A 72,089-nucleotide genomic window follows, 5' to 3' on the forward strand; every position below is an offset into this window, starting at 1 on the left:
TTTTCCCATGACTCCCTCCTTCCCATTTTGGATCAGCATCCACTTATTAGAGAGAACATTCAGCCTTTGTTTTTTTGGGATTGGCTTACTTCACTTAGCATGATATTCTCCAACTGCATCCATTTATCTGTATATGTCATGATTATATTCTCTTTTAATGCTGAGTAATACTCCATTGTGTATATACCACATTTTCTTTATCCATTCATCTGTTGAAGGGCATCTAGATTACTTCTAGTTTAGTTATTATGAATTGAACTGCTATGAACATTGTTGTGACTGCATTACTATAGTATACTGATTTTAAGTCCTTTGGGTACAGACTGAGGAGTGGGATAGCTGCGTTAAATGGTAGTTTCATTCCAAGTTTTCTAAGGAACCTTCATACCGCTTTCCAGATTCATTGCACCAAATTGCAGTCCCACCAGGAATATGAGTGTGCTTTTTCGCCCACATCCTCACCAACATTTATTGTTGTCTGTATTCTTGATAACTGCCATTCTGACTGGCATGAGGTGAAATCTTAGAGTAGTTTTGATTTTCATTTCTCTAATTACTAGAGATGTTGAACATTTTTACATATATTTGTTGATTGAATGTGTATCTTCTGAGAAGTGTCTGTTCAGCTCCTTAGCCCATTTATTGATTGGGTTGTTTGTTTTTTCAGTGTTAAGTTTTTTGAGTTCTTTATATATCATGGAGATTAGTGGTCTATCTGACCTGTGTGTGGCAAAAAATTTGCTTCCAAAATGTAGGCTCTCTGTTCACATCATTGATTGTTCCTTTTGATGAGAAGATTTTTTTTTTAGTTTGAGTTCATCTCATTTATTAATTCTTGATTTTATTCCTTGTACTTTAGGAGTCTTGTTAAGGAAGTCAAGGCCTAATCTGGCATGGTGAAGATTTGAGCCTACTTTTTCCTTTATTAGGCATAGGGTCTCTGGACTAACTCCTAAGTTCTTATCCACTTTCACTTGAGTTTTGTGCATGGTGAGAGATAGGGGTTTATTTTCATTTTGCTGCATATGGATTTCCAGTTCCCCCAACACCATTTATTGAAGAGGCTATGTTTTCTCCACTGTATGTTTTTGGCATCTTTGTCTCATATGAGATAACTTTATTTATGTGGGTTTGTCTCTGTGTCTTCTATTCTATACCATTGGTCTGCATGTCTATTTTGTTGGCAATACCATGCTGCTTTGTTACTATGGCTTTGTTGTATAGTTTTAGGTCTGGTATTGTGATACCTCCTGCTTCACTCTTCTTGCTAAGGATTGCTTTGACTATTCTGAGTCTCTTATTTTTTCCAAATTAATTTAATGATTGTTTTTCTATTTCTATAAGGAATGACATTGGGCTTTTAATTGAAATTGCATTGAATCTGTATAGCGCTTTGGGTAGTATGGCCTTTTTGACAATATTAATTTTGTCCATCCAAGAGCATGGGATATCTTTGCATCTTCTAAGGTCTTCTTCAATTTCTTACTTTAGAATTCTGTAGTTTTCATTGTAAAGGTCTTTCACCTCTTTTGTTAAGTTGATTCTCAAGTTTTATTTGTTTTTTGGGGGGGTTATTGTGCATGATTCTATACTTAGAGGATCCAAAACTTCCACCAGAAAACTTCTAGAATTAATTAATGAATTCAGCAAAGTAGCAGGATATAAAATCCATACCCATAAATCAAATGTATTTCTATATATCAGTGATGAATCCTCTGAAAGAGAAATTAGGAAAACTACTGCATAAAGATTTAAGGAAAAGTCCTACAGCAACCGGCAGGTCCCTTTGGACAGAGAATTCTGGGGACTTCAGCATGGCCTAAAAGGCACTATTCAAAGAATTGTTTGAATCTGCCCTGATCCTTAGATGTTACCAGTCTTCATCAAGTACAAAAAATGGAAGTAAGTACTTCAAGTTTTTCATAGTAATTTGACATTGGTGCAACATTCAAGTGCAAGGTTTAATAGTTAACAAAAGTATTGGTTGGTCCTGAATATATAATTGTAAAAGAGGTGAGACACCCACAGATGGATAGAAAAACTCTACCTAGAAAGAGTAGTAGGAGAAAGTCCTGGGTTCCCATCCCTTTGCTCTCATGCTGTGCCTCCACGTCTAAGGAGGGCCAGAGCCAGGATCTCTAAAGCACAGACTTCCAAAAAGAGTTCCTCTCCCACAGGTCTAAGGGCAGCTCTGACATTTACAATACCTTTTCTGCTTTCTCAGTCTTACTTTACAGGTCTGCATGTACAGGCCCTTGGGCTCTAATGAAGCTGCCAGAGCTGTGAAAGTGAGCTCTGCTGTTAGTGTGTGGGCTTTGGGGATCCACATGACAATAAGCAGATGCATAGCTAATAACTGGCTGACAGGAAACCACTAAGCCTGTGGAACTGCTACCAGCATTCGACTGATTAGCTCCAGCAGAAAAATCATGTCAAAGGCAATAAAATTCAGCTCCCATTAATTCAGGACTATTTTTATAGTTCAATGGAAAGATTTTAGATCTGTATTTTTCTGACCCCCAACTTGAGTTTCTGCTGGAGACACATTCCCTAGTCACATCTCCTCCTCTTCCTCCTCCTCCTCCTCTTCCTCCTCCTCCTCCTCCTCCTCCTCCTCCTCCTCTTCCTTTTTCTTCTTTTTCTTTTGTCTGCTGATAAAGGAATTTTAAAATAAAGGGAAGGAATTCAAGACATTTCAAGATTGGTTTCAAAGAAAATGAAATTTTAAAAGAGTAAAATAAATATAACTAAAAGTGCCATTTGCAATCATCTTGATATTATCACCGGAAGGTTTGGGCCAGGAAGATATTATTTTTTTATAATGACCTGGGGTAAGAAATAAAATTTGCTACTGTGATTTTTAAAAAAATAATCTCTTTATAATCTACTTGCTCAACTTTTAACGTGTATATCTCTCCTTCTTTATCCATCCCCTTCCTTTTATATTCTCCCAATACAAATTCATACACACCAACACCAGTAAGCCAAGAGTAGATAAGAATGGTAAAGGATCCCTTTTGTTTAAACATTCTATTTAACTATTAATAAATAATAAGCTCAGCAAACACATTTTCATATAGATCATATAATGACCATGCTTTTAAAGTAATAAATGCCTAGCTATGATCAATTTATTTTCATAAAAATATCAACCTTTTACTCTTCTCGTGTAGCTTTTAGAAATCTGTGTTTTGAACACAAAACTTGATACTCCAGATTTCATGCAGACAAGTAGCACAGAAATAAAGTGAGTCTGCCAAAGGAGAATGTTCCTTAGAGAAATCTCTCTCATTCCCTTCCATAGTGCATATATATTTTGTGACAAGTTGACCCCTTTTCCTTTAAGGCCAGGGTTTTGTTCAGCAGCAAAGATCACTATTAACTTTACATGAAGGTTATTAAAGATTTTCAACTGACCAGAGTTTTCAATATCACACTTAAAATTACATAAATGGTGTTCAACAGCACGAAGACCTTAGTGAAATATGAGTTCCCATAAGTACATACGTGATTTTAACCCTGGAATAGTCTGTCAACAATAACCCTTTTTGCTCAAACAGTGACTTGATCTCTGGAGGCAAAGATGATTTAGGTGTGTTTTTCCTGAGCCTTTCATGGTATTAACTTATCTTAGGCAAGCGTCTTTTCTTTCCCCCTTGACAAGTAATTCTAAGCTTTGGTGTACCTAAGAATCATTTATAATCTTTTACAAAATTCAAATGTCCAGGCAACATCCTTAGACATTTTGATTCAGTAGATCTGAGCTCTCCCCCAGAAATTGGCATTTTAAACAATATTCCAGATGGTTCCAATGTAGTTATCCCATAGAACCACCTTAGAGAAACACCATACTTAATAATAGATATAATTAAGTACTGAACAGATAACTAGTGCTCAGTGGCAATTCAAGCTCATTTCATTTTGATAAACAAGGTATCAAAATGGGAAAAAGTAAAACTTCAGAGAAATTCACAAACCAGTAAATACAACTGTCTTTCAGCTTCTACAGGGGATTAGTTCTGGGATCCATACCAGTCATACCAAAATCCAAGGATGCTCAAGTCCCTTTTATAAAATGGTACAGTATTTGCATATGACCTACACACATTCTCTGTATACTCTAAATCATTTCTAGATTACTTATTATACCTAATATAATGTAAATGCTATGTAAATAGTTGTTGTACTGTATTGTTCAGGGAATAATGATAAGAAAACCATCTGTACATATTCAGTACAGATGCAATTTTTGAAAAATATTTTCCATCCATGTTTGGTTGGTTCCATGGATACGGGACCCACAGATACAGAGGGCAGACTGTATTATGTAAATGGATTGAATAAACAATCAATTACAGTTGAAGTTGCCAAAGTAAATACAGATCCATGGTCTCTTATCAGAAACTTTTCATTAATTAAAGTTACCAAAACTTAGAAATAAAGCAGAAGGATGACAGCATGTCATTTCAATTGTATTGTTTAATAGACTCACCCAAGGAATATGTAAGGAAAACATCTGCTATTTAATATTTAAGTAGAGTTCAGACATTTTTTAAGTTACTTGTAATTTTTTTCCGTATTCATAGGAAAGATGATCCCAAAAGTTAGTCACATAGTACTATAAGACATTAATCAGGTTTGCACCTCTGAGCAAATTTATTTCAGTGTTCCTTTATCTGACTGACTACATTTAAATGTCCATTTCTCATATTCTCCTTCAAACCTATTGTAAGATTTTACTGGTTCTTTTATTAAGCAATGGGTCATATAAAACCTTGACATGTTCATTTTATGTTTGTATGAGAATCATGTCTTAATTTTTGAAAACTGTGTATTGGGAGTTTTGGAGAGTCCACTGAGGTGCTCAAAGGCACTCACCTGCCAAAGCCAATTAAACCTTATTGGCTAAGAAGTACTATTGCTCGAATTGGTTAAGCCCAGCCACATCTTTTCTTGGCTCTTGACTGTATCTTCAACTGCAGGAGACTCTCTGGCCGGTGCGGTACTGCTTCTCTTTTCAGCTTTCTGCCTGTTTTATGTTTTGTTTCTGGTTCTTGGCCACATTCGGTTCTGATTCTAATTTGTGCACAGCCCATGTATTTTTTTTCTCATTGAGAGCAGCAGTGGGGATCCTGTTTCATGGCTGGACGGCGTGACTGTTTCAAGATGATAGATATCTGCCCTCTGTCAGGGGAAAGACCAAAGACATTTTCTTTTTCTGTTTGTCTCTTTATATGCTCAAATCAATTAAGAAAATATTTTAGATACATTAAAGGAAAACAGATCTCTGAGGTAGACACTCATGAGTTTTTGTGTTTGGTGCTACTTTTGACATTTTGCTCAGATTACATAAGCATGTGTCTGTGCATCTACAATTGAGAAAAACGTAAACTTGTCACTGAATGAATTTGAAAAGTCTCCTACCTCTGAGTACTTTAGCAGATTAGATAACAATGTTTCAATCTTGATACTCTTATCCCTAAAATAATTTATAAGGAGCTTGAGAAACCTCTAGTGCAAAGTATTGTATTGATGCAACCTAGAACTTGGCATGCTCTCCATTAAAAAGACAGATGATCTTGATATGTTTATTTAGCATTGGAACAATGGATGGTAAGTGGTTAGTATTTACTTCTGTATTATCCATCTAAATAGAATTTAAACTCATCAGGGTAATTTTATATAGTTTCTATGTTTCATCTGGCCCGTGATTTATTTAGTATTTATTTATTTATACACACATACCCACACATATTTTGCAGTACTGGGGGCACACTACCATTAAGCTACGTTCTCAGTCCTTTTAATTATTTGATTTTTGTTTTGTTTTGTTTTGTTTTGTAAAAAACAGACTGCCATTATTTTGCTAAGACTGTCCTTGAACTAGTAATTTTCCTGCCTCAGCTTCTCTCCAGAGTTGCTGAGATTATAAGCATGTGCCTCTATGCCAACCTTGATTATCATTTTAATAAAAAGGATAAAAATTTACTCCCTTGTGAAGGGACTCAGGTCAGAGGTAAGCTTCTGCAGAAGCAAATGTTGATACAATTTGGCATTTGGGTCTCCACAATCATAAGAAGAAAGAGCACAGAGGAGAAGCAGCATAGGGCATTGATTGGCAAATCTTGAAAGGCATTACCACCCATCCCCACACCCACACATACTTTGGCCAACCCCACATAGTCACTGGATCATATATGACTCGTAGAGTGTTCAACATTGGACTGAAATGGCCAGGTCTTATCTCCCAGGATGGGATCAGTCATTGGAGGGGTCCACCCTGGCAGCTCTCTGCAAAACTCTGAGCAAACCTTGAGGCAACCAACAGTTTGAGGCTGCCTACTGACAGCTGGATAACAGTTCTCACATGGATAGGAATCTGGGCAGCTCCTCTCCGTGTCCTCTGCAATCCCTGCCACCTTGTTATCTTTTGTCATGTTCATTTTTAAATACTGCATTTTAGCTGCATTTTAGCTTAAATATGTAGCCAAGTACCATATCTCAGGAACCTATGGTTCCTATCTTAATAAGGTGAGAAATCTCTTCCATCAGTTCTTGATATCAGTTCTCAATATCAGAATCCAAATTTAGAAAAGAACAAAGTATTATGTTTTTTCTGTCACCTGATGCTAAATTTGAGATTTTCCCCTCAGCTCCTCAAAAAATCACAAATATGTCTTCTTTTGTCTTATCAAAAGAAGGGATGCTAGAAGTGACAGGCCCTGTTGACTGTGGTCCTTATTTCTCAATTAACATGATTGTAAGAACATCAGTGTAAGTTGTCAATTCAGAAGATAAATCTGTATCCAGGTTAAGTGTTATTCATGAAATTGTTTCAGAGATTACACCCTTTACAGCAGTGTTTCTCATAATGGGATCCTCAGACCTCATCACCTGGGTTCTGGTCCATAAGTACAAATTCTAGGCAGAGTGTGGGTGGGTATGGCTCAGTGGTAGGACAGGTGTACCCTGGGTTTGATCTCAAAATAGGAAGGAGGGAAGGAAGGAAGGAGGGAGGGAAGGAAGGAAGGAACAAAGGAAGGAAGGAACAAAGGAAGGAAGGAAGGAAGGAAGGAAGGAAGGAAGGAAGGAAGGAAGGAAGGAAGGAAGGAACAAAGGAAGGAAGGAAGGAAGGAAGGAAGGAAGGAAGGAAGGAGGGAGGGAAGGAAGGAAGGAAGGAAGGAAGGAAGGAAGGAAGGAAGGAAGGAAGGAAGGAAGGAACAAAGGAAGGAAGGAAGGAAGGAAGGAAGGAAGGAAGGAAGGAAGGAAGGAAGGAAGGAAGGAAGGAAGGAAGCTTGTAGATTACCACCTCAGATTTACTGAGTGAGAAATTACGAGGGTGAGACCCAGAATGTCGTGTTGTAATAAGCCTTCCCAAAGATACCAGTGCCTGGAAAGTTTGCAAACCATTTCCATACAGAATAGATGTAAAAACCCTAGAAATATGTTAAAATTCTCAATGTCCATTATATATATCCTTACCCTCAGGAGAAACATTGGTCAGATTCTCATGAAAGATTTATGAATTTTACTGCAATAGAGAATTTTATGCTCCTGCATTTTTATATTACTGGTTACTATAATAAATTAATCACAGCCTTTAGTTCCATTTTGGAGCAGGTTTGAGCCCTACCTTATTGCTGGCTTGAAGACTGCTGTAAGCTACAGACTTCAATTGGTATCTTCCACCAAAGGGTATCTCAGCAACTGATGGAAGGCTGCTACCAGCAATTTCAAGGCAAAGTCTCATGGTCAGGCTATGGAGCTTTAAGATAACTCCACTTAGATAACAAAACTTCCTCAAGACAGAGTCAAGATTTACAATCCTTTTCATTCTAGGAGCAGCAGATTTCATAAAAGTAAAATAAGAATTAATTACATAAAACTAAACGAACCAATGAAAGAAATTTAACACTAGTTGTTTAGTTTGGAATATATTTAGTATCATTTTTAATGCTCTATTATCTAATTGGTATTGAGAAGGCCCTTCTCCTTTTTAAAAAAATTTTTTCTCTAAGTCTCAATTTAGTAGACTATGCTTCTGCTGCTTAAGATGAAACATTTGGTAAATGACTGCTGATTCTTATCAACCTCTCAGTATTCAAATGTTTACAGTCTCCTTACTTTCAGTGAAAATATGGTTATATGCATATTTTGTTTTTCTTTTTTATTGATTTTTTAAAAATAAATGACAGCTGAATGCATTCGAATTCTTATTATACAGCACAATTTTTCATATCTCTGGTTGTATATAAAGTGTGTTGGCACCAATTCATGTCTTCATACATGTACTTTGTATTATGATGTCCATCACATTTCACCATCCTTGCTAATCCCCTGTCCCCTCCTCCTTCCTCCCACCCCTCTGCCCTATCTAGAATTCATCTATTCCTCCCATGCTCCCCACTTCCCCGCTATGAGTCAGCCTCCTTATATCAGAGAAAACATTTGGCATTTGTTTTTCTGGGATTGGCTAACTTCACTTAGCATTATTTTCTCCAATGCCATCCATTGACCTGCAAATGCCATGATTTTATTATTTTTTATTGCTGAGTAAAATTCCATTTTGTATATATCTCATATTTTTTTATCCATTCATCCACTGAAGGACATCTAGGTTGGTTCCATTTTCAATGGGAATCCATACTCTACCTTCCTAAAGTATAATTATACAAATTAATTGTGTAACCACAGCCATATCTGGATGTGACATTTGAGAATGATTCTTATTTGTTATAGTATAACAAGCTCACCATTAAAGAACAAAGATGATATTTTGCTATGAGTTGCCAATGACTACAAGACCCTCCAAGACACACAGGAGTAAGGAAAGACATTTCTTGGTAGTCAGAATTATGAAACATTGGGAATACCTAGGAGATAGGATTTTACCCTGTCTATGAATACAGAAGGTAAAATTTCTTGGAGGGAGTTTCTTGGCCTTGCTTTGTTAGGTTCAAGAGAGAAGAACAAATAATGGAGACTTTTAAATATCCAAGCCAAAATTTCTTTAGAAAAATTTAAAACAAAAGTTAATTTTCTTTGCTTAATTTGCAAAACACTATGTTCTTGAAGAGCCTTGTATGTGTTCATTTATATTTCTTGTTGCACTTGTGTAAATAATCAATCAAAATTAAATGATGCTAGCCTTTTTTTCTTTTGCTAAATAATAGAGTTTTAAAAAGATTTATGGTTATGGTGGGGGTAAGGGAGCAGTTAGAAAAATTATCCAAAACTTAGAATAAAGTTTAAAGATAACTGCTTGGCCTTTCAGTGTCATTGTTTAAATATGGATTATATAAATATGTAGGAGAAGGCACCCAGATTTGATTTGTTATTCAATATATTTTATTATAGTCCAGAAACTCTGAAATAACATAATTTATAGATTCCTTTTGGGTGGGAAAGATTACCTGGTTTCCTTACCTTGCATGCCATTAACTATATTTTTAAAAACTACTTTAACATTCCTTTGAGTGCCTGACATAAATTTTTACTTCTTAAATTCTCCTTTGAACAAATCTAGCTATCTTACTGGTTACCTCATCAATTAATAAGGTATATCTTTGATATGCATTCATTTTATATTTGTATGATAGTCATATATTTTTTCTTTGAGAATTTTACTTTGATACTTGGGACCAAATGTGTTTTGGAATTCCAAATTCATCAGATTTTAGAAAGTGCAGAGATGTATATTTTATATATACAGCACCCAATACACAAACATCTTATTATTTCTTCATCGAAACATAAATATTTACACTCAGCAGGATAAAACGATTATAAATAACCTCATTTCATTCCACATTTGGTTTTACCACGTTATTCTGAACATCTTCAGAAGAGGTCAAGATGCTACCAAATTAGTTATGAAAAATGTGTCAGTTTTCAGTAATTAGATTTTGGTAGGCAATTAAGGGAATGAGAACCTACAATTTATATTACAATCTCAAGCTGAATTCATTCAGTTTTAGGGGAGACATGTCAAAGATAATATGAAAAAGAAGAATCTTGAACCCTTAAAAATCATTCATAATTTAATCTTAAAATGCAATCCATTTTTCTGAGAAGAAAAATAGAGTTGTAAAATACAACTCTCACAAAATAATAGCTAACACTCCATGATCCAAGTTTAGAAAAACTTCATACTTAAGAACTCTAGCAATCAAAAAATCTGAAACAAACAGAAGAAATGCAAAGGTATTTTTTAACAAACTTTCTGAAGTTTAAAATAGGTAACTTCTTTTACAGTGATAATCACCATAAATATAAACCTTTGCATAATATAGCAAATCTTTTTCAGTCTTTAAGTAAGTTAAATACTTAAAAGGAACACATTTATAGAAAGTAAATGCCAATTTATTAATAGTAAGAGTGAAAATTATCCTTTCATAATTCAAGGCATGCAAAATGTACCCCACAATGAATAAGGATGTTGAGTATAAAAACTATATACTAAGTTATTGAAACTTGAGGAAAATAGGAACAGAAGAGAAATTTTTATTGCACGAAAAATTCTTTTGTACTTATACTATAAATATTTTTCAAAACTTTATGTAGTATTTTAAATCTTATAACTCTTTTTGAATTTCAAAACAATAATTAATGGGCTCTGGAGGATGAGACAGGAGGATTGTGAGTTCAAAGCCAGCCTCAGCAAAAGTGAGGCACTAAACAACTCAATGAGACCCTGTCTCTAAATAAAATACAAAATAGGGCTGGGGATGTGGCTCAGTGGCTGAGTGCCCCTGAGTTCAATCAGGAAAAGAACAAGAGAAAGGTAGAGATTTCTGTCTTTTACAGTGGTTCTTATGGTTATTTCTTCATCCACTCCACCCCCAGTTTGCCAGAGGAGAAAATGAAGCAGAAAGAATAAAGATGAAGAGAAGAGAGCCATAGACAAACAGGAAAGCTGGGATCCCAGGTGGACAAGAGAACTACAGGAATGAGCATCATGGTGGAACCAGTGCTCCTTTGGTTGCCTGCAAAGTTTAAACAATGAAATCTCCTGTTAGCATATGAAATGAGACAAGAAGACTGATATTTGGCTCCAGTTGTGCAAAGTTCTGCTGAGAGTAGAGACCTGTATTTTCCGTCTCTCAGTGGTGCCACCCACTCAGATTTCTCATACTCTGAGCTACCTGCCCCGACACAGAGAAAATCCCAGTGTTACTATCTCAGGTCTCCAGGGAGGAAGAGCATTCTCAACTGATTTCCCTCTGTTTCCATCCCAGGGGTTTGCAAGGATGGACTTATATGTCATCTACTAGCCCACTCACTTATCCATCTAAATGTATATGCTAAAAACGCCTCCATTGTATAATTTTCACACATAACAATGCACACTTATAAATAATACATTCATAGTACTCAGACAAGATTTTATTCAATACCAAATGTAAAGGTAGCAAAAGGGGCCTTTGCTATTGAAAGTTATTTTTAAAGGCCATCTCTCCTAAAATTTATCTCATCAAAAATCATGACAGATTATCTTAGTTTCAACAGCAGTTAGGAATATTAATGGAACACTTAGTATTTTGTATTTGAAAACCATAATATGCAGAAAATTTTAACTGTGGTAAAAAGTACAAATAAGAATTAATCTTTCATATTTATTAATTTTTAAGAAGTTAGCTGTTTTACATGTGTTGCAATTTGCTTTTCCTGTAGAAGTAGGACAAGAAATCTGTGGTTTTAAGAAACATTTTATACTTAAAACATGTACACATTTAATACGTTTAATATGTTTTAGAAATACATTCTCATCAGTCTCTTGGAATTAAGAATTTGTGTATGATGTTCCCCCTGGCCTGCCTGGATCTCACTTTTTCCATATACCCTGTATTAATTAGTCTTCTACAATGAGAATGACTTCTATTTGTAAAGGTCTAGCGAACGTTGGAGGAAAAGACCACCAAGAGACCATCTCATGCAACAGCAAGGGGTTTATTGGGGGTCCAGCATGCTGGGGCTCAGAGCTCACTCCAGAGGAGCGCAGAACAAAGAGCCCCGAGAACCACTTGAGCAGAGTTTTTATACATTCTTTAGAGAGGGTAGGGACTTTACATACATCATAGCTTCTTCAGCAAATCAGCATACACCACGGGAAAATCAAACAACTCTCAAACATGATTAGCACATTCATTGGCGGGAACCGGTTGGGCTGGGGTGATAGGTCAGTCCTATGGCGAGGTATACATTCAAACTGATTGGTTTAGGCCCCGGGGTGTGTACATGCTGAGCTGCACGGTGTCCGGGGTTGTTAAGCAACTAGGTAGTCAAGGGGGGGGGATGTCGACACACATCTAATGGGCAGTTCCGGGAATTGTCTTAACTGCTACAGGAATTTCAGGCTTTGAGTGCAGCTTAGAAACTTTACAATACCTGGTCCTTTACATTTTAACTTCGGTTTCTTTTATCCTTTCATATTGGTAGCCCCCTATCCTATTTTCTATCAATAAAGCAAAGCTTAATATTAATTATTTTATTAATTCATGTATGTTAGCTACCATGGTTAAATTCTAAGTATAACCTCAACTGGGCAATATGTGGTTATAGACTAGAGAAGAGAGGCAGACAAGGAAAAAGAGAGTGAAATAATGTTTCAAAATAACATGGAAAGCCAGACATGAGTCTTGCACACCTGTGATCCCAGCAGCTCAGGAGGCTGAAGCAGGAGGATCAGGAGTTCCTAAAGCCAGCTTTAGCAACTTAGCAAGGCCCTAAGCAACCCAAGGAGACCTTGCCTCTAAATAAATACTAAAAAGGGCTGGGGTTGTGGCTCAGTGCTTAAGTACCTCTGGGTTCAATTCCAGGTAATAATAATAATAATAAGTAACATGGAAAGACAGTAGTTTTCCATGTGGAAGGTGGTAATTCAAGACCAGAAAACTTGGATTCTGCTCTCCAGATGCCAAAAAATAAGATGGCCTTCACAATCATTTCTGCAGAGATGGGGGCACTGTAACATCATTTTCTCATGTGGAAATACAATCCTAGAGAGTGTGTAAGATGGAAGAGTGCAACTTCTTCAAGTCCAGAATTCCACAAATTCATGCATCATCTGAAAATAATAGGAATCACCATAACTAACAAATGTCCAGTTTTGTAGCTGAATTTCAAACACTTCAGGCTGAGGAGTATGAAGTCTGATCCCAGATAGCTTCTATTCTAATGTAAATGTTGTGGATGCCAAGGAGCTGACACTCCTGAAGAGGTTCAACCAGCATCTAGGATGGTGAAAAAGGACTGTCCAGGTAGGAACTGGTCAGAGAGAATGGTCTTGGCTACTTGTAGTTAATTTACTCATTTGACGAAGGACCATAAATTAGCATTAAAGCCATGTTGTAGCCAGGCGCAGCGATACACACCTGTAATCCAAGCTACTTGGGATGTCAAAACAGGAGCTTGAAGGCAGCCTTGGCAAAGTAAAAAGAAAAAGAAAAAAAAAAAACGAAAAAGGCCAGGGATGTAGTATACAGTGCTCCGAGGTTCAACCCCAAATACCAAAAACAAACAAACAAACAAACAAATAAATAAACAAAAACATGTTGTGCATATTCTGTGAGTAATCACAATGTCTCTTAGGAATGCAAATGTTCACTCTGATATCAAATTTGCCTAGGTTCACTGTCACCCCAGCCCAGCCTCAACTCCATGACACAACCTCTTGTTAACAGTCCCTGTTATTTCTGATAATCACCAAGAATGCTGTGCACATACTCCAAAAGGCATTCCCTCACGTTCTTCTTCTCTTGATTTTTGACCAGGTGCCTCACTGCAGCCCAGGCTGCCTGGCATCCTCGTAGGGATGTTGCAGTGCCAGGACAGCTGCTCTTGCCCTGAGGCCCCCCCATCCTTCTGAAGGTCAAAGCTGACTCTGGTCTATGGCCAAGTGGTTGGTTTATCTCCCACATAATCAGAGCTGTTGCCTGGACCTTTGCAGCCCCTCTGCTCATTGCCTGATACTGACATGGTTTTCTGTCCAGTCTTCTACTGCAATATGGATGGTAGATTGCTTGCAAAAGTGGTGCCAGCTCTCCACAGCTCCCTTCCTTTATGTGGGATATTTTCACTGAGGTGGAGTCAGTTTCCCTGCTTCTTAAATCTGAGGTTGTCTTGCAATTCGCTTTGGAAAACAGACATCGTTCCCTTCCCTCTGTTAAGAATATCAAACCCAATAATAATGAGAGCTGATGACAAGTGACATCTATTTTAGGATAGTCACTTTGCAAAGTGCTTTTTAAAAATATATTAATCAATTTTAACATGCATTACCTCTCAAAATTGCCCAAAACACCATTTTTTGACATCCACATCTTGAACAAAGAGCTGAGAAATATTCTCAGAATTCTCATTTTTAAACATGGATTGATATTCTCAGATTTCTGCCAACCATATATGTGAAATAGCTAGTTTTTAAAAATACACATACATGCAGATATATTTAACTATGATAAATTTCATTTTCTTGGTTTTAGGCTACGCATTCCAGCTAACTTCGATCTGTTTTTCATCTCGTCTGTTTACTAAAATATTAAATATCATTTGCCACTATGTACTGAATAGTACTAAGAACAAAAGAAGTCCTTCAGTTTCCTGTCATCTTTCTTCTTCCAGTTATGACATAAATCTACTTTAATATGATCTGATCAACTTGAAACTGGTCCAGCTGACCTATCACCTAGTTCAGTTTTTAAACTCAAAAACCTATCTATAAAAAATGGCAAAATCTTAAAGAATTGTGAATAATATTTTAAAATACTTTAAAAATACTTAGCATAGTATGCATCAAAAATAAGTACTTGCTGGGCACAGTGGCACATGCCTGTAATCCTCAGCTTGGGAGGTTGAGGCAGGAAGATCATGATGAGTTCAAAGCCAGCCTCAGCAAAAGCACGGTGCTCTGCAATTCAGTGAGACCTTGTCTCTGAATAAAAAAATAGAAAATAGGGCTAGGGATATGACTCAGTGGTCAAGTACCCCTGAGTTCAATTCCCAGTATCCAAAAAACCCACAAAAAACAAAATGTACTCGATATAACTTAATATTTTTTTCTTTATTTCAGTTAAGTAATGTTTGTTTGGAATGCTGGCTCTATACACAGTTTCTTGTATTATTCTTCAGTCATTAGGCTGTTGCTTAAATTCGCTGAAATCTATCAGAAAGAATGCAAATGGGTCCTAACTTATCAATTTAGGCAGCAATGTTATGTTTAGAACATCAGAGTGTGTTGGCTTTAAGCTCTGTATTTCCAAAGGATTTTATATCGCTCATGCTTAGGCAACATTCCCAGTTTATCTGGGCACTGGGATTAAGGACCACACCCAGCTGGCCCAAATATCTAGCTGGATGATGGCTCCATTTCCCTGATAACCTGAAGCTCAGCTCACACCCTGGCCTGTGCAGGGCCCATTCATTGAAATACTGCTTTACTGACCTGGTAAAGCAGGCTCCCCATATCACTCCACCAGCTCCACTTCTCTCAGGTGAGCATTTACCTTGCTCACAGCCATAAAAACTGGGCTTCTTATTCCCCACATTTTCACTTTCTTCCCCTTTAGGTCCTTCCGGAATGGAAAGCAGGATTTCAACTTGATTTTGGCTTTCCCCACATCTCATGGAGTTCATGCATGAACTCATGAATGTTCTTGTGTGTAAAGTCCATGCAGTTACAGAAATGGGCAACAAACTCAGAGGCCTCCCATTTGGCCTAGGAATAGTGATGTTGGAGAGACAAGTATGATGTGCAGAAAACATTGAGAATCACTGATTTGCCAGGAAAAGATCAGGATCCTGATTCCAATTCTGGAATTACAACGTAGAGCCTCAGTCAGAGGCTGATGGATTCAGTCCACCTTCCTTCTATACCTCCCATTCTTTCTTCCCACTCATCCCCATGATCCTACAAACCTGCCTAGTAATCAACAATGTAGGGGACAAAAAAAAATGATACCTTCTCTCATCTCACACTTGATTCATGGCTGATATCCCAAAATAAAAGACAGGTAAATGAGAAAAAAGCAGAACAAATTTATTTAACCAAAATTTCTCGTGATCAGGAGACTCCAGAGGCAAAGACTCAGTGAACCCAGGGAAAGCTGTGTTTTTATGTTTAGAAAATGGGCATTGGTATTAGAAGTACAATTGGAAATAAAGGGGTATTGTAAGGAGATCAATAATGAGGATGGTGGGAACATGAGGTTAAGAGAATAATTTTCTAAAATGAGTCTACTGTATTGACTCCCCACAAGCTTTCTTTGCCAAAATGCAATCTACCTGCAGCCCTGCCTGGCCTGAGGGAACAGGAACTGTCACATTCCTCAAGGAACTGAGGCAGCCTCCAGAAGGCCCAACAGTCAGTGTAGATAATGAATGATGATGAGTGGGGGCGGGGTTAAGAGAAGATGATGGCTGATTATCAATGGGTTGCTAACCGCTGACACCTCCAGGGATCCCACTTCCCAACACAAGCAATTACCTGAGGGCTGCTCTTTCCTGCTCTTGGGCACAAACCCAGATAAGATAGGGGGATTCTGGGAGCCTCTAAAAGAGCAAGACACACCCACTTCTTTGTGCACCCAGCTCTGTCTCTGCCGAAAAGTCTGCTACCCTTTTTTTTTTTACCTTTCCTATCCCCTACTATCCCCCCTCCCCTCCCCTCTCCTCCCATCTTCCCTCTCTACCTCCTCTGCTGTTGTTCAATTCTCTCCCCTTTTCTGCTACCCTTCTTAAACCTTGCTTTCTACTCTTGTCTCGGTGTTTGTCATGTGTTTAATCTTCAACATCAGAGGGATGATGACCCAATCCTGATCTCACTGTGACCTTACAGGGGAATTTAGCAAGACCTGTTTGTTCATATTCTTCTTGGCCTCCAGGTATAGGGCAGGACTCACCTGGAATGAGGATCTTATGATCTTATGATGAGAAGGGTCAGAGAATTTTTTTTAATTTTCTATTTGTTTTTTTTTCCAGTTATACATGACAATAAGTGTATTTTGACATATTATACATACATGGAGTACAACTTGCCATTCTTCTGGTTGTACTCTCTTTCCTCTTCCCATTCCCCCTCCCCTCCCTTCCTTCCCCTTTGTCTAATCCAAAGTACTTTCTATTGGTTCCTAACCCCCTCACCCTCTTATTGTGAGTTAGCATCCACAAATCAGAGAGAACATTTTTCCCTTTGGTTTTGGGGATTGGTTTATTTCACTTACCATGAGAGTCTCCAGTTCCATTCATTTTCTGGCAAGTGCCATAATTTCATTCTTCTTTATGGCTGAGTATATATACACATATTTCATTGTGTATATATACTACATTTTTTAAACATTCATCTGTTAAAGGGCATTAAGGCCGGTTCCATAGTTTAGTTATTGTGAGCTGAGCTGCTCAAAATATCGATGTGGCATGTCACTGTAGTATGTCCTTGTGACCCTGCTTCAAGAGAGAAAGGCAAGAGAGGTCAGAATGAACTTTTTGCTTTGACAGTTTTCTCAGTCGCCACAGTGCCATATTTAGGGGTATCATGTTCTGAATCCCCCTAGGTGTATTAAGTTGTGATTGGAGGAGGGTATTCTCTGGGCATACTGCTGGACATACTCTATTAGCCCCTCACACAGATTCAGACTCAACTGTGATAGCAGAACGCTAAACCAGGGGTTCATTTCATAAATTGGGTTAAATAATACATTTTACACAGAGAGATTAAATCAGTCCAGCCAGTTATTTATGTCCTATATTTATGTCAAAAATAGAACAGTTTTCTAAATGGCTTAGCTTTCTCAACTGGTGCTTTTGGCAACACGTACACACAGTTCCTGTTATAAACACTTCAGATATTTTCCACTAAGATATAACTGAATATATCACCCAAAGAATATTTCCCCACCTCTAGTTTGCATAGCCCAGGCCATATTTTTAAACCAAAATTTATGAATCTGTAGATTAGATATCAGTGATAGTAATGTTCAGCAGTTTTTCAAAAACCTGTTGGCCATGTGTATGTCTTCTTTTGAGAAATGTCTATTTAGGTCTGTTGCCCATTTATAATTAAGTTGTTTGTTTTTTGCTATTGAGTTTTTTAGAGTTTCTTATATCAGCCCCTTGTCAGATGTAATTTAAAGATATTTTCTCTTTCTATAAGTTGTCTCTACACTCAATTGATCATTTCCTTTCTGTGTAGAAGTTTTTAATATTAAAAAAGCATCACTAATCTAGCCAGGCATGGTGGCACATGCCTATATTCCCAGTATTATTGGGAGACTGAGGCAGGAGGATTGCTAGTCCTAAGCCAGCCTCAGCAAAAACGAGGTACTAAGCAACTCAGTGAGACCCTGTCTCTAAATAAAATACAAAATAGGGCTAGGGATGTGGCTTAGTGGTTGAGTGCTCTTGAGTTTAATCCCCAGAACCCTCCCCCCAAAATTATTAATCTCCAGTGTAATGCAAATCAAAATCACAGTGAAATGTCATCTCACTCTAGAAAGAATAAATACTATTAAAATGATTAAAGATAACAAGTGAGGATGTAAGAAAAGAAAACTCTTATACATTATTGGGGGGTGGATATAAATTAGTAGAATCATTGTAGAAATTAAAATTTTTTAATTTCCTCAAAAAATTAAAAATGGAACTATCATATGATCTTTCAATTCTACTACTGGGCATATATCCAAAGGAAATGAAGTCAGTCTGTTAAGACATCTGCACTCCAGTGTTTATTACTGCACTATTTGCAATAGTCAAGAAATAGACACAACCTAAGTGTCCATCAGCTGCTGAATGAATAAAGAAAATATGATACATCTCCATAATGAAACACTATTCATCCATTTAAAAAAAAGAATTAAATGCTGTCATTTGTGACAATATGAAAGGAACTGGAGATAGTTCCATTAAGTGAGATAAGCCAGCCAGAGAAAAGATAAGTGACCTGACTCACAGTTCCTGTAAGAAAGTTGATCTCCTAGAAGTTGAGAGTAGAATGATGGTCACCAAAGACTGGGAGAGTAGAGGGAAGGAACAACAGGGGGAAAAGGAGATGGGTGCTAATTCACAGTTAGAAGGAGCAAGCAGTGCTATTATTGCACAGTGGGGAATAGAGGTAATAATATATTGTACAAATCAGAAAGCTAGAAGAAAGGATTTTAAAGATAAATAAGGAGATAAATATGTTTCAACCATGTTACCTCATTAATATGTACAGTTTTTTTAAATATTTATTTTTTTAGTTGTAGTTGGACGCAATACCTTTATTTTATTTATTTACTTTTATGTGGTGCTGAGGATTGATCCCAGTGCCTCATACTTTCGAGGCAAGCGCTCTACCACTGAGCCACAACCCCAGCCCCTGTATGTACAATTTTTATGTATCAGTTAAAAAACAAATTTAATTGAAATAAAAAATATCCACACATGATCACTAATTGCAGAAAATAAAGTTCCTTAAGGTAAATACACAGAGCAAAGTATTTATGATGTATCCAAAATATTATCCATTATATTAAAAAATCCTTTTTAATGAAAAATAAATTAATAAATATCAGGGTTAGAAAATGCTTTATTCACATTCTCAAAAGTAGTATATATGTATATTTTTCAAGTAATCTCTGAAAGTAAAATGGAATGTTACCTTCATTTTTTTTCAGAGAACAGATTTAGTAAACAGCATTATCTTGAAAGCAACTAGTTCTTTTTAATGCTTATCATGCTTTCTTTGTATTCAGTTTAAATGTCACACATCAGCATCTATAGGTGGGCTATTGTCAGTGACCTTTTATAATATGTGGAAAAAGCACCAGGATTTTTTTTTCTTGCATTTTCAAAGAAATGGGGAAAAAGACTCTTTCACTGCCAGAAACACCTGCAATCAGAGCTTAATGTTCCCCATTATTTGAAATTACAATTACAGTCAATAAATATTGATGACATATTCAATAAAATTCTGTAGATCCCTTGAGCCAATATCCAAAAGCATGAGGGTGGAGGTAAGCTCTTCTTAATAGATTTTTTATGTGACTCTGCAGAAAATGGTAACTTTAACCCAGGATCCCCTAGATTTATAAATAATACAAGAGAAGCATCTATGTTTAAACATAAACTTGCATCCTAAAATGATTTTATATATTTTATACATATATAAATATAGGAAGATTTTACCCTGCATTGTAATTTAGCAACAGCAAATGTTAGATAACCAAATGCTAATGACTCAAACTGGGTGCCTATGTTTTGGATTACTTGCTTAATAAGGCTAGCATTTAAATGGTCAGCTTTGAAGTTAACAAACAGCCATTCAGATGCATCAGGAGAGTTCTAGGGGTTTTGTAGCCATTGTTTTAATCTGACTGGCTTCAGACTCAACAAAATAACAGAGCTGGGATTTACGTGGTGAGGGCTATTTTTGTTAGTGGAAGGGATGAAAAGTTCCCTTTAAAATAAAATAGATGCAGCTGATCATGTGGAGAGACTAGTATGTGGGAAGAACTAAATCTTCTAGCCCTCTCCCTGCCAGCCCTGAGATTTACACCACCATCTTCTTTCCCTCCAAGGCATCCATGCAAATTTTTTTTGTTCCCAAACATTTGCCCTGTGCGTTGCTCACAGCATCTCAGTCCCCTCTCAAAGGACTCCTGGGATACTGAGCCAACTGTCTACAAGATTCATTATTCTGGACTTTCTGGGGTTAACACCAAATCCTTTCCCTGTGGCAGTACAAATCCGAGGAGGAGTAGAGGGAGGGGGGTGGAATTACATGAAAATTCCTAAGGGCATTGTCCATTAAAAAAAAAAAAAAAAAGAGGGCAATAATTAAGAGATAAAGTGAAAGGGGAGAGAACGTTCTCACAGGATAATGGTCTCCTGCTGCTAAGAGAATGCCAAGCCAGAGCCAGCACCATTTATGGAAAATAAATGTCATGGTGAGGGAGGTTAAGACATTTACTTTCAACTCAGAAGAGCCAGTCTCTTGATAAAGTCCTGTTATTCCAAATCATCAAAGCTGATTAAATCATTCATCCAAAAGATGTGCATGCTCAGAAGAGGGGTATTCACGGTGTCGTTAGCATTCTGAAGAATTAGAAGGCTTTGCATAAATATAAATAAATAGAAGAATGGTCATGTTTTCAGCTGACGGAGAGGGGCAAGGAAAGCAGAGTTTGTAACCAAGTTCTCACCAGGCTGTGAGTGATTCCAGCTGCTTGGTACCAGCGTGCATTCTATAGATGCCTTCTGAAAGCTATGCCCTTTTCACTGCAGTGTAAGAAAGAAATTGCTGGGGCTGGGGATGTGGCTCAAGCGGTAGCGTGCTCACCTGGCATGCGTGCGGCCCGGGTTCGATCCTCAGCACCACATACCAACAAAGATGTTGTGTCCACCGAGAACTAAAAAATAAATATTAAAAATTCTCTCTCTCTCCCCTCTCTCTCCTCTCTCACTCTCTCTTAAAAAAAAAAAAAAGAAAAGAAAAGAAAGAAATTGCTCCTGAGGTAGAAACTAAAGGTTGAAGGGTCTGGGAACTGGTAAGTGGTGGGTGGAGGAGGGGGCAGTCTTTATCGTGGAAATATTTTAAGGCAGGTAGGGCCTTTCAGTACTGTCAGATCACACTCACAGGACTAATTCCATAGCTATAGTTCACAGGATACACTCCAAAGGAATTGCAAGGTTGTTTGAAATGTCTATAAAGGTAACTCGATGGTGACATAGTTGACTAAATGTTTTTGGCCTTCCATGGAATGACATTTCAATTTATTGCTTTAAAAAAAATCAAACATTGATACAGGCAGAATTTTTCAAATGAACGATGCACACGTTTGATTCATTCATGTCTGAAAATCACCCTAAATATCACTCGTTCTGTACTGGTGTGACATTTTCGAATTGGATTCACCATAATAAAAGTTTCAAAGCTATGTAAAGGCAGGAAGTATTTGGTAAGTGCCTACTATGTACAGAAATCCCATGGGATGCACTGGTTACGTGTATCAGAGTGGAGTAACTGAAAGAAAGGAGAACAACTGCACCTGCTGGTATCAAAAATAAAAAGTGTGATGACAATAGAAAAAAAAATACTATGAGAACCTAGGAGGGATTAATAAATTCTTCCTCATGAAATCATAGACAGCTTCAAGACAGGTATGTGTTCACCAAGAGTGTGACCAACTCTAGACTGCAATTCTCCTCTATTTAAAACTCCTAGTGGCTTTCATACATTTAAGGTAAAAAGGAAAATCTTTCCTGTGACACTCAAGGTCTTCCATTAACCTCTCTAAGCACATTTCTTCCACTCCTCTATGGCTCATCCCAGATATCCAGGCCTCCTGGATGTTCCTAGAATATACTAGGCACACTATCACCTCAGGGCCTTTGTGGAGAGCAGCTTGTACCCTGCTCTAAGTGACTCTATGTTGTATAGGTCAGTCATGCCTGTCCCTGAGACATTCCATCATATAAAGCAGCTTACCATGAACTACTTCACTCTGAGAACAAGTGATAAGGCATATGACTTGGTAATTTTTCTGGGCAAAAAGACAACCACCAAATGTTGGGCCTACAGAACTTATCAGAAAGAATAAGCCCAGCTTCACAGTACAACAATAAGGCACAAATTGATAGATTAATTGTGCTAATAAAAATGACCACCTGTGAACTTAAATTAAATCAGAAACACATGGATGCATTAGTGTGTCAAACTCCTATCAGCCAAAGCAGGTGCATGGGCTTACCAGGTATACTTGTTATGGTTTAGATATGATATGTTCCCTGAAAAGTTCATGTGACAATGTAGGAATGCTTAGAGGTAAAATAATTAAGTTATGGGAGCTGTAACCTAATTGGTGGATTAATCCATTTGATGGATTAATGATTTGAATGGATTCTGGGGGGTAACTATAAGCAGGTGGGGCTTGGTTGGAGGAAGTATGTCACTGCAGTTGTGCCCATGGGGATTTTATTTTGTCCCTGGCTTCTCTCTCTCTGTCTCTCATTCCCTCCCTTGTTCCTAGCTTCCATGACCTGAGCATCTTTCCTCCACTGCACCTTTTCCACCATGATGCTCTGCCTCATCTCAAGTCCAAAGCAATGGAATTGGCTGACCATAGACTGAACCTCTGAAACCAGTAGAGCCCAATATAAATTTCCTCACTAAGTTCCTCGTGTCAGGTATCTCTTGTCGCAGAGATGAAGAGCTGACTAACACAATACCACACCATGGAATGATGTAGGTCGCTCACCTGAGACACATAAAAGGAAGGACCCGTAAGACAGTGGTACTGGGAACACTCACCCATCAGACCATTTGGTGAATGCTTCAAGAGGGCCACAGGCAAAGAACTCCTCACTGTCCCTAGAGCTTCAATTCACTTTACTCTCCCGGCTTGACAACTCCCACTTCCCACCTGCCTGGTGTCCAACCTTTGCCAAGCAAATTCTGCACCCCGAATATCCCTGGGCCCTCAACGAGTTCTTAGGTTGGTTCTAATCTTACCTAACCATCTGCAGTGCCTGTTTTTGCATCTGTATCAGCTCTCTGCTTTGGCTTTCAATTCTGCCTCTTGAAACCCTGTGGCTGCCTTAACCCTTTCTGAGCTTTTCTGTGTTATAGATACTAGTGAATAAAACTGTAATGATAGATAGATAGATAGATAGATAGATAGATAGATAGATAGATAGATAGATAGATGGATGATAGATCGATCATTCATGACAGCTGTGACCTGTGCTATTCCATCTGCCCTCAGACATCCTCAGAGCTTGCTCCTGTACAATTTTTAGATCTTAACACAAATGTTTCAAGCCACCATTCTTGAAACTAAAATTCTCCTTCCCTGCCCTGAGCTCCTATCTCCCTTCATGTTCTTTCTCTTCTATTTACCATTTACTAAACTGTAAACTACTAGACCCTTCGACTGATTTTCTCTCCCCCAATTACAATGTAAATGCTATAAAGGCACAAATTTCATATGTTTTGTTTAACTGAAACGGTATCAAGGCCATAATACGTATTCTTTTTTTAATATATATATGTATATATATATTTTAGTTGTAAATGAACACAAAACCTTTATTTTTATATATTTATTTTTCAATGTGGTGCTGAGATGAACCCAGTGTCTCATATATGGGAGGCAAGCACTCTGCCACTGAGCCACAATCTCTGTCCATAATATGTATTCTTAATTGAATGAGCAAGTGAGTGAGTATGCGGGAGAGTAAATGAGCATACTGCTTAATCTCCCCAGTCTCCTCTTTTCCATGTTTCAAAGGAAGGATTTTATTGTAGAAAGCTCTAACTCTCTAGCCAGCAATATAATACTCTTTGTCCATAAAATTTCTCCTAGGAACTCTATAGACTATCTTTAAACAACATGGATTTTTTAATATTATTCAATCAAATCAGAATGGAAACTGTCTTATACTAACAAATCATTAATTTTTTTTCATCTGTAAAATAAAGGTGTTCAACTAAGGACCCTCATAATTTAAATAATATCAATCATTTGATCAGTGTACATTATGTGCAACATACATTAATCAATCAACATTTAAACATTTCTCTATGGAACCCTTAGCATATGGGGGAAACTGGAAATGTGTAGCAAACAAAAAACAGATATTATTTTGCTTGAGGCTGCAGTGTATATCAGTAGAAGAGTGCTTGTCTAGCATGCTCAAGTCCTGGCTTCCTTCTCCAGCACTGCAAAAAAAAAAAAAAATTGTTTGATTCTTCATCCTTCTGTAATCTGGTTTACCAGTTTATTTAATCACCACATATGATTAATCAGTGTCCGGCATGGTGCAAGGCATCTCCTCCATTCTACCATATTTTTTCATACTCCTTGGTCAGTGACACATCTTCTCGTTGTCTTTAATTCGCACAGTTCTCATGATGTTCTTGTTGGCAATGCCCCTTCTCTCCACTTGTTCAGGCACTGCCCCTGTCAGGGGTGCCCCTGCTACAGATGCCCCTGACTCCTTGGATTAGCCTTTCCTATCCTGAGTTCATGTCTGCCCCCAATACACTATCCTGTGTGTCATCTTGCACCTTTCCTCTGAACTTGACTTCACATCCCAATCACAAGCAAAAACAAAAACAAAACAGAACAAAACAAACAAAAAGAAAACCCCACACATTTAATATTGGTTACTAGATTGAAAACACCAGAAAGTGACACGAGAATCACTGGTGGAGACCTAAAGCTGAAAAATGAACACTCTCCATTCAATCCACAGTGGAGTAATCGACTTAAGTTTAATAGGGATGTTGGTATTGTTTGTGTTATTCTACAACGTTATTGGGCATAACAGGTTTCAACAAAGGGGCAATTTTCATCTTGAATGTTTGTTGCTCAATAGTTTAGACAAAATTCTGCATCTATTATAAACCATATCCAACATCTGTTAAAATGCTTTCATCCCTTATTTGTGACTACAAAAAAATGGAACTTCATATAACTTGAGTAGCAGTTATCATCACCAAACCAACTCACTGTCTCATTATTTTTTGAACTTTAAAATTCTTTTTTTAAAGTTAAATAAAAGCTACATGATACGTAAGGATTTTCATGGGTAACTTGCCACCTTTTCTCCAGTGGAGTACATTCTAGTGAAAATGATAAGCGTTTAGAGAATTTATGAAACTCAAGTCTTGATTTTTATAGTTCCCATTAGAGTTTCTGGGTGGATGAATTTTCTTTCTATTAATAATATTTTTAAAGTAATTGGAAGATAGATGAATCGATGAATTTTAAAATAATCATTCTTTTTTCCCCCCTTGAGATAAAGTCAGACTCTGTTGCCAAGACTGACCTTGAACTCCTGGGCTCAAGTCATCCTCCTGCCTCAGCCTTGCAATTAGCCAAGACTACAGGTGCGCACCACTGCACCTGGACTCATTTTTAAAATAAACACTTTGGAATACTTTGGACAGAGCAAATTCTAAATTCCCTGAAGTCCAGTTACACACTCATAAACCTTTGTGTAATGGACTGACAGAGAAGAAGGGAAAAGGAAAAGTCATTGAGACTAGCAGCTCAGGGGAGGACCTTGCTTCTGTAAGTAAGGTAGGAAATTCTGGAGCTTATAATGGATCTCACACAGTCATGTTGGGAAGTTCCAGAAAATACATGAGAAAGTACCTAACACTTAACCGTCTCTCAAAACTGTTTATTTCTTCGTTTTCTCTTCACTCTCTCTCCATGCTAACCCCAATCATTTTCTTACATTTTTTACCATAATTGTCACCTAGAGAATTTTGATACATAGGATGCTCTTTGTATTTAGAAGATGTTATGTACTGCTCAGGATTATCAAATTATCCATTAATAAAAAAATAATAATTTGGAGAGAAAACTTTACTGATTTTCCTTAGAAGTAACAGAAAATAAAATATATTTTCATTTCTTCACTCATCTAAGCAAAAAGTGTCCAATTATATATTGCCTGACCACCAGCATAGTTGATGGTTTGGATATGGGGTGTCATCCCAAAGCTTCTGTGTTTATGAAGTCATATTCAAAGGTGAAATAGTCAGATTATGAGCCTGACTATCCATCCTAGCGTGGAGGGACTGTGTGATAACTATAAGCAGATGGGTGTGGCTGCATGAGGTTTATCATTAAGGCATTCACTAGGTTGATCACTAGGTTATAACCCCTATTGTCCTTTGTTTTATGGTGGCCATGAAGTGTACAGGGCTTTTTGGCCATGTCCTTCCATTGTGATGCTTTGCCTCAGCTTGGACCCAGACTATAGAGTTGGCCCACCATGGACTAAACCTCCAAAACCATGAATCAAAATAAGGTTTCCCTCTTTTAAGTTTTCCTGGTCAGGTATTTGGTCACAGCAATGAACACCTGACTGACCAAGCATCATTCATCCCTTAGGGAACCTTTAAAATCCTGAGCATTTTAACCTTTTCTGGGCATTGTTATTCTTGAATGCTATGGTCTATCAAGCAAAGAAAAAGCACAGTTCTGCATGAATGGAGTCTAAAAGTCATGTCATTATATTTGGGAGAGAGGAGAGGAAAGTCAGAAGTTAGTTTGTATGCAGAAAGCCTTTTCAGGATCGGGGAGAACTCAGAAATAGTCTTATAAGAAACCTGCAGATCAGCCCCAAGTGTTTGGAGGCAGATCTGCAAAATTAAAGATATATTTTGCCTAATTCATCATTTTTGCCCAGGCATTAATATATCTTCTCACCCCAAATGCTTTTTTTTTTTTTTTGAGTGACAACTATTTGCTGGGAGCTTCTTTTATTTATTTATTTATTTATTTTTACATTTTATTATATATTTAATTACTGTTATAAACCAAATTACTCAAATTTTGGTTATATTAAATTCAAACATGATCCTACAGACATAGCATAAGGAATATAGTTTTAAATTTACACAGCTACCAGTTGCTAGTAGTAACAGTTATTACATTACACATATTTCTCTTATAATATGGAGGGAGAAGGGGAATTGCACGGAAGATGGAAGGAGACCCTCATGGGTTCACAAAATACACATACGATGGTGTGAGGGGGAAGGGAAGAAAAAAAAGAGGGAGAGAGAGATAAGTGTCCCAGTAGAACTGGGTAGAGAATAGTGATGGGAGGGGAGGGGAGGGGAGTGGGGGATAGGGAGGGCAGCAGAATACAACTGACACTAGGATTGCTGTATACATGGATGTATAACCAATGTGATCCTGCAATGTACATGTGGAAAAATGAGAATTCATACTCTATTTAATCAAATGTATGATATGTCAAGATCATTGTATTGTCTTGAGCAACTAATAAAAAATAAATAAATAAATAAATAAATAAAAATAAATTTAAAATACCATGATGAATTTGGTATGCAAATTTAAAATTGTGTGGGAACTTCTTTTAGTTTTGCAGTGTGTTCAAACAATTTCAGCTCATGTGAAGGCAAATATTGACCTAAAAAGGCATCGTAAATTCTGCTTCTATACTGGAAAGACTTTAGATATAGAAGCTGCTATTCAAGAGCTTTGCTATGGTTTGGGTGTTGAATGTCCTCCAAGGTTACAAATGATAAAGCCTTGGTCCCCAGGGTGGCTATATTGGGAAGTGATGGAATCTTAAGAGTTGGGAATTATGGGGCTGGAGTTGTAGCTCAGTGGTAGAGTGCTTGCCTGGCATGTGTGAGACACTGGGTTTGATTCTCAGCATCACATACAAATAAATCAACAAAATAAAGGTTCAGCAACAAATAAAAAGAATATTTAAAAAAGAGTTGGGAATTAGTGAGAGGTCTTAGTTCCTTGAAGGTATACCCTTGAAGGGAATCATGTTCTCCTACCATGGAGCTGCCTCACCTGGGGCCCAAAAAGCAATGCGGCTAACTGATCACAGACTGAGATCTCCAAATCTGTGAGCCCAAATTAACCTTTTCTCTTTATAATTTAGTTTTTTTTTTGGAGGGGGGGTAATTTTGTTATAGTGATGAAAGGCTATTTAACACAAATTTTAAACATTTTGGGTTGTTATTGGGTTTTTTTTAAGTATTTTGTCTAATTTGCCAATATTATGACCACTCGTGATCCAAATTAATTTCTGCATAAACAGAATTCCTAGATTTGAGTTCATTATATACTACTGCTACCTTTCCTGATACTGACCAGTGAACACAACCCTCCAAACATCTCAGGCCCTGTGAGTTCATGCTTTGCCTCCATGGTCACATCCAAGCTGATGTCAAATTCAAATGCTCGTTTCCTCAATTTGTTTTTCATTCCCTCATCCAACAAATAATTATGCAGTGCTCACTATGTGTCTGTCATTGTTTCAGTCACCAGGATACAGCCATAAGTAACACAGAGGACAATTCTGATTTACACTCTAATTGGAGACAGACTGATAAATAAGCAAAATTCATAAAATACTAATCGATGCTGAGAGAGTAGGCTGTGCTAGGGGCTGGGAATGCGGGATGATGTGAAGTTCTCGGGTTCTTGTGGTACATGATGCAGACAGGGTTGTGAGACCCAATGAGTTGACCAGAGTCAAGGCAAAACGTGGCACAAAGCTGCGCATGTCTGGGAAAGAAAGATGTAACCTAAGCAGGGCCACTCACAGTTCTGGGGAATCCCTTTTCTTGCAAGTGATAGAATGGAAGCAAGGAGGGGGTCAAAGAAGGGATTATTTCATCTGGAGCCATGAGTTCTAGGGCTCCTCCTTGCCTTCATTGTCCAATGAGAAAAATCTTCCCTAAATTTCCCGTGGATTCTTATTCAGAGCATTGTCATCTAGATATATTAAAATAGAAAATATCTTCTTTTAAATCACTGAAAAAAATTACTAAAAATACATGCAAAGATTTTAACATAAAACTTAAAATAAGTATTTGATGGCTGGTGTCCTCTCAAGGAAATTAAATAATATTTATAACTATCTTTACTCTTTTTTCTCCTATCACTTTCAAGTGGGAAATAAGAAATATATATATGAAATTATTGCTGCTTCTGGCATGCAATTATTAAACTACATGTTTATAATTACAAGTTACCTACTCGGACTGAAAAAATTTTTTTTAGTTTTCCAAACATAACCAACACCACCAAATTGTCCTTAAGGCTTGGTTAACAGTGGCAGAACTGGAGCTGATTGGGAACTTCTACACAGGGAAAATGTCCTTAATAATGTGATTACTGGCCGCCACACACTTCAGCTGAGGACTTTTCTGTTTGGTTGCTTCTGTGCACCCTTGGGAAGGAGTATTTGGGGAGAGCTCAGCATAGAACATTGACAAACTGATTTTTTTCTGGCTATAACTAAGAAAAAACATGTATTCTGAAGAAAACAATGAATGTTGCTGAGCACAGAGGAAAAACCAGGTACATAGATAGTTCTTCCTAAGTGTGAATACAGCAGGTTTTCTATCTACGTGTATCATTGTATAGATTGCAAGTTGCATGAATGAAACCCTCATTTTTCTAGGCAGCAAGCCCTTCCTTCTCAAGTGAAAAGCGCTATCTATCTAAGGGAAGCACTTTTTTCCCAGACATACACACACACACACACACACACACACACACACACACACACACATCTTAGAATGATTTTCACTCTCCTTTATGTATTCAAACTTTTCTTTCTTCTCAGCATTTCTATTTAACCAGAAAGCATTCTATAAAGGATATAGATATTATATTACCTAGTAGGTAACTTGTAATCATAAACATGTAGTTTAATAATTGCATGCAATAATATTCTTTGCATATTATTCTCTGAAGTCACTGCTCCTGTGTTTAATTCTTCATTCCCTATCTCCAATACTCCACCTCTGGTCTGAGCCTGGTAGCTAGTAACTAACTATGGAGGAGTGAGTGTTCTTAGGAGCATGAGGGTTGGTCCTATAAATGCTGTGCATTCTACAGTCTGCATTCAGTCACTGCTAAGATCCCATTTTCAAAACATAGCAGTCGTTGCTGGTCACCAAGTCCACCCACCTCTGCAATCATGGTTTTTTTTTTTCTTTTTCATGCAGCATCATGTTGCTGCTCAGCAACACTTACTCTGGCTTGCTCCTTCCTTGCCAAATTGAAACTAAAACCCCAGGTTTCAGTTTATTCTGTTGTTCTTCCCTTGATTCACTTCTCTGGCTTTATCTCTGTCTCCCTCCCTGCCTCTGGGCCCTACACATAGGTGTCCCGAAGTTCTCCATTAGCCTTCTTCTTCACCCTCTGTCTTCTAGAAGAATGTATTTACTCTCAATGCTTCAAATATTATCTCTAGGAAGAGGACTTACAAATATCTATCCAGAGACTTGAGTTTTTCCTTGAGCTCCACCCCAAATATTTCATCTGGTGTTCCAGAATGACTGGCAAAACCAGACTAGTGCAGCTGCAGCTGGGTCTGGTGTGAGCAGCCTCAAGGGACACAGATGCACTTGTGCTTCAACTGGGATAAGAACCACAGCAGCCAAGCTTCACTCCCTTTTCAGGAACTCTACAGAAAAGAGTCATCAAGGAAGGAAAAGGGGAAGGAGGAAGAAGAAAGAAAAGGGAAGGGAAGGAGTTTGAGTGGGCTTCAGCTTCTGCTTAGTTCTCAAAGCCTGGTGTCTGCTTTAGTTTGGATCTTGAATATCCTCCAAAGGCCCATGTGCTGAAGGCTTGGTTCCAAGTCCATAGTGTTACTGGGAGGTGGTGGGACCTTCAGTAGGTGGGGCCTGTTGGAAGGAAGTTAGGTCATTGAGGTTGTGCCTTGGAGGGGAGGTTGAGACCCCAGCCCCTTTCTTTCTCTTTCATGGGGTGAGTAACTTTGTTCCACCATGTGCTCCCACCATGATGTGCTGCCTTGCCACAGGTCCAAAAGCAGTGTGGCCAACTGACCATGGACTGAAACCTCTGAAACCAAGAGGCCAGACAATGCTTTTTTGCTTTTAAGTTGATAATCTTAGGTATTTGGCCACTATAGGGGAAGGTTGACTAACAGAATCCTACAAGCAGCTCATAATTTATCTAGGAATATTTACTATTTATTCTCCATCTCATTCTTAAATTCTTATCTCTTTGTATTTTATGTTGAACTTTATGTTAATATCAGTTCTACTTTCCATTCATCTAGGGTGAAAGAATCAGCACAGTTTGAATTCCTGTCTCTAGCTGCTGTTTTCTTTCTATTTTTTTGCAATATATTCTTTTTCATTTTATATCTTTCCTCCATCCTCAGTCATCCTACCTGGACTGATAAAAATTAAGCTCTATCCATTCCTCAGCCCAGCAATTCCACTCCTGTGTCCTGTTCTCAGAAGTCTAACCTTCCAAGGAGTCTCTGGTTATATATGGAGAGTTTTGGACTTATTTCTAAAGATACACCTTTTGAAAAGTGTCAAGACAAATAATTAAAATCACCATGATTGACAATATTGTCACAAAGTTTTAAAATTTGACTAGTAGGCAATTTTGTAAAAGAAGGTCACACCCTGTTTCTGTATTCCAGCACCAACTGGGGAAGAATCATAAATATTCTTTCCACTGAATAGTGTGCTTCCCTTGGTTGTGAACAAGGGCCATTTATTAACATTACATATAATTAATGTTATAAATGTGGTTGTAAATATTCATTTGTAATCTAGGAGGGATAAATTGGAAAACATCCAACCTGTGGGCAGAAGTCTTTGTATTCTGAGGGAGTGAAAGTCTACTAACTATAGGAAAAGTCTTAATAAACCAATAGAGCATGCTATTCTGTGGAGGTAGCCAGGCATATCTTTATGTGACATAAAGAAGTACAAAGAGGGGTGTGTGCATGTGTGTGGGTGTCTGTGTGTATCTTTAATCAATCAAATGAGTTCCATTTCCTCAAAACAACCAACTTTGAGTCAGAAGAGGTCTAGCTTGGAGGACTAAACAGGTATTCTAGAACCTAGGAACATCAATGTTAAAAAAGATTCTTCCTGATTGTTAATGCTGAATTCTAAATAGACTTTTCACCATTTAGCCTTCTACTTGCTCCAGGCAAGTAGATAATAACTAACCATTGAGGAGTACCCTTAGAAACATTGGAGTTGCTCCTATAAACTTGAGGGGCTACTTTCACCTTCTCTAAGACTGTTGCCTGTAGATCACACTGTATTTACATAGAACATGCATGAATGTCACCTTGGAGTTGCATAAAAAGTCTGACTTCTTGATAAAAAGCTGCTTTGATAGGCTACTTCCACACTTTCATATCCCCCACTCTCAAAAAGAACTAGGAGATGTCACCAAAGCAAATGTTTGTTCAAAGAGCAGGTAGAGAAGGGAGTTCGCTTTTGTGTTTTCCCATGAGAAGTTTGGGTGATAGCAGAGATCTGATATTGTATGTCCCTCTCTCAATATACCACCTCCTTAGTCTAATAGGTATCCACCAACACCCTGTGACTATTTGGCTGAGCTTTGTATCTGTTATTGATTCACAGAAGTGAATCAATAAATCAATAAGGAATTGGACCCGCTGGCACCAAAGAATATTAAAAGCATTAAAATTAATTGCACTTGTATTAAAACATTGCTATAAATACATTTTTTTCTTTTCTTCCTTTTTTTTGGTAAAATATCAAACTCTAAGTTTTAGAATGAATGAGGAAAAGACCTGTACCATCTACCTACTCCACTCATTTTCCTCCAGCATAATATACTTGGCTGGGCCCCAACGATACTTCAGCTCACGTCTCCCCAATTTCCTTCTTGCTTTTTAGGCTCATTCTTTAGACACCTTCCAGTTTCTCAAACACTCCATGATTTTGTTGGTTTTTGTTGTTGATGATGATATTGTTATTAGTTTTGTTTTTGGCTTCACTTGTGATGCTTACTCTGCCCCTAAATTTATCCTTTCACCCTCTTACTATTCAGGTCTCATCTCCAACATGACATTCTTAGGGGAACTATTTTGGATGGCTTGGTTTGACAGGGCCCTCCTGCATACACTGAGGTGTATGTAATAATCATTACATTAATTATGACATCTTTCATGCATGTATTCCCAATTAGACCATGGGATCCTTGAAGATTCAAGTTTACCTTGCTCATGCTGCTTTGATCTAAAGCATCTAGTATAGTGTCAGTAATATTGTAGATTTTCAATAAATATTTGTCAAGTGAATGAGCCTAGTTACATCGAAAAGTTGAATAAACATCATTATTTTAGTATATTTGGGAAGATTCCTCATTCATTCATTCAAAAAAAAAAAAAGGCATTGTGAGACCTTACTTTCAGAAGCTCTGCTAGAAATATTCAAACTGTTATCAACTCTGTAAACAGATCTGTTGTTTTCACCCTCAGAACTCATTCTGTTGTCTAGGAGATTTTACTTAATAAATCCAGACTAAAATACCATCTCCAAGGCTCTTGATGTCCTTCCTGTACACATATGCAATTTAGGTATTCTACAGTGTCTCCATCTAAATGCACAACTACACAAAGGACATAATATAGCAGATATGGTTCCCCAAAGTCACTTAAAAATAAAATCATATTTTTCAATTGAATAGCATTGTCATTTCAAGGTTTTTCTTCATCTTTATTGAACATCAGTTGGCAGTAGCTCTTCACACTTTCTATAGATCCAGAATTTTTCTTTTAATTAATTAATTACACATAAATTCAGCTTAAAAGTACTGGAAGAGTATCTATTTAAGTAATTCTTTTTAAGATTCCTTTTAATTTAATGAATGACACATCATTTAACCTTTGTATACTATTTCTTTGCTAAACATCCCACACATACCTGCGGTGTGACATGCTCTGTCTCTAAGAGTGTTCAATCAACGTTTCATTTTTGCAATGGTGACATTCAAATTCAGTTTTCCCTTTGTAAAGTTTTTTTTTTTCCCACTTTTCATTGCCAATATTGGAATTGCTACTAACAGATTTTTTCAGAAGTGAGGATGAAATGATGTGTGTGAGAAAAAAAAATGTGATGAGGAAGTTTGACAAAGTGTTTTCACTAAGCAGAGGCTGAAATTAGAAGCTAGTTATATGAGACATAGCTAAGAAGACATGACATTAAATATATGCAGTGATACGCTGAACCCTGTTCATATAACACATCATCACAAGTAAAGGTACAGGTGGTTATGGTTAACTATTTTTACCATGAGCAATGAAAAAAAAGTCAAAACATCAGAAGCTTCCCTAATTCAAACCAGAATAATACATTTATGACTGGAAGAATCAGGGGAGTGTAATCCCGATAAGAACATTACCTGTGTGACTGCAACAGAAATACTCTTGAAGAAGCAAGACACACTTTCATTATTACAGTTGTTTCAAAACCCAATGATCAAAGACATTTTAGTACACATATTAGGTAAATTAATTCATTCACCTTGAACTTCTAACCATCTGCTTAGAGAAACAATCAAAAAGCCATGATCCATCTTTATAACCACACCAAGAAGAAAATGTGACCAAATAATTTCTTCCAATGATAATTGAGTGGGGGGAGGTAACTTTTGTCTGAAATAGAAACAAGTGATTCATCTCAAAACATGGGTAATGGCAGAAGTCATTTCTACGGACTATTTAGAAAGAAACACTCAGGACCCATTAAAAGGAAACCTTTGTCTCTTAGTAGATTCTGATTTTTTGTATCAGCACAAAGGGGGAGGTGTGGCTTTGATTCTTAGCACTGCTTACTCCATCTCCCCAAGACATCCTGCATCTGTCTTCCAGGTGCTGACTTGGTCTGCACTTGTTTTAAAATCCAGTGAAACTGTAACCACACTGATGTGACAACAAGATGACTGCAGGGTCCCTGAACTCTTTGGCATGCAACACCAGATGATGTATTTTTTTTAACAGATTTGATCATCTCAAAATATGTGCAGCTATGAATCTTCTTAATGGTTTTTTTTAATTTAGTTTACATTTGTAGGAGGGCTAGTAACATGTAACCTATTACTTTGTCTGAAAGTTGGAAAAGTTAGTTGATCTGCATTACGATGGGTTCTCAACCAACTGGTGCAAGTGATAATTGTTACTGAAATAAATGATTTCTTCACTGCCTCCTCCTTCCACTTGGCTGAATCATGACAATTGGAAAGCCTGAAATTAGCTTCCTGTTTGGTAGTTGGTTCTAATGTGCAACACCTCCATCACTGAGATGCTTGGAGACCTCTCTCTTGAAATCACTGCCCACCAGCCTAAGCCAAGTTGATTAAGCTGTTTTGAAGTCTAGAGGAGAAGAAAAAACATAAACATCCTCAGGAAGATAGTGTGAATAACAAGTAACTGAATATGAGAAATACAAATGCTGCTGCTATCTAGGCCCTTCAAAGTGACTTGGGACCCTTCATGGCCACAAGCATAATTAAGCAGAATTCCCAGATGGGCTCTTATGGTTACAACATAGGCTGGAAAAGGCAGAGACCCTGCCTCACAATCTGAGCAGGAAATGGATCTATTCCATGTCCAGGGGAAGTGTTAAATAGTAATTGTGAACCCACTCTCTAACACACTCAGAATACTTTCCAAATGATCCCATAGATGGGAAACATTTCTTTCTTGGCTTCATATACAAGGAAATAGCCCTGGACTGAATGTTTGTATCCCATTTCCCAAATTCACATGTTGAAGCCTAATCACTAATGGAGGCAGGGCCTTTGGATAACCAGCTCATGAGGGGCTTAGTGCCCTTATAAAAGGCCAGAGAGATAAATCTCCCTCCTTTTGTTATGTGAGGGTACAACAGAAGTCAGAAGCTGGCAACCTGGAAGAGGGTCCTCACCAGAAACCTGACTATCACTCTGATCTCAGAACCTCAGATTCTAGGGCCATAAGAAATAAATATACCTGGGGTTTAAGGCACCCAGCCTGTGGTGCTGTACTACAGCAGGCAGAACAGAGTTATCTAGTTGCCCATTTGCTAGCTCCTAGGCCTAAGCATAGGAGAATTGCAAAGTGCCAGCCTCTTCCAAGGAGATAGTAGTGACCCTTGACTTCACTCTGAAACCTCTCCTAAAGTAGTTCAAAAACCTACTGCAACCAGAAGCCTTCATAAGCCACAAAATGTGGAGAGTCTTTGCTCAAACTAATTACAAACCAGATTCAAAGGATCTAGAGGTGGTACACAAAGTTACATAATCAGATTCAGATCTAACACCCAGATGGATGTTGTCAGAAATGCCCCCATGCTCTTTATCTTCCTAGTCAACCAGTGGAGTAGCTCTCCTTCTCTCCGGGTAAGAGTCCATGAACAAGTACTGACAATTTTGTCACTCTGATTCCACAGATAAATCTCTCTTTACCTCCATATTCTAATTAGCAAAAGTGAGATAAATTGTCTCTTCTCCTCCTATTTCAGTGTCAGGGAAGGAGCCAAATAAGGAACTCAGAACCTTTTTTCTTGGTTTGGGGATTGAATCCAGGGGCACTCAGCCACTGAGCCACATCCCCAGCCCTTTTAAGGATAAGAGAAGGTGCTGAGTTCATCTCACCCCAGGAGTCAGGTAGAAGGTTCAGAGCAGAGGAGCCAACCCAGAGCTGTCTCCTCCAAAGATTGATCTTTCCATTATGAGCTGCTGTTTCACTCTCAAAGGCATATTGTAAAAGAAGACTGGCAGAATAATGGTGGCAATGTTCATGGAAACATTAGTTACCTTTCCCCTTGCCTTCACTCACGCTTATTCTTCACTCTACCTCGATGATGAATGTATTTAATTTTTTTTATTTCTAATCAGTATCTTAAAAAAAAAAAGAAAAGAGAAAAAAAAAATCAGGCCCCCAAAGGGGAAGGGATCTGAGTCCATGAACAAGTACTGACAATTTTGTCACTCTGATTGCACAGGTAAATCTCTCTTTACCCCAATATCCTAATTAGTAAAAGTGAGATGAATTATCTCTTCTTCTCCTATTTCAGTGTCAGGGAAGGAGCCAAAAAAGGAACTCAGCATCCTTTTTTTTTTTTTTTTTTTTTTTTTTGGTTCGGGGATTGAATCCAGGGGCACTCAACCACGGAGCCACATCCCCAGCCCTTTCTATATTTTATCTAGAGACAGGGTCTCATTGAGTTGCTTAGGACCTCACTAAATTGCTAAGGCTGGCTTTGAACACATGATCCTCCTGCCTCAGCCTCCCAAGCCGCTGGGCTTACAGGTATGCCTGGCGGCATCCTTGATTCTCTAAATGTTTTATCAACAAAGCTGTAGTATATGTACACGCCCAATTAAAAGCTGAAACAGGGAAAAAAATAAAAACTCAAGCAGAGCAGGAGAGTATGGGGAAAAGCAGCTCATACTTTCCTTGTGAAGAAGGGAACAACGACCTCAATTCATTTGGAGGCAAAACCTCAAAGTCCAAGATCTCTGGCTTTGACCATCTCACTCTGCTTACCACCCAGAGTTGTCTGCCACTGGCAATTTAGCACAGAGTGCTCAATACAACCTGAACCAGGGATCGATGGCAGGCACAGAATTGTGAGAGACCCACACAACCCAAAACCCTCCATTCCACTCTTTATTTCCAGTTCATGGAAAGAAATTGGCCTGGAATTTGCTAATCCTTCGCCCAGGGGTGATGTGAACCAATTTGGAAGCCCCTATGTCATTCTCTCTGTTCTAGAGGGATTAAGCACATTCTGTGCCCAAGGAAAAGGAACTGTAAGCCAGTTTCATCAAAGGGTGTAAATAAACAATAGGAGAAAATATTCAGAATTTGAGAAATGCAGTATTGAGACTCAGAATGGGTGAACAGTATATGATTTTTTTTAAATGTCCAATTTACTCATTTTATGAAATGGAAATATTAATAGTGATATCATCATAAAATCATCATGAGATATATATGTGTGCATATATATGAATACATGCTTATGTATGTATATATGTACATGCATAGTCTTCAGCATGAAATGAATGAGTCTCCCTTCCTTCATGACATAGTCCAATACAGTGTCATATCTAGAGATTCTGCACTCTGGGAAGTCAGCATTTGTACTGTCTTCACTTTAATAGTTTCCATGGCAGGTGGAGGGCTAGGCAATCACAGAATCCCATTTTGTACGGCTTTCTGTCCTTAGTGTCTGTCATTTCTGCTCAAGGGACTCATCACTTTCCTCTTCTCTTCCAATCCCAGCTATCAAATCCACCTTCACACATCTCCTTGATCAATGTTTCAGTTGTGGATTTAGGAATTTAAAAGCAGATATGATTCTAACAGTGTGGTTCAGGTTATCCCTCTTCTGGGCATTGGATTCCCAATTGAAAATCCAAGGAATGGAATCTTTGCAAGCAGAAGAATGGTGTTACCCTTGGAATGATGGAAAGCTTGTGTTCCTGCATGGCAGGAAATGAAGGGTAGTGGGGTGGTGGTGAGGGGCCTTGAAGTCTCTATTACCATGCATTCTTCCCTTAAAGTTATCAATTATTGGTTTTATGTTATAAATAAAAAATTCTCACAGTTAATAAAACACACCAATCATCTTAACAACCATGGATATACATGGGTCCTAAAAGACTCTCTAACCTATGTGCACACGGATGTACCATAGGAATTAGTAAGCGATCCCCAATATTTGTTAAGAAAACTGAATAAATATAGGCCTCAAAAATTACTGAACTGAAGAGAGACACGAAAAGAAAAACAAATCCCTATCCATGGTGGATGGGAATGACTCTCAGATGGAATGAGATTGACTGAGTCAAAATATATAAAACCAATTAGACAGAAAAAGCCCTCCACAAAATCAAAATCATCTCCCAAAAGATGTAATGAATGTTTCCATATTTGAGCCACTTCAAACTATACTGAGCAATCTAAAATATGTAATTATAAAACCCTGTAAAAATAAAAATCTGTGTTCCAAGGAAAGATGCTGAGCTCCTGATTTGAATCCAATATGGACCAGCATTCAGAGCATGCCGATCGCCTCAAACCTCGGTTTCCACATCTGATAGCACTTACCTGTCTCCCAAGGCTGTCAGTAAGCTAATGAGCCCATGTCTGCAATGCACATGAAGACCTCTACATGAAAGGTATCATGGTAGGCCCAGAAATTCATCCCGGCATTTATTTTGACTGGAAAATTCCTTCAATTATTGTAGGAAAAAAAATGCCACAAATGATTCACCAGGTTTTGACTCTTCATAAATTTTTAAGTCAAAAGATCTTTGAGCTTTAAAATTCAAGTCTAATTATAGACAAAGTTTATGGAAAATTCTGAAGTATTACATAAGGCCAAGATAACTGGTATGGACAAACTTGGACACAGATATATATATATATATATATATATATATATATATATATATATATATATTTTTTTTTTTTTTTTTTCCAAAAGTCTGTGACAGGGATCACCTGTGTGTTCTCTGCAATGCTTTGCAAGCACAGGGACCAGGGCTTTCACTATAGCATGAAAGCTACCAGCCATCCTCCTGAATCTATGAAAGATACTTCATGAAGCAGTCAGTCTGATATGCCAAAGCAGATGACCTTGATTAACTCCATCATCTAAACTCCATTCAACTGATGGGGACCAACCTTATATTTAAAAGAACAGTATTAGAAAGTTTTTCTAAGTCTTGCTAGACTTCACTTTAGAAAATAGATGCCATCATTCTATCCTCTCCCTCTAAGCCTATTTTTCTGGAAAGAAAAAAAAAAACATAAAATCATTGAAGCATAAATATAGTGAGAATATAGCTTTGTTATATTCAGAGTTAAGTTTTTTCTAATTAGCTTGTTTTCCATTTATATTACATAAGAGATGATTTAAAAAAAAAACTATTCTTGAATTTTTTCCCAAGGATATTTTTTCTACAAAAAAAAAGAGAAAGGCATCATCGAATAAATGTTTTATTAATGATAAAGACAATAGCATAATTAACAGAGCTAAAATGAAGGTCGGGAGTCAGAGACTAGGATTCTATTTCTGCCATACCCAACTCACGTGATTTTGGTTACCTCATTCCTCCATTTTCTCATTTGTTAAAAGGGAAAGTGTAGATGAGCTCACCAGTTAACAGGTGATTGTGAAGATTAAATAAGATAAATAATACATTGGAAACACTTAGGAAGGTAGAACAAAAGATTTTTGAAAGAAACATCACAAGTATTGTTGATACTGCTAACATTATACGTCATTATTATCCAGTCTTAATAAATTAGAGAAAAAAATCGACACAGTTTATGCTCTTAAAGAAGGAGAAATTTTAATTATAATTATCCCTATTGTATTTTAGTTTTCATGTGATTCCATATTTTAGTTCTATCTTATTTTTATCCCTAAATTTGACATTTATTTTTTATTCCAGTCAGTCAATGTTGGTTTAGGTTAACCCTTAGTTTCCTCAGTGACTTGATCAAGATTCCATGTTATGTCTCAGACCTTCCTGAGAAATCATTTTGCTCAGGCACCTTGTTTAGAGAAGCGATTCTCCATCTGGAATTGCATGAGATCCCCTAGACAGCTGGACACAACACAGCTTGCTTGGCCCACCACAGAGCTTCTGCTCCTGAGGTCTGGGATGGGCCCTGAAAATAGTCGTTTCTTACATATTCCCAACAGTGCTGTTGCCCATGGGGGCCATACTTTGAAAATCACTAGGGGACCTTTGAGTGAGAAGGTGGGTTATGAATTTACTTTTTGATTGTCATGGAACATGACCTGAAGTGTCCTTCCTCTTGGAGGGTAGTTTACGTAGATATAAAAATATAGATTCATAGGGTTGTTGTTTTTTTTTTTTCTGTTTTTCTTTGCCTTAGGAAAAAATATATTATTTCACATCTATTTGTACTGCTGAGAAATCTAAAAGCAATTTAATTGTTTCATTGTGGATAAAGATTTTTCTTCTCTTTGATGGTAAGATATTTTTTCTTTGCTAATTTACAATTTTCCAAGGTGAGGATTTCTCTCGGTCTCTGTCTCTCTTTCTCTCTTTTCCTTCTTTTCTTCCTTCCTTCCTTGGTTGTGATTCCCTTACTCTATGACTTCAGGCCTTCAATAGGATCTGGAGAATTCTCTTCCACTATCTTTTAAAATATTGCTTCACCTCTATCCCTTGAGTTCTTATTCACTCTGATTCAAAGAGGTTTGTTTGTTTGTGTTTTCCCTTCTCTCTGCATCACATTTTCAAAATCTATCCTCTAGCTCCTTGCTCGTCACAGTGTGAGCATCACCTGAGAACTTTGGAGAAATGGCAACTGTGAGGTTTCACCCTAGACCTGCAGAATCAGAATCTGCATTTGACAGAGATCCCCTCAGCGTCTACCATGTACATTCAAGGTTGAGAACAATGGCTGTCCTTCACCAGCGCTCCCTTCAAGTTACATCTCCTCTGCTGCTTACTGGTGAATCGATGCTAATTGCAGGGATTGTATTTTTTTTTTTTTTTTTGTCTGGAACTTCTACTGGTTCTTTTTCAAACTTACTTGATCTTATTTATCATTCCTTTTTCCTCTGTCACATATTTTACTCCATTTTTAAAAATGATTTAAAACTTCTATATTCTCGGTGTAGTTATTCTAGTAAAGTCCTGCAGGTCACAGGGACATGTTCTTGTGTTTCCAAAGACTTTGGATTGCAAGTGTGTGTGTGAATCTATGGGACTGGAGTTGTAGAGTGCTCATCCCAACCAACTGAGATACACTTGAGATTACTTTCTTAAGATTTTTAATAACACTAAAGGATGTGATTTGATCTCCATACTTGTGTGAGGAGCTCATACCTGATTGTAAATCCTCTGGGACACAAAAGTGTCTCTGTCATCACCCTTTGCCAGGAGGCAATTTTTTTCTGAACAGCACCTCACTGAGGGGTCCTAGCTTTATGCCAATGTCTCATTTCTAACTTCCTACCTATCTTCAAAGACCCCCTAAGTCTCCTCTTCTGGCCTTAACATCTGGCAAAGCCAAAAAAATAGTCTCCCATTATCCACAGGGCACATGTTCCAAGACTCCCGGTGGATGCCTAAAACCACAGATAGTACTGAAATTTATATATATTGCATGATTTATGTGTGTGTGTGTGTGTGTGTGTGTGTGTGTGTACACATATGTATTCTCTAAAGTTTAACATGTAAATCAGGTACGATAAGTGATTAATAACAATTAAACAATTACAACAATATACTGAAATAAAACAAGATTTCACCACACTGATCAGGATAGCTTGCTATTTAAAATTTTTGAATTGCTTCTCCTGGAATTTTCCATCTAATACTTTCAAAAAATCAATGAACCATGGGTAACTGAAACCACAGAAAGTGTAACCCCACGGAGAAGGCGAACTACTGTAGCTCTAAGTTCTTCCTGCAGACAGATGTGCTAGGACATCCATGGCTTTGCTTCTCATTGTGGGCTTCAGCTCATTCAGTTTCTCTCTGGGATTTATAGTACTTCCTTACCTCAGCTTTACTGGGTGAAAGGAGAAGGAAGAAGTTGGGGGGCATGGGGGAAAGAACAGAAGAAGCATGAGGGTGGGCATTAGGGAATGGAATGGGGAGAAGGTGGAAAAGAAAGGAGGAGGAGGTGGAAAAGAAGAGGCTGTTCTTTTAGCATCCATTATTTTGTGGCAGTTTATTTTTACATATAGCTAAAAACTCTCCAGGTACCCTATAGGGTCTAGAATTTCTTCTGTGAGACCACATGCCCTTTCATCTTTGAACTTTTCTTCGTGTCTGCTGGGAACTGTGTGCCCCTATTGAATCTCCTCCGCCTCTCCTTCACCTGGTCTACAAATGCTTTCTGGAACAATATGAAAGGACTAAAGCAACAGTGGTTTCATGAACAAATATTCCATTAGCTCACCTGACAGGACTGTTATCTGGAGATACCTCATCCAGCAGGCCAGTTATGTCCATACACTTGGTCTTGTCCCCAGCTACCGGAGAGCTGGGGCCGTTCCAGCTGCTCACAAGAGTGTGCCAAGCAAGAAGGTCAGACGCAGGCACACACTTACTCCTAGGCCTTGTTCTTGGTCCCAGCAGCAAGCTGTTTGTTTGTTCGTGTTCTAGCTTATCCATCAGAACATTCTTGCCATTGTATCCTTGTCTTCAGGAAAACGAAGCTATGGCCCAGAGAGCATAGGTCACCACGACTGGCCCACACTATGCTCACGTGGCCTCACCTTCCCTAACATCAGGCATCTCCACCCACTGCTCATGCAAGAGAAGCAGGAATTGCTTGGAAAGCATCTCCCTGCCCCAGGAAGCTCACAGAGGTCTCAGCCATCCCCAGTTATAATAGGTGTGGTTTGCTTAGAGGATCTTGTTCCCACCGGGTTCTGATATTCCTCATACTTCACATGTTTGGGAGATGTTGATATTCTCTGCTGTATCATAAACTCTATGAGGGCCAAGAGTCATGGCTGTTTTTGTTCAATACTTAATCCATATTATAAATACAAAGTATGATTGTTGAAAAAATGGAAGGCGACTAAGGTAACCAGCGGCCACCATCTTGGACAGCTGAAGTAACCACCGCCACTCGCCGACAGATTGCAACAACAAACAGGTGTGTGTCACCCAGCTCAGCCCCCATACATAGGGGGATTTCGCTTAAAATCTCTCCTAGACTTTCAGGGGGAGGGACTATCAGAGTGAGCCTGCATAAAGACTAAAGGAGAGCTAGAGGCACCTGACCCCCAACCCCCCCCTCCCATCAGCGGCCAAAACAAAACCTGTCTAGCCAGAGCTGGGGGAGGAGCAAGCAGAAAAAATCAAAACCATAGAGTGCCGAGGATCCCAAAAGCCAACGGTGTGACCCCGGAGATCCAGGCTGTCTGATACGCGCGGCCTGCCCCGAGGCTACAGAAGGCGTGGCACCCCAGAGAAGGGGTTAACTAGTCAGCAGGGAATTAAGTGGCTGCGACACAGTGGTATCCCACCAGCCAAGCCCAAGCCCGCACGGAAGCGGTACAGCCCCACCCCCCACAAGGGACACTCCACTAAGGTAACCAGCGGCCACCATCTTGGACAGCTGAAGTATCCACCGCCACTGTCCGACAGATTGCAACAACAAAACAGGCACAGAGTACAGTTTGAACTGCCGAGAATCATCACTGAGGGGAAATCTGGTCTAGCAGGAGAAACCAAGGCTAGCAGGAGAAACCAGGAGCCTAGAGGCAAGGCCCTCGCGACTGGGCAGCTGTAAACTGCAGGCCCACCGGCGACAGTTCACCCACTGCCCGCGTAACTGGGCGGTAGGAGAACGCCCTCCCGTTGGTGACGGATCACCTGCCCGCGGCCTGTGATACTGGGCGGCTGGAGTCTACCCACCTGCCACGACCGGGAGCTGAAACCACACAGAGACAGTCCAGTCACACCCCCCCATTAGGGCACCCCGGCAAGGAGACTGGGGCCCGTCATAGCAGAGTAGTGTCATCACTGGAGCTCGAACGTCGGAATTCCTTCCCAGCGGAATCCACGTTAGCAGTCATACTTCAACAACACAAAGGAGAGACATCAGAGTAATACAGAAACAAAACAAATCTATAGAGGAGAGCAGAAACACGACAATCAAAAAGAGCTGGAAAGTAACGTGGACAACATGAGAAAACAAGGGAAAAAAGGATTACAAACAATGCAAGACTACTCAATTCTACAGGAGGACATAGAAACTTCAGAAACAGGTATAGGGAAAGAACTCAAGGCATACCTAACTTGAATGGAAAGGAATATTAGAGAAGACATGAGACAGCAAGTCCAAGAAATAAAAATATATTTTGAAAATGAATTAAACAAACAAATTCAAATGGCAAAGAACGAGCTCTACCAGGAGATAGAGATATTAAAAAAAAAATCAAACAATAATCCTAGAATTACAGGAAACTATAAACCAAATTAAAAACTCAAACGAGAATATTACAAATAGACTTGATCAAGTAGAAGTCAGAACATCAGATAATGAAGACAAGGTTTATCAACTTGAAAAGAATATAGTCAACACAGAAAAGATGCTTAATTCCCACGAGCAATCTATTCAAGAGATATGGGATGTCATAAAAAAACCAAATCTGAGAGTCATAGGGATAGAAGAAGGCACAGAGATTCAAACCAAAGGAATGGACAGCATATTAAATGAAATAATTCTAGAAAACTTCCCAGAGATGAAAGATGGAATGGATTGCCAAATCCTGGAAGCCTACAGGACCCCAAACATTCAAAACCATAATAGACCAACCCCAAGACATATAATTATGAAGATAGCCAACGTACAGAACAAGGAGAGAATATTAAAAGCTACGAGAGAAAAGAGGCAGATTACTTTCAGGGGTAAACCAATTAGGTTAACGACAGATTTCTCATCACAAACTTTGAAAGCGAGAAGATCCTGGAATAACGTATTTCAAACGCTGAAAAATAATGGATTCCAACCAAGAATACTATATCCAGCAAAATTGAGCTTCAAATTTGACAATGAAATTAAAATCTTTCACGATAAACAAAAGCTAAAAGAATTTGCAGCAAGAAAACCAGCTCTGCAAAGCATTTTGAACAAAACACTACAAGAAGAGGATGTGAAAAATAGTGCCCAAAACTAACAGCAGGAAGTATCTCAGTAAAGGGGGAGGAAAATAACCAAAAAGCAAAACTAACCAAACTAAAATAAATAAATAAAGAAGCATGACTGGAAATACAAATCATATCTCAATTGTAACCTTAAATGTTAATAGCCTAAACTCACCAATCAAGAGACATAGGCTAGTAAACTGGATCAAAAAAACAAATCCAACAATATGCTGGAAGGCAAAAATAAAAGCACAATAGAATAGGCCACTACCCATAATTTTATTCCAAAACTCCCCTCTGAGAATCAGATCATAGATTATGGACTACTAGTCATCTCCTTTCAGCAGAACCCTAAATTATGATGATGTCCACTTTTAAAATAAGCTCAGAATCTCAATCAAGCACAGGCAAAACTACTCTTGGGAATTCACAAAGCAAAGTGATAGAAACACTGTCTCTCAAGGAGGACCGATATGACAGTAGGGTCCATTGGGACACTGTTCACAGAGCAGGTAGCATTAACAATAAGCACTTATTGAGGCAATTGTGCGACCCCAGAGATCCGGGCTGACTGATTCCCGCGGCCTGCCCCGCGGCCTGCCCCGCGGCTACAGAAGGCGAGACGCCGCAGAGAAGCAATTAATTAGCAAGCAGGGAGGAAAGTGGCTGCCATTCGGTGGAACCCCACCGGCCAAGCCCGCACTGACCCCCGGGCTGAGTACGGGATTTCAGACGGGGAAGGAAGCGATACAGTCCCGTCCCCCACAACGGAAACTCCACCAAGGCAATCAGCGGCCACCATCTTGGAGAGCTGAAGTATCCACCGCCACTCTCCGACAGACTGCAACAATAAAACAGGTCTGTGTCACTCAGCCCATCCCCCATACATCGGGGAATCCGCATAAAACCTCTCCTAGGCTTTCCGGGGGAGGGAGTATCAGAGTGAGCCCGCATAAAGACTAGGCGAAAACTAGAGACACCTGACCTTCAACTCCCCCTCCCATCAGCAGCCAAAACGAAACCTGTCTAGCCAGCACTGGGGGAGGGGCAAGCAGAAAAAATCAAAACGATAGAGTGCCAGGGATCCCAATAGCCAATTGTGCGACCCCAGGGATCCGGGCTGACTGATTCGCCAGGCCTTCCCCACGGCTACAGAAGGCGGGGCGCCGCAGAGAAGCGATTAATTAGCAAGCAGGGAGAAAAGTGGTTGCAATTCTGTGGAATCCTGCCGGATGAGCCCGCACTGACCCCCGGGCTGAGTGCGGGATTTCAGAGGGGGAAGGAAGCGGTACAGTTCTATCCCCCACAACGGAAACAAAACAATAGAGTGCCGGGGTCCCTAATAGACACCCTCCACACCCAACAAATGGAAGGTCCAGAGTACAGTTTGAACTGCCGAGAGCCATCACTCAGGGGAAATCTGATCTAGCAGGAGAAACCAAGACTAGCAGGAGAAACTAGGAGACTAGAGGCCAGGCCCTCGCGACTGGGTGGCTGGAAACCGCAGGCCCACCGGCGACAGTTCGCCCACTGCCCGCGTAACTGGGCGGTAGGAGAACGCCCGCCCGCCGGCTACCGACCGCAGGACGGGGTGCCTAGACATCGCCCGCCCACCAGCGACAGCCGGCCCACTGCCCGCGCGACTGGGCGGCCAGAGTCCACTCCCCCGCCGTGACCGATCACCCGCCCGCTGCCTGAGATACTGGGCGGCTGGAGACTGCCCGCCTGCCTCGACGGGGAGCTGAAACCAAACAGAGACAGTCCAGTCACACAGCCCCATTAGGACACCCCAGCAAGGAGCCTGGGGCCCGTCATAGCAGAGTAGTGACGTCACTGGAGCTCGGCCGTCGGAATTCCTTCCCAGCAGAATCCACGTTAGCAGGCACAGTTTAACAACACAAAGAAGAAACAACAGAGTAATACAGAACCAAAACACATCTATAGACGAGAGCAGAAACACGGCAATCAAATAGAGCTAGAAAGTAACGTGGACAACATGAGAAAACAAGGGAAAAAAGGAGTACAAACAATGCAGGACAACTTAATTCTACAGGAGGACATAGAAACATCAGAAGCAGGGATAGGGAAAGAACTAAAAGCATACCTAACTCGAATGGAAAGGAATATTAGGGAAGACATGAGACAGCAAGTCCAAGCAATAAAAGTATATTTTGAAAATGAATTAAACAAACAAATTCAAATGGCAAAGAACGAGCTCTACCAGGAGATAGAGATCTTAAAAAAAAATCAAACAATAATCCTACAATTGCAGGAAAATATAAACCAAATTAAAAACTCAAATGAGAATATTAAAAACAGACTTGATCAAGTAGAAGTCAGAACATCAGATAATGAAGACAAGGTTTATCAACTTGAAAAGAATATAGTCAACACAGAAAAGATGCTTAAATCCCACGAGCAATCTATTCAAGAGATATGGGATGTCATAAAAAAGCCAAATTTGAGGGTCATCGGGATAGAAGAAGGCACAGAGACTCAAACCAAAGGAATGGACAGCATATTAAATGAAATAATTCTAGAAAACTTCCCAGAGATGAAAGATGAAATGGATTGCCAAATCCTGGAAGCCTACAGGACCCCAAACATTCAAAACCATAATAGACCAACTCCAAGACATATAATTATGAAGATAGCCAACGTACAGAACAAGAAGAGAATATTAAAAGCTACGAGAGAAAAGAGGCAGATTACATTCAGGGGTAAACCAATTAGGTTAACAACTGATTTCTTATCACAGACTTTGAAAGCGAAAAGATCCTGGAACAATGTATTTCAAACACTGAAAAATAATGGATTCCAACCAAGAATACTGTATCCAGCAAAATTAAGCTTCAGATTTGACAATGAAATTAAAATCTTTCACGATAAACAAAAGCTAAAAGAATTCGCAGCAAGAAAACCAGCACTGCAAAGCATTTTGAGCAAAATACTACAAGAAGAGGAATTGAAAAATAGTGCCCAAAACTAACAGCAGGAGGTATCTCAGTAAAGGGGGAGGAAAATAACCAAAAAGTAAAACCAGCCAAACTAAAATAAATAAATAAAGAAGCATGACTGGAAGTACAAATCATATCTCTATTGTAACCTTAAATGTTAATGGCCTAAACTCACCAATCAAGAGACATAGGCTAGTAACCTGGATCAAAAAAAAAAAACCCAACAATATGCTGCCTTCAAGAGACTCATATGGTAGGAAAAGACATACACAGGCTGAAGGTAAAAGGTTGGGAAAAATCATACAACTCACATGGCCCTCGGAAGCAAGCAGGAGTGACCATACTCATATCGAATAAAATCAACTTTAAACCTAAGTTAATCAAGAAGGATAAATAAGGACACTATATACTGTTAAAAGGAACCATCCACCAACAAGACATAACAATTATCAATTTGTATGCACCAAACAACGGAGCTGCAACATTCATAAAACAAACTCTCCTCAAGTTCAAGAGTCAAATAGACCACAACACAATAATTATGGGTGACTTCACCACACCGCTCTCGCCATTAGACAGATCCTCTAGACAAAAACTGAATAAAGAAACTATAGAACTCAACAGCACAATCAATAACCTAGACTTAACCGACATATATAGAATATATCAACCATCATCAAGTGGATACACGTTCTTCTCAGCAGCACATGGATCCTACTCAAAGATAGACCATATATTATGCCACAAGGCAACTCTTAGTAAGTATAAAGGCATGGAGATAATACCATGCACCATATCTGATCACAATGGAATGAAATTGGAAATCAATGATAAACGAAGGAAGGAAAAATCCTACATCACATGGAAAATGAACAATATGTTACTGAATGATCAATGGGTTACAGAATACATAAAGGAGGAGATGAAAAAATTCTTAGAGACAAATGATAATACAGACACAACATACCGGAATCTATGGGACACAATGAAAGCAGTTTTAAGAGGGAAATTCATTTCTTGGAGTTCTTTCCTCAAAAGAAGAAAAAACCAACAAATAAATGAACTCACACTACACCTCAAAAACCTAGAAAAGGAAGAGCAAAACAACAGCAAATGTAGTAGAAGACAAGAAATAATTAAAATTAGAGCAGAAATCAACAAAATTGAAACGAAAAAAAACCATTGAAAAAAATTGATAAAACTAAAAGTTGGTTCTTTGAAAAAATAAATAAGATAGACAGGCCCTTAGCCATGCTAACGAAGAGAAGAAGAGAGAGAACTCAAATTACCAACATACGGGATGAAAAAGGCAATATCACAACAGATACTACAGAAATACAGAAGATAATTAGAAAGTATTTTGAAAACCTATATTCCAATAAAATAGAAGATAGTGAAGATATCGATAAATTTCTTAAGGCATATGATATGCCCAGATTGAGAAAGGAAGACACACACAATTTAAACAGACCAATAAGAAAGGAAGAAATAGAAGAAGCTATCAAAAGACTACCAACCAAGAAAAGCCCTGGACCGGATGGGTATATGGCGGAGTTCTACAAAACCTTCAAAGAAGAATTAATACCAATACTTTTCAATCTATTTCAAGAAATAGAAGGAGCTCTTCCAAATTCATTCTATGAGGCCAACATCACTCTGATCCCAAAACCAGACAAAGACACTTCAAAGAAAGAAAACTACAGACCAATATCTCTAATGAACTTGGATGCAAAAATTCTCAATAAAATTCTGGCGAATCGAATACAAAAACATATCAAAAAACTTGTGCACCATGATCAAGTAGGATTCATCCCTGGGATGCAAGGATGGTTCAATATACGGAAATCAATAAATGCTATTCACCACATAAATAGACTTAAAGACAAGAACCATATGATCATCTCAATGGATGCAGAAAAAGCATTTGACAAAGTACAGCATCCCTTTATGTTCAAAACATTAGAAAAACTAGGGATAACAGGAACTTACCTCAACATTGTAAAAGCTATCTATGCTAAGCCTCAGGCTAGCATCATTCTGAATGGAGAAAAATTGAAGGCATTCCCTCTAAAATCTGGAACAAGACAGGGATGCCCTCTATCACCACTTCTATTCAATTTAGTTCTCGAAGTACTAGCCAGAGCAATTAGACAGACAAAAGAAATTAAAGGCATAAAAATAGGAAAAGAAGAAATTAAACTATCGCTATTTGCGGATGACATGATAATATACTTAACAGACCCAAAAGAGTCTACAAAGAAGCTGCTAGAGTTAATAAATGAATTCAGCAAAGTGGCAGGTTATAAAATCAACACGCATAAATCAAAGGCATTCCTATATATCAGCAACAAAACTTCTGAAATGGAAATAAGGAAAACCACTCCATTCACAATATCCTCAAAGAAAATAAGATACTTGGGAATCAACCTAACAAAAGAGGTGAAAGATTTACACAATGAAAACTACAGAACCCTAAAGAGAGAGAGAGAAGAAGATCTCAGAAGATGGAAAAATGTACCCTGTTCATGGATAGGCAGAACTAACATCATCAAAATGGCGATATTACCCAAAGTTCTCTACAGGTTTAATGCGATGCCAATCAAAATCCCAACGGCATTTCTTGTAGAAATAGATAAAGCAATCATGAAATTCATATGGAAAAACAAAAGACCCAGAATAGCAAAAGCAATTCTAAGAAGGAAATGTGAATCTGGAGGTATAGCAATACCAGAGTTCAAACTGTACTACAAAGCAATAGTAACAAAAACAGCATGGTACTGGTACCAAAACAGGCAGGTGGACCAATGGTACAGAATAGAAGACACAGAGACTAATACACAAAATTACAACTATCTTATATTTGATAAAGGGGCTAAAAACATGCAATGGAGGAAGGATAGCATCTTCAACAAATTGTGCTGGGAAAATTGGAAATCCGTATGCAACAAAATGAAATTGAATCCCTTTCTCTCACCATCCACAAAAGTTAACTCAAAATGGATCAAGGAGCTAGATATCAAATCAGAGACGCTGCGTCTGATAGAAGAAAAAGTTGGCCCCAATCTACATATAGTGGGGTCGGGCTCCAAATTCCTTAATAGGACGCCCATAGCCCAAGAGTTAATAACAAAAATAAACAAATGGGACTTACTTAAACTAAAAAGTTTTTTCTCAGCAAGGGAAACAATAAAAGAGGTAAATAGAGAGCCTACATCCTGGGAACAAATTTTTACCCCTCACACCTCAGATAGAGCCCTAATATCCAGAATGTACAAAGAACTCAAAAAATTAAACAATAAGATAGCAAATAACCCAATCAACAAATGGGCCAAGGACCTGAACAGACACTTCTCAGAGGAGGACATACAATCAATCAACAAGTACATGAAAAAATGCTCACCATCTCTAGCAATCAGAGAAATGCAAATCAAAACCACCCTAAGATACCATCTCACTCCAGTAAGATTGGCAGGCATTATGAAGTCAAACAACAATAAGTGTTGGCGGGGATGTGGGGAAAAGGGTACACTTGTACACTGCTGGTGGGACTGCAAAATGGTGAGGCCAATTTGGAAAGCAGTATGGAGATTCCTGGGAAAGCTGGGAATGGATCCACCATTTGACCCAGCTATTGCCCTTCTCGGACTATTCCCTGAGGACCTTAAAAGAGCGCACTATAGGGATACGGCCACATCAATGATTATAGAGACACAATTCACAATAGCTAGACTGTGGAACCAACCTAGATGCCCTTCAATAGATGAATGGATAAAAAAAATGTGGCATCTATACACAATGGAGTATTATGCAGCACTAAGAAATGACAAAATCATAGAATTTGCAGGGAAATGGATGGCATTAGAGCAGATTATGCTAAGTGAAGCTAGCCAAGCCCTAAAAAACAAATGCCAAATGTCTTCTTTGATATACAGAGAGCAACTAAGAACAGAACAGGAAGGAAGAGCATGAGGAAAAGACTAACAGTAAACAAAGACGATTGGGGGGAGAGAAAGGGAGAGAGAAGGGAAAGCATATGGAAATGGTAGGAGACCTTCAATGATACACAAAATTATAAGAGGTTATGAGGGGCAAGGGGGAGGGGGGAAAAAGGGGAGAGAGTTGAACAACAGTAGAGGAGGTAGAGAGGGATGATGGGAGGGGAGGGGAGGGGAGGGGGGATAGTAGGGGATATGAAAGGTAGCAGAATACAACAGTCACTAATATGCCATTATGTAATAATGTATGTAACAGATGTGATTCTGCAATCTGTATTTGGGGTAAAAATGGGAGTTCAAAACCCAATTGAGTCTAATGTATGAAAGATGATATATCATGAGCTGTGTAATGTTTTGAACAATCAATAAAAAAACAATAAGCACTTATTGACTATATAAAGTTATGGGTTTGGATGTGGTCGGGTCTGCAGGGCAAACCAAAGAAAAATAATTGTATTGTCCAAAAGGAAGCATTCTAAATTCCTCCTGCCTTCTAATTATGCCTGTCTAGGAAAAGCTGCCATCAGATCTAAAATACTGACCTAAATTCTAATTATGTATGTATCAAGCCCAACAGCACAACATGGATATTTCTTGCTTTTTTTATTTGGACATAGGCAATATATTTTCCAATAAACAATTAGAGATGCAAACCACCACAGTGAAACTGCTTCTAGGCAAATAAATACCTAGAGAGAACCCGTCAATTTTGGAGACTTGTATTTAACTGTGAATGTTGCCTTCTATTACTGGAAACCACTTATGGATTCTTTAAAGTGGTCACGTAAGAAGAGGGTACTTCCTTTTGGAGATAGCATGGGATTGCTAGCTTCCCAAGGTAGCCTTGCCAGGCTTGGAACAGATTCTCAGTATTTGGCTAGTTACCGCATGAAGACATAGGAAACACTAAGAATGCATTTGTCCTGGCCTCAGAAGAAGACATAATAGGAAGAGTACATAATGTGTCTTCAAAAGGACTAATTTAGCCTAGTTTTCTTTCTATTATAGAGTCATGGGATTATTTTATTGAATCACTTTATATGCCAGCACTGTTTTCGACATTGGATATATAGAAATTAAGGTGGGGGGGATGAATAAGACTCTCTAGTAAGAAAGAAAGAAAATAACTTGGGAGATTTTTAACAGAGTGTTAGAGGAATACACAGAGATATGCATATAAAAATGGGGTAAGAAAAAAAGAGAAACAACTATTTATACCAACATCAGGGGACAGCCAGATACAAATGGTGGGAACATAAGGTTAAGGGAATAATTCTATAAAATGGTCTCACTGTGCTGACCCCCACATGCTTTCTTTTCCAAGAAACAATTTACCTGCAGCTCTTCCTGGCCTATGTAAACAGGCTATGTCACATTCCTCAGCAAACTAACTGTGCTCGCCTAGCACGTGTGAGGCACTGGGTTCAATTCTCAGCACCACATAAAAATGAATAAATAAAATAAAGGTAGTATGCCCAGCTACAACCAAAACATAAATTTTAAAAAATAAAGAATACAATTAGAGCTGGTCACCATGGGCCAAGGCGACCTAGAGCGGTCATGGAAGTGGGGACTTGAAAGTCTGATTGTCATTTTGCTGTCAGTCAACAATCAAGAGGTGGATCTGAGAGGGACTCTTTGGAAACTTACTGGGATTCCCCCAAAAAATCTGGAGTGTAAGAGAGGCAAACTGTCCCTCTGTTCTCTGAAAGGATCCACTCTTTCCCTTGAGAGTGTCCCCTTTCCCTTTTCCTATCCCTTCAATAAATTCATGCCTGTTATTCTGAGTGATTTGTCTGAAATCCTTCTGACTTGATTGCAAGAATTGGGGTTTAAAGGTGGAGTCTTCATGCTCCCTCAGTTTTTCAGAAGGCCCCAGCTCTATAACACCAGCAGCATAAAAGATTTTTTTTTCTTTCCTTCTCTGATTCCACATTTATCTAAAGCTATTTCCTCTCTAAAAATGTTCATCCTGAATCACGGCTGTCCTAATCATTTTTAGATCCGCCACGTAGAGATGCTGTGTTTGCATGGTGTGTGAGTGATGACATCTAGGGAGAACAATCCTGTCACAGACCTATGCTAACACAGGTGTGGAAGCTGAGTCACAACTGCCTTCAGGTGTGTCCTGAGTCACTTCTTTCCGGTACTTCTGCTTTGGAAACTTCATCTCTCTCATTAGGTCAGGTTCAGAATCTAACATGGTTCCTCATCTGGAGTAAAATTCCTCCTCCTCCTCCCTGCGGCGTCTTCCTGATGCTGTTGGCTTTAACATCATTTTCTGCTAGGGCTCAGGAAAGCTGCCCTGGAGTATAGTTAGGCAGGGTATTCTGAACTTTTTTTTTTTTTAACTTATAGTTCAGGCAACTTGTAATTCTCAAAAAATTGCTGGCAGCTGCTGTCATCCCCTTTCATTTTCACACACAAAGAACCAAAACACTCTAATATTTTTACAATGGGCATTGTAAAAGATGACAATTTGATGGCAAGAAATTCCGGCACCTCCTGATCATGCCCCTGGTGCCACACACAAGCAAAAAAAAAAAAAAAAAAAAAAATACTTTGATCTGCAGCTGCTATTTGCAGAGCCTGGCACCGTGCTGAGGCATTCCTGGTTAACCTAGAACTTTTGCTGGGGGAAGCCATGCCCTTCCTGCCTGCAGCCTGGCAGGCCAGCTGAGCAGTTTTTGTGGCTTCCCTGCCACCCACGGTTCTGCTTGGAGCTGGGCTGCCCTGGCCTTCCCAGGGCTCATCTCTGCTCTCTTCCCTTTGGGGGCTCATCTCTGCTCCCTGCTTGCTAAAAACGCAGCACACAGCAGCCACTCTTCCACTCTTTCTTTGCTTTTTCTCCCTCTAAAGGTGAGTTAAACGATCACAAGTAAAAATGTGGGTTTTGTTTTACAAGCACCTTCTGGAATATACGATCTCTGTCTCCTGAGTGACCTCCCTTGACTCAGTAAAATTCCTAAAACAACAACAGAGGGAACAACAGGATTCGTTTTTTATTAATCCCTGAGAAGCACATAATAAAAGATCAGGAGCAGATGACCTTTGTCACCTGAAAGGAGGATAATCTTAATGGCTCCACGACTCCCTCATCCTGGATTCTGGCTGGATCCTAAAGGATTAGAAATCTCAAAGCCATAGAAATGGCACCCTTTTAGGAAATAAGGAAAAGGAATATAATATTATCCATGACCTTGATTTGGAAGACCTTCAACCACCTTGCTTCTCTGATTTCAGGGTGGCTACCATTGCAGGAGCCCTTTTGCAAGCACAAAACTATTTGAAAAACTATCCCTTTAAGGTACAATTGATTTAGCCATAAATAAATCCTGGAGGGAACATTCTGCTCTTTGCCAGGATGGCCGGGGTGCGGGATGTGCATGTTCTTTCACACAGCGATATTTGATAGGACCCAGCACTGCCTGGAAAATGTAATTTGCTCGATGAAGCATGCCCATCCCTTCCCCCTGATTACTCACCGCTCCCTTTTACAAATGCACCAGCCCCGTGCCACTCAGCCTCCACCAGGGTTTATCTTATGCCAATAGCAAATACTTATCGGTTTGGCAATTATTTTTATTTTAAAGAAAATGCACAAGTGAAATGGCCACACTGGTTCAATTATAAAAATTATGTCTTCCCCCCTGGGTAATTCCTAAGTGAGCAATTATAAGGATTACAAGGCTCATTGAGACTTCACTGGATGCCAGTGATGATTCAGTGAACCTTTTCCCCTGATATTTCTACTATGAGAGAAGGTTAACCTGTATCAGTAAGATTTCAACTGAAAGGACATTCGTGCCCATCAGTGTTATCACTTCTGAGGAGTCTGGTTTTCATCAAGAGCTATAAAATGAACAGCCCCCGGGTTTTCTATAAACATCAAAATGCACTAACAGGAAATGTGTTTTGGCTTAGCTTCAGAGTAGGCCAGGGACTGAAGCGAGTTTCCCTTCCAGCCTGTCTACTACTGCTTTTTGAATGACTGCTCCACCTTACATTCAGGCTCTTCAGGTGTGTGCCCCGTCGGCAAAAGAAACTCTATTCTTATCTCCACAGGAGTGGAGTGCCATTTGGCTCCTTAAAATAGATAACCGGAGCAAATGATTATCCTTTCTCTAGATTCAAACTCCATCTCCACTCGACATCTCAGTGCATGAGCGCAATTCTTTATTGCTCAACCTGGAAAAAAAATGTGAATAAAAAATGATGATCTATAAAGGTCATCTGTTTTTGAAAAAGAGAGTTAAAAAACGGATACAAATTGTCCCCATATAATTGTCAGAAATTAAGTGCATTGGGGTAGACAATTTCCATTACTATTTTCTGCAAAGGAACCACTGTTAGAAATGGGTTTGGACAGAGTGATGTGAAGGATCTCATCTAAATCCCTAGATAGGTATCACTTCTGGTAATTTCTTCTACTTCTGTGATAGTCCCTTCAATTACAAAAAAGGGGAAAAAACGGGTAGTGCATTGCTATGTTGGGGAAGTCCTAATGAAATACCATAACTGGATGGCTGAAATACCATAACTGGATGATAGTCTCACATTCCAAAAGGCGGAAATTTGAAGCCAACATGGTAGTAGGCTTCCTTCCAAGGACTGACAAAAGGATGTGTTCCAGCACTTTCTTTTTGGCTTGTAAATGGCTGTCTTCTTCCCAAGGCATTGTCTTCTTGTATGGTGTCTGCCTGTCCGTTCAAATCCCCCTCCCTATCCCTCTTTTACAAGTTCTACTGGGATTATTCAAGATATGGTCACTCTCATGACCATATCTTGAATAATTACATCTATAATAACTACATGTCTCTAAATACAGTCACATTCTGAGGTTCTGGAGGTTAATTAAGACTTAGTGGGATAGGCACAATTCAACCATAGCACTTGGACTGGTAAATATCTCTAAGGTGCCACTCAACTCTAAAATTACATAGACTTCTAGCTTTTTTTTTTTTAAAGAGAGAGTGAGAGAGAGAGAGGAGAGAGAGAATTTCAATATTTATTTTTTAGTTCTCAGCGGACACAACATCTTTGTTGGTATGTGGTGCTGAGGATCGAACCCGGGCCGCACGCATGCCAGGCGAGTGCACTACCGCTTGAGCCACATCCCCAGCCCGACTTCTAGCTTAATAATTTAGAAAATCCAACTAAAACATTTTTGAAGCCAAAAATGAGAGGTCGGTTTGACTAAATTCTGTTTTTCCTACTCCTTAAATATCCAACTAATGGTCTATTATGTGCTTTTGCGGCGGAGAGAGTACTAGAGATTGAACCCATGGGCACTTTACCACTGAGCTACATCTCCAGCTCCTTATTTTTTATTTTGAGACAGGGTCTTGCTAAGTTGTCAAGTTGAGATCCTCCTGCCTCAGCCTCCCCAGTTGCTGGTATGATAGGCAGGTACTATTAGGTAGTAGCTAGCCATGAGCAGTAAAGTGCGTGATTAGGTCACAAAGTATTCTTTAAATTACTTTAGGGTCTTTCTTTAAACTACTTCCAAAGTAGAGGAGAAAGCAAAGGGTGGTAAGTTAATTCACAGAATATAAACAGAAGCAAAAGAGCTAATGGGCAAGTATGTCAAAAGAAAAGGATTAACGGGACTAACTCTTGACAGGGTCCTTTGATGTTGTTGTAAATCTAGGAATTATGGCTATAGATGTCTCCATTTGTCTGGGAAGGAAGTGTCCTTGAGCAGCGCAGGCGCACTAAATTACAAAGGAACTTCTGACCAGTTACTAACCCCAGTGCCCACATTAACGTGGGACTGACTTGTAGATGAAGCCTCCATAAATAGGATGACCCCCATGACAGTTCTGGAGAGGACCAACTAAGGTGAAAAACCCCACCGCCTGACATGAAGGAGGAGTTGAACACCTGATTGGCAAAGAGTACAGAAGGTGGTCCCCGGCTCTCCTGGTCAACATTACACAGTAATAAATTTGGAGACAGCGTTGTCTCCTTTGTCGTTCTCTGCCTGGAGATGGACCACTCTGTCTCTTGAGCGTGCTCTCTGCTTAAGCCTCACTTTGCTTTTACTTTACTTTCACCTCACTCTCTCTTTATTTTCACTTATAATAAAGTTCTCTTGCATGGTTTTTGGTGTCTGACTTTAAATTTTCTTTCCTCAGAACACAAGATCTGAGGTTTGGAGTGCTAGATCCCTGCTTTCCTGTGATAGTGCCACTGGCTCTGGCTACTCCGCTATCTTTAAAGACAGAAAAGGAGCTAGAAGCTTCCCTTTCCAGCCTGTGTGGGTGCTGCCCTTTTGGGTTGATGCAGGAGCAGTTGTGACACCTGGTGCAGCCCCGGCTGTTCTCTGCCACCCCATACTCCTGGTTGGAACCTGCTATGGCGGTTCCGAAAGACCAGAGACATCATTTTATCTTATTTATTTTTTCCTACACTTGAGTCAATTTGTTAGATGTTTTTATTATATGTGCTTTTCCTTGAATCCAGAAGTTCCAAAGCAGGCTTGTAAAACACATGGTAGACAGTCCAACACTATGTAGCAGTGACACCAAACCTTATATTTGCAACTAATGGCTTACCTCAAGAGTGAATGCAGCAGGATCTTTTGTAACGTTCATGTATAACACCAAGCACCTGTGAAGTGTGTGATATCTAATATGTGTATCAAAACGCCAGGAGATCCCCATCATTGATATGGTCAGAAGGAAAGGAGCTTTGCTTGCTGGGTAGAGGCTTCATCTGACTTCCAACCAGAAGTCTATCTATCTCAGAAATGGTGTGAAGGATTTAATTTTAAGCCAGGCATGGTGGCACACACCTTTAATCCCAGCAGCGAGGGAAGCGAGGCAGGAGGATTTCGAGTTCCAAGCCAGCCTCAGCAACATCAAGGCGCTAAGCAACTCATTGAGACCCTGTCTCTAAATAAAATACAAAATAGGGCTGGGGATGTGGCTCAGTGGTTGAGTGCCCCTGAGTTTAATCCCTGGTACAAAAAAAAAAAGTAAATAATTTTAAGAGAAATTTTTGGTATTATTAAGGATTTGTCTTTTAATGGAATTTGATAGTGTATCTAATTCTCCCAAAGAAAAATAAAGCTTCTTTGTCCAGGCTGAATCAAGGACTCAAAATCTTCAACATATAATCACTTTGTTCAGAATCTACAACAAAGATAAGGTAGGAAACAATGTACGCAACCTCTAACTATTATGAATGCTCACTTTTTCTTAACTCTGGAAATAGCTTTTACTCCATCATATAGAAGGTTGCACTGACCCAGTAAGAATTGGATATTCATTTTATATTTAGACGATCCATGAAGTTCCAAGATGTTTCATTTCAGCCATGGATCCTAAACTCATTCTTAATCTGAACTCTGATTGGTTTCTCTGAAAATACAAAGCCCTTGTATCCTCCTCAGTATACAACTGATGGATGGGCACCTGATGGGTGGGTATTGCTCCGACCTGAGAAAACTGCTCAGTGGTCCTCCAGGATGCTTGGTCTGAGGACAGATATTACTGAGTCACATGTTTAAGAGTCAGGAAAAGAAACACGTTTGCAACCTTGACAAATTAGGCAATGATTTTAAACGTGAAGGTATTCTTATTATTTTGGAGCAGCACACAACAGATTAATAAGTAAATCCTTTCATGGTGAGGAAAAGTAATGAATAAGAGACAATATGATTGGATTTTGTTCCTGTCTTGAATAAGAAAACATGTGAATACCACATGTAGAAAAATATGTATTTATACCGACATGTTTAGTGCTATGGCTTATTAGTAATGAAGAAGGTAGGTCAAAAGTCAAAAGAAAATAAATGATATATCAATATATAATACCATCACTTAGAAAATTATTTGAACGTAGGCAAATTTATTTTTTAATTATCCCACTTAATGCTCTAGAGAGATTATCTTTCAGGTATTCTTCAAACACTGAAAAATTTTTATAAACTTAGTAAAAAAAATCCTATGCAATTGCCATTTTTGTTTATGAAATAATTATATTGTTTCATAATTTGATAAATACATATGGAATCATTGAATTCATACACAAAAACTTTTAGTGATTCCCTAATCTTATTTTGCCATTTTATAGGTAACTCAGAGTTGATGAACCTAGATTTTAAAACTCAATTTTTTTTTTTTTTTTTGGTGGTGCTGGGGATTGAACCCAGTGCCTTATGCATGCAAGGCAAGCCCTCTACCAACTGAGCTATATCCCCAGCCCTATTTAATAAATTTATAAATTTAATTAAATTTAAATAGGGTCAGTATGATGAATTATGAACTAATTTGAACATGCAAGGTAATAAATTGTTAAATAGGGATAAAGTAAAAGACAGGAATAGTTTTATTTTTAAGTCAAGCATCTTATTGTTTAAATAAACTTCTTTTTAAAGAAATACTGAGAAATAGCAGTCAGGATAATAGTTACCTTAGCAAAAAAGAAAAAAGGAATGATTTAGGTTTGCTAATAATCTTATTATTAGAGATTATCTTTGTATGTTTTTAAAATTTCTACAAATGGGTCAATACTATACATCATTTTTCTGAAGTCTTTCACTTAATATTAATCTAGGAATTATTTATATTATTGCATTTGGCAATAATTTTATATAGTATTTTTTATCAAATTTGTCTATTTATTTATTTGCTTATCCTAGTGTTGATAGGCCTCAGGGTTTTTTTTCTAATTATGAGTGCCAAAAATATTTCAAAAAAACATGATTTATTGTACATAAATTTTTGCATGTGTATAAATTTTTGTTGTGGCTAATATTGGAAGTGCTGATTTCTAGGGAATGCATAAGCATGATTTTAGTAGAAAATACTAGTTTTTCATCATTTACGTAATACAGTTCTACTTGCTATTCAATAGACTTTAAGAACGCAGATAAAGCCATGGTTAGAGGCAAATTTATAGTCTCATACATTAAATATAAAAAAGATAGATTGAAAATTAATGATTTTAGTATCTATTTTAAGTAGTAAGAAAATTAAACTACATATTAATCCCAAAGAAAATGGAATGAAGGAAATAAATATAGGTCTTTCTATTAGATTTCAATGAGCTTTTTTAGGTCTCTGTAAGGGCATTAGACAAATACTAACTCTCATGTCACTGTATCCAGAATCTTCCAGAAATTAGGGTATAGGCACCCTGAGAATCAAGTGGATAGCATTAAATAATTCTTTTACTTTCCATTTTGCTTTTGTTTGGTTTTTGAAAAAATATACCTATGAGTAAATGTATTAGATCTTTTTAAGTCAAGATGACCTGAAAGATATGATTAATTAAGAATGAGAAGAACATTATAAATAAAATCCATGACTATAGAAATTCATATGCCAAATATTTCATTCTGTTCAATTGACCCTTGAAAATTATATATCTACAGACAAAGTAGTCTTTTACTATATTCAAGACATGTGTATCATTCCTGAAGTCTGCTATCATCAGTAGGAATATTTGGATACTAAAGGATGATTCTAATTTGGGGGCTGTGGGCTAAAAATGGAAATAAAATCTGTGATTTCATATGAATCGGCAAATAATTTTTAATATGTTAAGGACCTCTGGAATATACAGAGGCTTTTAAATTCATTTATATTGAATGAAAACATACATATGTTAGCTTGTAAGTGATTAATGAGATGTATCAAAATCACAGCCTCAAAATAATGCAGATGTGTACATTCTTGAGAAAAATTAGCACTTTGGTGTGCTTAAAGGGATATATATAATCAGTGCTAAACTCTATGACCCTGATCAAAATCCAGGAAATGTTGCCCAATGATCACTTTATTATTTTTCTCTATCAAAATAAAGCTCTAGGAATTACAATATTGTTTTTCAGATACATGGTGAGTGGCCACAACTTTTCTTTCAGACAGTCATAATTCTATTTCATGATGCTCTTAACATAATCTTGGCAGTAGAAAAGTCTTCCAGCTGCACCTGTGGAGAGCAGATGGCTCTCAGCTCCTCTGCTTGGGGGTAGGTCTCAGTTCTCAGCATGCTGTCCCCCTTTCCTGGGAGCAGAGCACCAGGTGTTTCACAGGCTCTGTTTATATTCTGTGCACACCTCATGATCTTTTGCTTCCAAAGTTACACAAAACTATTCCTTATTTGTTTTATATTGATAATATTTGTTTATTCTTCTTCAGAGTTAATTATGTGACCCTGAGAAAAGGTGGTGAGCAGAAATGACTGACAAGATATAATAGTGCTCAAAGGACAGGATTGATGGGAGTGAGAATGAGAAATTTCCACCATTTTACTCCACAGCTGGGAGGATAATGAAAAAGTTCTACAAGGAAAACTATTAAGAAAAGAAATATTTACTACTCTCTGCTATTCTTCTCAGTACTCTTCCTATAAGCTGAGTTCATACACAGTACTAACATCACACTAGATAAGGTGAAAAATAATATGAATATGTTCATTCCATAAATGATTGTAAGCTAACTTTAGAAAAATAATAACCTCACCTTAACAAAGGCATGAAAACTAAAATGGTGTATCACATTTTACACATTAAATGATCAATCCTTTAAAATAATCATACTTACCCTGTTATATGCTCATGAATTGGTAGTAGTGGTTTTAAGTTAACGATTTCACAAAGTGGAGACTATTTTTCAATTTTTTTTTGATAATGCCTCTAACACTTTTCTAAGATATTGAAGTTGTTAGGATGCATCACTTTTACAATATACAAAAGAAAGACTATAATGAACATGCATGAAGACATTTAGTACAAGTTACATATACTAATGTTAATTGGAAAAATTAAAATCTATTCTTCCAATAAGAGAACAGTTAAATTCATTTCAGGCCGCCGACTTTATAGACTATAATGTCATGAAAATGATTCCTTGGCATAATACAGCAACATGAAAATATATCTATTGAATAACGTTACATAACCTAAATTAGGTCCTTATTGTGATTACCTCGGTGCAAAATTATTAAATAAAATATGGGTAAATTAAAGTAGTGCAGGGAATTAGAGGGATGTGATTATGATTTTTTTTCTTTTTTTCCCCATTATTTTTATTATAATATTATTTAGTGTTTGAAAAATTCTTGATACTAATATTCTTCCATTAAACCGCAGCAACTCAATTCAATCAAAATCTGATCACCAACTAAATTCAATAGTGTACAAGTGAATAATGACCAACCTTTCACCATAACAGCAGATATAATGAGCAGTGCTATTTTTTAAGGAAAAGTACCTCTCTCTAGTACCCATGATTTCCGTACTAATTTCATGTTCGTAAGCCACCGTTGGTAGTTAAACCGAAATAAAATAGCTCAAGCAATATTCACAGTTTAATACTCAATTTGGCTCACCTTCTTGGGAAGCTTCTCTATGGCCTTTCTTATTGACTTTGGCAACTTCCCAGATTTCAAAGTATCATTAAAAACTAAGGGGAAAAAAAAAAGTCTGCATGTCAGGCATAACTTTGTCAAGATTAAGCTGAAAACCCATCTGGCTCCACTGTCTTATTGAATTTGTCACATTTTATAGGTAGTTGAGTTTCTTTCCTAATAATCAATCTCTCTACAGGATGACAAGAATTACTCCATTGTATAAGCAAATCCTGACAGTTGGTTACTTCAACATGACATTCTTTCTCCCAGAACTTCCTCCCTTACATAAATTTCTAGAATTTTTATTTTGTAGATCCAGTGTTTAACTCCCTACTGACCTTCAGGATAGAGCCATCCTAACTTTACCAACACCCAATTCCATCACCTCCCATCTTGAATATTAAACAGCCTCCTAATTGATGGCCTCACATAAACGATTGCCCAATTCAGTCTATTCTCATTGAAACCTGAGTGGTGTTTCCAAACACGATTGGATTGTGTCAGCATTGCCACCATCTCCACTTTCTGCCCTTCCCAAGGCTGTCTCAGTGGCCTGCTATGACTATGGCTTCCCAGTTCTTTCCTTATCTCACCTGCACCTGTCTCTCCAGCTTCAACTTGTATAACTTTCCGGCTGAGCTTATGCTGTTCCTTTTCCACAGCGATCTTGACGTTCCCCTCCATCCCTGCCAATTCCTGCAGCATCGCTGCTGTTACTCCTGCTACTCAGACTTTGCCTGAATATTCTCTTTTCTGCTACCCTTTACTGTGTTCACCGCTCACCCTCCTGATCTCAGCTCAAGAAAGCCTTCTCGACTCTCCAAGATACATCCACTCCATCACTGGACCTCTACTTTACCTTCATGCTTATGGTCAGTTTATACACTTGTGTACACACTTGATTGATGCCTTTCTTCCCACTAGTTTCTCAACTTCAAGCTGACAGAACACAGTTTATCCTCAGCCCTCACAGGAGTTTTGGTCATGGACTAGGCATTCCTTGGAAGAATGAATGAATCAAAGCCAGGATAAGATTTTATTTTCTTTCTCTTCATTTACCTTCCTGGTTTCTTTTCCCCTAAAAGTAATAATGATGTGCCTGTTATTTTTTTCAACACAGAATTAAAGGATCGTCATGATCATACTTAAACTGGTGGATACTGACGTCCGGTTTTGGCTAACATGAAATGCTTGCTTGATAGTGGGCACTCAAAAAAGAATAAATCACCTGTGGTAACAGAAGTGCTTCTCTCTATATGGCTATCAAACCAGATGTATTCTGGGGTAAAACCTAATACCTCAATTCACTATATCTCAGGTATATGGGGGATGCAATTTTTTAAAAAAAAGAAAGAAAGAAAGAGAAAGAAAGGAGAGAGAAGGAAAGAAAGAAAGAAAGAAAGAAAGAAAGAAAGAAATAAAGAAAGAAAGAAAGAAAGAAAACGAATTCTTGTCTTTTCTTCTAAGTATTCTTTGAAATCTAGTTTATTCCAGACACTGCATGGCTAGTGTTTTAGTCAGCTTTTTTTGATGCTGTGACTTAAAGACCTGACAAGAAAAATTGTAGATGAGGAAAAGTTTATTTGGGGGCTCTTGGCTTCAGAGGTCTCAGTCCATAGACAGGTAGATCCATTCCTTGGGGCTTGAGGTGAGGCTGAACATCATGGTGGAAGAGTGTGGCAGAGGGAAGTGGATTCACACAATGATCAGAAAGCAGAGAGAGACTCCACGTGAAGATACAAAATATATACCCAATGACCCACGTTCTTCAGTCACACCTACCTGCCTTCAGTTACCACTCAGGTAATCCCATCAGGGAATTGATTCACTGAGTGAGTTAAGGCTCTCATAACTAATCATTTCTCCTTTGCATCTTCTTGCATTGTCTCACACATGAGCTTTTGGGGGACACATCACATCTAAACCACAAAGCTAGGATACATAAATAAGATAAGGATAATTCCACCTCCACAATTGAAAAAACTTCCAGAATTTATTGTCTCACACAAAAACTTTTGCACATGATGTTCTTTCTCTTCTAATGCATTCTATCTAAAAGGCTATCCAAAACTGTTTTACAAATGACCTGATCATTGTTTCTGTGATAGGAAGACCTTTTTAAAAATATCTGTAACTGCTTGATAACTGTGTTAAATGGATTGAATTATTCATTGATTTATGTTCTATGGTAATTTTATTTTTTATTTAATTAATGAATTTAATTATTTTTGGTACTGGGAATAGAGCCCAAGTGTGCTTTACCACTGAGCTACATCCCCAGGACTTTTTATTTTTTATTTTTAGTCAGGATCTTACTAAGTTGCTGAGGCTGACCTCCAGCTTGCCATCTTCCTGTCTCAGCCTCCCCCAAATCACTGAGATTACAGACATGAGCCACTGCACCAGATAAATGGTAACTTTAAAACAAAATTTTACTACCACTTTATTTCATCCTCATCAGCTATCTACAAAGCCTTAATAGCAGCACACATCTGTAGTGCACAACTGATCTCTCTCAACTACATATACTCCATTGTACCTAATAATTACGAGAAACAAAGCAGTGATCAAAATTTCTTAGTTGAAGATCCCCTCTCCCATCACTATAGAGCCTTCCACACAAACTCTAGATATTTTGAAATACTAGCAAAGAAACTGGGAACTTCACACTGGAAACAGATTGTAGCAGGAGTCCAAACCAGTGAATCAGGTAAGAAACATATTGAAGATTCCAGCAGTCCAAAAATGAGAGCCTTTACTGAAAATATTGCTTTAGCTGTGAAATGGGATAATAATAACTGTGCTTTCTTAAGGGTTTTCATTATTATTGAAAAAGTGCTTTAATCTGATATGTAAAAGATGTTTTAGAAGAAACCTGTAATGGGCTGTGAGTGGGTGTGGGCATGGGTGTGTGTTATTTTTGACAAGCATCCAGTCAGGGCTTTTAAGAAAGCGGCAATTCAAAGGGTTGTTATTTTCAAAGCTTATGGAAAAAGAGTGAGAAGAGGTTTGCATGATGATGTTTATTATAGAACATTCCTTGAGCTATTTATCAAGTCACAGAATTGAAGAAACATGATAACAGCTGGTACTGGCTAGGAATTAGTGTACTTAATTAAAAATCAGATGTAGATACTGGCAGCTTGAGTTTCACAAGATACCTGTCCTACCCACCGAGGGGAATTTCAATTCCACTTAGTACAATCAGTACATCAATACGCAGAGCGTGTTGTAAGCAGATACTCTGCAGGGAGGGAGACCTTCAACAGCTGACCAGGAAGACAAACAAAGAACTTCAATTACTTTTAGCAAAATTATTTCTTAAAGCATTTGAATTGTTAGTTTTTACTTACTATCAAAAATGTGCACATTTTTATATTAAGAACAGTAAAGAAAACATAGGTAATAGATGAATTGGTTCCCAGAGCTAAAAGAGAGCCAAAAAGCCACTGTGAAAATGCTGTTGAATTTTCTACCAGTTTTATATATGCGTGGATATTTACATATGCATTTAAATCCTCTCAAAAATTGTGATTATATTATATATGCAGTCTGGGTAAAGGTTAAATTTAGTCTCAGTTTCATAGATAGACTCAAGGTCATGGTCATGTCTAAAATCGTTTCATTAAATATTTTATGAAATGTATTTCCAATATATTGGAAATATATTGTTGTGTAATATTTAACTATACAGTCATGCTGTGATGTTTTAATCAATCTCTTATGGTAGATATTGAGATTGTTTTAGATTTGAGTTTTTGGTTTTGGTGTTTTTTTCATGTGTACATTGCTAGGTCTTTGTAATTATTAAGTTAAATCTCTAAATGCAGCCTTTGAGATCAAAATGTTTAAACATCATAAAGGCTTTTATGTATATTAAAATGTATTATTTAGGATATTAGTACTCCCATCAATAGTGTATCATCCCAGACTTCATGAAATTTAATAATTAAAATTTTATCTCTCTGAGCAATTCATGAAAAACTACAAATGCCATCATTGTAATGTACATTTTTATTACTAATGAGCTGGTATAGTTTTGTACTTTTATTTTGTGAGCTATCATTTCATATATGATTTTCAGTAGAAACATTGGTGGTTTTTATTGACCTCTAAATATACAGGATACCAAATATATTAACAAATAACCTTGGAAATACTGCTTCAACTCTTATTTCTATCTAAATTTTGTTCAGAATGTATTTTAACATTTATTCATGAAATAGTTACTGAAAGTTTCCTCTGGACTGTACACTATTCTGAATTCTGGCAATGTAGAAATGAACAAATCCTCTCACTCCCAAAATCTGGCCTTTGTGAAACTTGGGCAAACAGTCAAAGATTCTGGCCTTCATGATGCTTATATTCTGATTGAAGGAAAAGATAGTAAATAGAAAATTAATTCATATTATATTAGAAGCTGATAAATGCTAAAGAAAGTCAAAAAAATCCCAGTAATGCAGGTTGTAATTCTCAGTAGGGAGGTCTGGGGGGGATGACATTTGGGCAAAAACAAGAAGGAGGTGTGAGAGCTAGTCAGGCAGAAGAAATAGCAAGTACACAAGTTTGTAGGTGAGATATTTCAGCTGTGTTTAAGGATGAGCTGGGGGAAGTGCAGTTGAAGTCAATTGAAGTTGGGATTCCAACAGAGAAGTTTGAAAGGCTCAGATTATGAAGAGCCTTAATGCATGGTTGTTAGACTTTTGCCTTCACTTTGAGAAAGAAATAGGACCACTGGAGAATTTTACATGAATAAGTGCTGTGGATTAGAATTAAAGGCTCATTCTGGGTGCTGAATTGGGAATAGGTAGAAGCCACTTTAGTAGCTCAAAAAAAAAAAAAAAAAAAAAAAAAAACAGAGGACAGTAATATAGAATGATCAGGCTCCCTATATAAAGAAAGAGATGAAAATAACTACTGACAAGGTTTAGAAATTAAAACATAAATAAATGATGATTTTTGAACAACTGGAAGGATGAAGTTGTCACAGATTTAGATGGAATAATGACTTTAGGGGAAAAAGATTTAAAGGGAGGATATTTTGAAGAGCTCTGTTGAGCTTGTGTCTTATCAGACACTTGTGAAGATGACCAGTTGTCTATTGGGATAAAAATTACATTAAGAGAACATTCAGGGTGAAAAAGATACTCATGTGGGAATTATCAGCATATAGTAATGCTTAAAGTCATGGGAGGAAATGAGATGGGATGGGGTGGGATGGGATGGGATCAGTAAATGAGTGATTATAGATGAAACAAAGGGGAACAAAGGATAAGTTCTGGGGAATTCCAACCAGCAGAAGACTTTGCGAATGGCCATTTGGAGGAGAAAATCTAGAGGATTCCTAAAATACAGGGAAATCATATGTCTAAAACAATGGAATAATCAGTGGGGTCAAATGCTGGGGATAGAATGCATAAGAGGAACACTGAAATTAGATGTATGAGAAATGTAATAATGGAGGCCCTCAGTGACTTTGAGAAGCAATGGCATGCAGTTTATAAAGTCCTTGGAACCTCAGGAGTGATGAGTAACTCTTATATGCTAGTGAGAGGGCTGGCATCTTGGGGTCCCTAGATAACCTCAGGATGGGGTTGGTTGCCAAAGAAACTAATGATGTGATTAATGGGTTGGAACTTCCATTTTCTCCATGACCCTCCAGTAGGGCCAGAAGGGCTGAAGTTTGAATTGATCATCATTGGATGATCAGATAATCAATCAAGTCTACATAGTGTAGCCTCCATAAAAACCCAGAAGAACGAGGTTAGGGGAGTTTCCAGAGAGCAGAATATGTAGCGGTGCCTGGAGGGTGGCATGACTGGAAAGAACATGGAAATGCCACACCTTTTCCACCGTATCTCACCCTACATATTTCTTCCACCTGGCTGTTCACCTGTATCTTTTGTAATATTAATTACAATAAGTCATCGACTATAAGTGTCTCCCTGAGTTCTGGCAGCCATTTTTTAAAGTTAATCAAACAATGAGATGGTTATGTGAACCCCAAATTTACAGCCAGTTAGAAGAACAGTTGACAACCTGCTACTTGTGATTGGCATCTGGAGTAAGGCATAGTCTTGTGGAACTGAGCCTTCTACCTGTGGAATCCAAAGCTATCTTCTTGTAGATAGTGTCACAATCAGATTTGAGTTAAAGGACACCTGCTGAACTTTGCCAGAGAATCATCTGACAAATAGAGTAGATTGTTGCAATTTATTTTATTGCTTTTTAACAATGGAGTCCTGTCTCATATTCTGGCCAGTATAAAAAGGTGTTGTTTTTTTTTTCCAGGGGGATGGGGTACCAGGGATTAAACTCAAGGACACTTGGCCACTGAGCCACATCCTCAGCCCTATTTTGCATTTTATTTAGAGACAGGATCTCACTGAGTTTTTTAGCACCTTGTCATTGCTGAGGGTGGCTTCGGACTCAAGATCCTCCTATCTCAGCCTCCTGAGCTTCTAAGATTACAGGCATGCATCTCCGCACCCAGCTTTAATGTATAATTTTTATTTCAATTACTTTTTTGTATTTTAAGGGAATAATCATCAAATTTTATGTGAATAATCAAATAAATGAACAATTGATCAATTTGACTATTTAAAATGGCACTGTGTTGACAGAGTAGATTAGGAGAGACTGTGTCTGTTTTCTCTGTAACCTTACAGAGTGTTTTAGAAAATGATAAAAAAAAAAAATAAGAGAAAAGGATTTGGAGAGAGCAAGCAAAGGCAAATCTAGGGAAGAGCTTTGCTTCAGAGGGGACTAGTGTTATCTAAAGGGGAGGCTGGAGAAGAAAGGGGTCTATTTCTTTTCTTTTTGTTTTCTTTTTCTGAATGTAACTGTAGGATTTATTGAAGAATAGAAACAGGAACAGAACTCCAGCAACTCAAGAGGGGTCCCAATAGCAGGTTTCCTCCCAAGGGATCTATTTTCTATAGGAGTAACACAACATATTTGTGTCCTGATGAGAAAACTGTAGAGGGGGAAAATTTAAAGTAAAAGATTAATCTCAATGTATTGGGTTGGAAAAAGACCTTCAGATATAAATGCTGGATTTTTTTTTTTTTTGCTTTTAATTTTAAGGAAATAATATTCAAGTAAATGAGTAATTGATCCACTTTACTATTTAAATATCTAAGTATGGTAAATATTTATGAAAAACAAAGTAGAAAGACTTTCAACTAAATATAGGTCTGCGGGCTGCACTTGTAGCTTGCTTTGGCTAGCAGATTGTGACAATGGGCCAATTCTATCCCTAGGCCTCAAGGGTCCTTGTGTGCCTCTCTGCTATCTCCAGGACCCCTGCAGGTGCCATGTAAACAAGCCAAGATTAGACCCTGGAGAATCAGAGACCACATGGAGGAGCACTCAGTGCCCTTGCAAGGGCTCCAGACCTGTGAGCCAGCCACCCTCCTACATGACCACAGTGCACTGCAGCCCCTCACAGTCAGCCCAGCAAAGACCAGAAAAACCTCCCAGTTGAGCCCAGTACAAGTCATCAACCTGGATTCATGAGCCAAATGATTGTTGCTTTTTAAACCAGCTAAGGTTTGGCAGGCTTATTATGCAAACATAGCAAGTTCATATACTTGTTATGAGCAGTTCTGTATGTTGGTCAAAAGACAGAGGAGACTAACACAGCATCCCCACTTGCCCCCAGAAAGAGTAATGCTATAGGATAAACAATGTCTTGTTTAAAGCTGATGCTTATCACAAGGGCAAATATGAGCTTAAAACACCATTTCCCCAAAATTTCCCTGCTAAGCACTAATCTTACTAGATGTTCATGAAAAGAAGAATCTCTATGTTGAAATAAATTTTTT

Source organism: Spermophilus citellus, assembly GCF_964194105.1.
Source record: "Spermophilus citellus genome assembly, chromosome: 12".
NCBI lineage: Eukaryota > Metazoa > Chordata > Mammalia > Rodentia > Sciuridae > Spermophilus > Spermophilus citellus.